Source organism: Ovis aries, chromosome 25 (assembly GCF_016772045.2).
Source record: "Ovis aries strain OAR_USU_Benz2616 breed Rambouillet chromosome 25, ARS-UI_Ramb_v3.0, whole genome shotgun sequence".
Taxonomy (NCBI): domain Eukaryota; kingdom Metazoa; phylum Chordata; class Mammalia; order Artiodactyla; family Bovidae; genus Ovis; species Ovis aries.
In genome coordinates, this window is record NC_056078.1 from 33,805,264 (window position 1) to 33,877,053 (window position 71,790).

Sequence of the window (71,790 nt, forward strand, 5' to 3'; positions counted from 1 at the left end):
CGACAAGGACAGCCTTGAGTCCACTCCCTCCCTCGTCCCACACGGCCAATCAGTCACTAGGTCCTGACAACCTGCCCTCCTAAATGTTTCTCAACTCATCCCTCTCCGCAAGTCCCCACGACCACTGCCCAAGGTCAAGCCCTCATCCTCTCTTTCTGGGCAGTTGCAGCATCCCCGCTGCCTCTTGCCTTGGTTCCCTCTGAGTCAGCTGCCATGCTCCTGCCAGGGCCATCGTTTAAATCACAAATCCAAACAAGCTGCCTCCAACTTAAAACACCTGTGGGATAAATTCAAACTGCTAAAGACCTGGTCCTCTCCCCAGTCCCTCCCTGGCCTCTACCTTCCCCCTTGAGCTGGGACATGTGTAAAGCAGTAATGACTGTACACAGCTTCATGGCTCCCTGGTTTTGTTCTCATTGTTGGAGCTGCTGACAGCCTCTTGCCCATTTGTAGTCTGCTTAGTTCTCTTTCTTCTTTCAAGGCTCATCTCAGGTGCCTCCTCTTCCAGGAAGGAAGCCTTTGCTGATTACCCCACTTCCATCTGAAGTTAGATGCTCTTCTCTGGGTGTAGGATTATTCTATCAGAAATACTTGTTTAACTGGCCCTCTTTTCTACAAGTTATGGGTCTTTCTTGATACCTGGGTATCCTCAACACCCAGGCTTATACTGTCTTTCTTAGATCGAGCATCCTTTCCACTGGGGAGACAGGGCACCGTGGGTGTGAGTGGCACCATCACAGCAATGTACAATTTGGACCAAATTTGAACCAGATCTTCCATCTGACATTCAGTTATCCCCATGGTGTGTCTCACTGACTCTCCTTTTCTTCCAGCTCTGTCCTTGGACGCAGCAGCTCCCCTCCAAGGTCTCCCTGACTCGGTCTAGCTCTCATGCCCAGAACCAGCCCAGGGTCTGGAAGGACACCCCACGGGAGTAGGAAGCGAGGTTCTATCCTTGGTTCTGCTACTGACTCCCAATGCAATCTTAGCTGGTGCCTCCGTACTTCAGGCCTCAATTTCCCTCTCATAGAGTGAAGGATAGAACCGAGGACCCATTTAAGCTCTGCATGCAGAATTCCTGGAGGCTGTGAATAAAGCTAGGACCTACAGATCACCGAGGGACTCATGAGAAGTCTGTGCCCCCATCCACAGGGACCTTAAAGACAGGCCACCTCTCTGCCCTCCTCGTTATGCATCCTATGCCTCACCTGAGACAACGCACCTCTAGTTGTTAGAAATAAAAATTACCTAGAGCCACCAGCTCCAGCTAGGACAACTCTCCTAATGCAAGGGAGGCGGGGACTATTTTTGGTTGCAGTCACTAAACTTGAGTGTAATCCAGGAAAATCAAACAGAGACATGGCTTGGCCCATCCAAGCTGATCTGACCCCAGAGATGTAGGTCAACCCTTGTTGTGGTGGCATTTGAGGGTTTCACACCAACATCACAGAGCGAGACGCAGAGCATGCTGTGCGCGTGTTCAGCCAGGTTCAGTGGGGGATGCACAGCGCACAGCCTACACGGAGCTATGGGGCACTCGGGAGGAAGAGGACAGCCACCTCGCCAGGGGCAGTGCCCCCAAGTGGGGGGACTTGGGACATTTGGGTAAAGCTCCATAGAGGAGGCAGGATTTGAAGATGGGGTAAGGAGGAGACAGTGTCAAGAAGAGCCAAGGCATGTCTTTGATTGTGCTTCTCTCCTGCTAAAAGCCTTCCTTGGCTCCTCGCCGTCAAGTGGATGAAGTCCAGACTCCCCAGGCTGGCATGCAAAGGCCTCCCCACACTGACCCTGGGGTGACCCCTCTGCTCTGGCTTCCCCGGGGCTGCCTGTCCTGTCCACCCTCCCTCACAGATCCTGGGTGTCAGCCTCCTAGACTGCTGCTCACTGGTCCACAAAAGTGCCTGGTTCTCTCTCTCACTGCAAAGCCGCAGTGGCTTTGCACATTCCGTTCCTGGTGACTGAGACACTGTTCCTGCACCTCCCCAGCCCCACCTCCCTCATCTTCCTGGAAAATCCTTCTTGTACCCTCAGGCCCACCTCTGCTGTTCCTTCCTCGTGGGCCTTCTCCAAGTTCCTAGCTGAAATCGAACAATTCGTCCCCCAGTTCTGCAGAGCCGCACTTTATGTTCAAAACAAACAAATGCACGATGCCATGCTCCGACAGAGACGGAAATAATCCCTGCCAGCTCTGAGATGTGCCGCCAGCCTGCCTTCACAATGGCCCTGTCTATTGGCTCTCACGGTCTGTGGGGTCAGAGGAGGCAGAGTAACGCTGGCCGCAGTCAACGAGCAGGCGCCGGGGACTCAGAAACCTCAGGGGACTTGTCCGCGTTTGTGTGGTCACTCACTGTGCACACCCCCTGCAAGGCTGGCTGTAGATTCTAGATTCTGGAAAAGAGACTCCCAGTTCCGACTCTGTTCAACTGTCTCCCACGCTTCCCTGTCTCCTTAGTTGATCTCCTGGCTCCTTGAGGGTGCGACCTTGCTCGGGTCTCACAGGGGCCCCTGGAGTACGGAGCTCGGTGTTCAGCACACAGCAGGTCCGGTCATTTCATGACAAAGGGATAGACTGTTAGTGGCGCAGGGCAGCTGAGAGAAGGGACCCCCGCCATGCTGTCCAGGGCTGTATGTCCAGGACAAGTGGGAGAAAGGGCAGTGGGTGGACCAGCGTAACCAGCAAAGTTAGCCAGGCCCTTGATGAGGGGTGTAGGCAATAGGGGTCTCTGGGGGATGTGGAGACAGGCTGCTTTGAAGCCCTCCTAGTCAGCGCCTATAGGAAAGAGCCATCACCGTAAGAGGGACTCCCCGAACCAAACCAGATCCCCACGTCACCCCCAGCTCAGCACCTGGCCCGTGTGTGGACTCACCTTAGGAGGGGCTGTTCCCTCCCAGGATGAGAGACCTTAAAGATGGTTATTGTGGGGGTCCAGGATCCTCATGTGGGCTGGGGTTCATGCTCCTCAGAAGAGGCCAGCAGTCATGGCAGACCCCATAGCAGGGACACAAGCGTGTCCCTCCCGGAGCCTTCTGGCAGCCCAGGGCTGGAAACACTTGGCTTCCTGGGAGGGAGAAAGACTGGGGAGCTGGACCCCTGTTCCCTGGTCCTGTGAAGTCCCCCATCCTGCCAGCCCCCCAGAGGGGAAGAAAAGTTGTCCCTGCTGCCTTGGCCCAGCCTTGTTCAGAGGAGCTTCCCCCACGCAGGCAGACAGACCCCAGACTGAGCCGGGGCATCAGCGCTTCTGAAGACACAGAGAAGTCTGGATTTACTGAGACAGCAGTCTGCAGGAGGAGCCAGCAGGACAGGGAGGAGGCACCTCCCAGGGCCTGCTGGGCCCACGGCCTGGGCGCCCAGCCATACAGGGAGCCCTTAGCAGGCTCACTCCTCACGTGCTGCAAGGAGGGGCCCTCCAGGGGCCCTGGATACAGCACACAGAGGCCAGGGCTCCAGCAGGGGGGCCCCGCGTCCCATTGCAGCCAAGACACCTGCCACAAGAATGTTCCATCAGGGACCCAGCACAGGCTCCCCACACCCAGGACAGCAGCCGGCTCCCTGACCAGGCTCCCAGGAGGCCCCGTTCATCTGACCCCAGGGCCCCTTCCCCACAGCCTCTCAGGCTGATGTCTTTCTGGATCGCCACCTCCAGATACTTTCACTGGCCATTGCCCCTGCTTGGAGCAGGGGGTTTCAGATTAAGTTTCAGATTAACGATTAATGTTTGGTGTCAGTATATCTCATGCATACTTGGGACACATTTCTACTAAAAATGTATTTACTGTTTATCTGAAATTTAGCTGGGCATCCTGTATGTTTAATTGCTGAATCTGTCCCCTTCATACAGCCCCAGGTTCAGGCCCTCAGCTCTTGCCTGTACTCTTTCTGATCTTCTTCCCCTGCCTCTACCTTCTCCTCCATCCTCCAGCTCAGCTATCACAATGCTTAATTTTTCCAAGGTCCTGGTCTTACTGTGTCACTAATTGCTTAAGCAATCTTGTGTGTCTGTTAAAGATTCTAAGCTCTGCAAAGGTAAGGACCAAGTTTTCTTTTTCCACCAGGGTATGCCCAGCAACTAGCACAGAGCCTGACACTTAGTTGTGCTTGCGTGCATGCGTGCATGCTAAGTCATTTCAGTCGTGTCCAACTCTGTGCAACCGTATGGACTGTAGCCCATCAGGCTCCTCCATCCATGGGATTCTCCAGGCAAGAATACCGGAGTGGGGTGCCATAACTTAGGGCCCAGTGAATATTAGTCAAAGCCATGCCTGAGTTAATGATACAGGATGGCGTCCAAACCCCAAAGCTTGATATTCCCTAGCTTTTGTTATATGCCCCCTACTCAGCTTGGCACCTGCACACAGCCCTGTAAGATTTTCTGACTTTCCGCAAACCCACTTCTCCTCTCCGTGACTTCTGGTTGGCTATTCCTTTGGGAACGCAGTACAAGCTGCCTTTCCTCTCTTACCTACCTTGTAAACTCCTCTGCATCTTTCACAGTCCTCCTTGAGTGTCTGCTCCTATCTGAAGCCTTTTCCAAGCTTTCCTGCCCCAATTCCCATGGCTTTTTCCATTGGTCCCAAATGTAAATTCCCCCTGTGTCCTAGCTCCCCAAATACACAGCATGGGTAAAGGCTTCCTGAGATTAGAGACAGGCTACCACTAACACAAGTGCATTCATAAACATTTATGGAAAGCGATTAAAATGCCCCTCCCTTCTGTCTGCCCATTCAGCATTTTCCAAGGCCATGATCAAGCTTCACTTCCCATAGAAAAACCTTTCCCAAGCTCTACTTACCTCAAATGTGTGCTGCAGGGTATACAGTCCTGATCTCCCCTTGCAGTCAGCCTGACCTCACTGGACACGTACTCTATCCAGACAGACAGCACCCCTTCAATCATTCAGCCCTCCACTGAGCAGCGTGTACACGAGGTGCTGGGAACTCTCCCTTGCTGCCTGGAATCTACTGTCTGACAGGAAAGACGGTCAAGCAAACAAGGGATGGCGACGCAGAGGCTGACGGTGAATGTAAGGGGTGCCCCCAGGAGGGAGCCCTTATCCCCACTTGGGTGCGGAGAGGTTGCCAGGGAAATGATCTCCAAATGGAGACCGGAAGGAAAATAGGAATTGTCAAACGTGGTCCAGATTTCGGGAACAGCATGGACCCAAGCCTGGAGGTCAGAAACCAGTTCAGAAAATGACTTAAAGACATATTTTGGCTGAAAGATAAAACAGACAGTGGGAGAGGGTTACGGCAGGAGAGGAAACCAGAGGCCAGGTAATGAAGGGCTTCCCACATCCAAGAAGACATTGGACTCTGACACAGAGGACAGTGAGGCTTCCCAAGTGGGGCTAGTCGTAAAGAGCCCACCCGCCAATATAGAAGTCGTAAGAGAGCCTGGGTCAGTCCCTGGGTCAGGAAGATCCCCTGGAGGCGGGCGTGGCACCCCACTCCAGTACTCTTGCCTAAAGAATCCCATGGAGAGAGGAGCCGGGTGGGCTACAGTCCAGGGGTCACAGTCAGACACAACTGAAGTGACTTAGCATGCTCACATGCATAGAGGACAACGATATTAGTTAATAATAAGAGCTAACCTATACTGACCAAGTGCTATATGTCAGAACGCTTACATATAGTCAGTGCTCTTGACCTTGCTTTGACATGATAGGTACTGCGATGACCACTCCCTGTTTCCAATAAGGGCAGCCAAGACTCAAAGCTACTCTACACTCCAAGGTCAACACCTGGTAAGAGACAGACTTGGGGTTTCAGCTCAGGCCACCTGACCCCAGAGCTGGCAACTCAGCTGCCCTGTTACTGACAGGTTGAGATCAGGGGCTGGGGGAAGGATCCCATTATCACACTCACAGACTTTCATCTGGACAGGACATCGCATCCCATCATTCTCTGCCTCCCCATCTGTACAATGAAGACTCTGGACAGCTCAAGCCGATGCCAAGGTATGTAGGACCTTCTCCAAGTCCTCCCTCTGCTTCAGCTGGCCAGCCCCCAGGGGACCCAGGAGAGGGCCAGGCCCCTTCAGGGCCTCAGGGACACTAGGCTTGATTCTGCATCATTAAAGCAGAGTCATAGAATACATCCTCCATTTCTTCTCGGGAGCTCTTAGCAAGCAAGTACCCATGTCTCACCAGCACCCCACTGGAGTTCAGGCAAGGGAGGAGGGAGGGCCCTCCAGAGAGCACCAGGGTGCTAGTGCCCAGAGTGGTCCAGCCACTGGGCACTGTGATGGCGCACACATGAATCCCCCACAGTCTTGGGACCAGCCAAGGTCACCCTACCTGGCCTCTCCCAGAAGTACGGGGAGGGGCTGGCCCAGGTCACAGCAGGTCAGAGACCAGTTGGGTCTAGATGCAGCCAGGCCGCTCCCCTGGCGGTCAGCAGTACCCTCCGTTCTCACACCGTTAGCGTTCCGACTGAGAGGCTAGCCGTGGTCCTCTGGTAATCGTCCGAGGCACTGCCGTTACCAGTCCGGTTATCCGGAGACAGAAGCAGAAGCCTGTGTGTCTAGGTATCTACAAAGCATTCTTCCCTTGATAAAAGCAGAAAATGGTAGTCATATAACTGTGAGGCTAGAGGGGGGAAAGATGTGAAGCCAAGTGGTTCTGTGTTCAAATCCTGCTCTGAATCCCCAGCTGGGACATGCAGCAGGGGGCGTAACCTCTCTGGGTCCGTTTCCACTATTGGGAGTGAGAATTCTTGCTTGTTTCAATAGTTGTGAGAATGACCCTGTGGTTACGGAAGACAGTGTCCCTGTTTCAGAGATGCCTGTTGAACTGCAGGAAGGTAAGGTGCCACATGTGGAGTCTGGGGTTTGCTTCATCCCCAGCTGCTCAGATGCTCCTTGCATGCAGATTCCCTGGGGTTCTCGTTAAAAGATTCTAATTCAGTAGGTCTGGGGTGGGGCCTGAAGTTCTGCATTTTTAACCAATTGCCAAGTGACCCCTGTGCTGCTGGTCCATGGAGTGACAGGGGTTTAACGTTCTTCAGCAACCACATGGGCAAAAAAAGGCAGGAGCAGGATGGAACCTGACAATGATGAAGCTGGGGAATAGGGTGGAAGGAGTTCGTGCCCTCTCTACTTTTTCAGGACATGGGGAGGAGAGGGAGGGAGGGAGGAAGGGAATGGAGAATGACTGCTAATGGGCACAGGTTTCTTTGGGGGATGATGGAATGTCCTAAAATTAGATTATGATGATGCTTGCACAACTCTGCAAATATACCGAAAACCAATGAGCTGTACACTTTAAATGAGTGAACTGTAAACAATGAAGCTGTTAAAAAATAAATAAAAGAACAGTAACTTCTTTATGGGTTCTTGTGAGGAAGAAATGGGTGTATGTAAATGCCTAGTTCCCTGAGACGGAACAAAATTTCCCTTCCCCTAGAAATCTGGACTTTTCTCAGTCTGGAAGTCTTTGAAGTGGGACCACATGTGGCTAGAGCTAAAACCAGTGAGTCCTTGGGGTCCACTGTGAAGGAGGTGATGAGTTCCAGACAGAAAAGGATGTTGGGAGACTTGAAACTGTCAAGGACTCAGATTTTGAGGCACGGAGGGACCAGAGGAACGACCCTCCTGTCCCAAGCCTGGCTATTCCGGGCCTGGGACAAAGAATGGTCAAAACCCCACCGCACCCCCAGGGCCTGAACCTTTCTTTATCCTGCCCTCCGCTGCATCCTACTGATGGAATTCAGCTGAATTTAGGGTTCTGTTAGGTCTCCTATCCCTTGGGTCCCTCCCATTCCCATGTCCAGTGCCAAGGTCACCTCCTCCAAGAAGTCTTCCTTGACTTTCCATATCTGGACTTGCCTCTCCCTTAGAGAAGGAAGCATTTTCTCTAGCCTGAGCTATTGGGTCACACAGGCTGACTCTGGAGGACTCGGTGTGCAGCTGGTTCTTACAGAGCCCCTGTAGGTGCCTGTTCTGGCACCAGGCCCAGATTCTGGGGCAGGTGAAGCTGCAGAGGCTCCTCATGACCTGGTGTCAGGAGTATCCTGGATGGAGCCCAGGGTGGAAGCCTGGACGTCTGGGCCATCTTCACACAGATGACCACAGGCATCAGGCTTCCCCTCCTTGGGCCTTAGTTTTTCCATCAGTAGAATGGGGATAAAAGCCATGCCTGCTGCCCTCCCCTTAAAGCTGTAGGGAAACAGGAAGAGCCCCATCTGGGGGCCCACCCAGTCTTCAGAAACACTGCTACCTGTGAGCTCAAGCAACTGAAGGGTAGAGAAAGGAGCCTTGGACTGGAAAGCAAGGCGCTGCAACTGTCTTTCCTGGCAAGGCCTCAGTTTCCCCTTCGTCTTAAGAGGATGAGACCTCCCTCTTGGGACCTCAGTGAGGGGAGAGACCTGCCAGGACCCACAGAGACTAGTGGAGTCAGAGCGTCCAGCCAAGAGAGGAGAATGAAGAGAGGCAGGGAGCAAGCTTTACACACACTGTCGCCATTATGCCCCATGGAGCCCCATGGAGCCCCATGGTGCAGGGCCGAGGCCAGAGGCAGGTGGCCATCACTCCCCGTTGGCTTGAGAGCATGACTCTGGCACCAGGCTCCCTGGGTTCAAGGCCCAGCCTCACCACTTACTAGCTGGGGGACACAAGCTTTTTGTTTTACAATGAGGATAATAAGAGCACTACTTTATAGGTTGTTATTAAGAGGCATTATTCCATTAACATAGGTAGTTTAGAACAGGGCTGAGTGACTATAAATACTATCTAGTGTTAGCTGTTCCTGAAGTTCACTCATCAGGCACTGGCTTCACTGGGCACTGGGAACACAGCTCAGAATAAGGCCACAGTGACCCACCACACAGAACCGACAGTACAGCAGGACAGACAGATCAGGCCCAAAATTCATGAACCAACAGATGCCGACAGACAGCAATAGTCGTGCCAGGGGGCAAACACGCAAGGGAAGAGAGAGTGGATGTATTTCTGTGGCAATCACAGAGGGCTTCTTTGAGGAGGTGTCATTTCTGCTGAGAACTGAAGGGCATAGAAGAACCAGGCATGAAAAGAGCAAAAGAGTGAGGGGATCTAGGTCATGGGGACAGTGTACAATGCGCAGCCCACGAAGAAGGGAGCTGCGGCCAAGGAGCCAGACTGCCCCACGGCTCGTGCAAGCCAGTCCCTGCTGCCACCTGTCCGTCCTACCTGCCCCCACCTTGCCCCTCTCATTTGCATCTTTGCCCTCCAGACAGCTCCAAGTGAGCGGGTCTGACCTTGGACCTTGTGATCACTCATTGGTCCTGGGAGCACAGGGCAGGCAGCGCATGAGCCCTGGGCTCTGTGGGACATGCCAGGCCAGAGAAGGGCTGTCAAGAGAGGAGACTGGGGCAGGGGGCACCCGGAGCAGCCCAGCCAGGCCAGCTGCCTCCCTGAAGGCAGAGCCTGGCGAATTCTAATCTGGCCTCCCTGTCCCCACATAAGGGTGGGGAGGGAGCTCTGAGAACCACCTAGTCCAGCCTTCATGGGGTCCCAGGCGCTCCACGATGGGGTCCCAGCAGGGGCCTGCAGCCTCCCCCCATGCACCTCCAGTGATGCATTCAAGTGGCTTCATCCTGAGCCTGGAGTCAGCTCCTCCTGCTCTGCTTTCAGGGCCAAAGAGGCCCCATCTCCCCCTCCTGCTTCCTTCTGCCCAGGACAGCCTGACCCCACCCCCTGGCAGAGCCCTCTCCCCTGAGACAGAACCACTGGGCTCAGCCAGGTCTCCCTGGCTCCTGGCTTAGCCTCTGTTCTGTTTAATCCTCCCTCACCAGGCTGGTCCCTAGGAGCGTGGAAGCACAGGGGGCCACTTGTCTTCTGCTGTGTCCTGTTCCCCCCGCCCCAGGGTCCCTGGGCCAACCTTCTTACTCTAGTGAAAGCCTCCTCTCAAGAAAGAAGCATACTTTGTGGTGATGGAAATGTTCCCTGTCTCGACTCCATCAGTATCAAAGCCCTGGTTGTGACAGTATGCAATGGTTTTATAAGATGTTGGCAACGGGGGGAACTCGGATAACAAGTACATGGGACATCTGTATTATTTCTTTCAATGCATGTACATTACTATTAATTCACAACAAAATATTTAATTAAAAGTAATTCATAAAAGAAAGAAGCGTAACCATAGGAAGTATTATTGTAAATATTATGCCTCTTCTCGGCTTTTTTCTTTGTCTTCGCTCTCCTCTTCCTCTTCCCTGAGGCATATGGGTTTTCAAAGATGCAGACAGATCCTTAAAGTAACAAAGGGCCCACAGCCGCAGAAGCCTGTTAAGAGCAGCCCCAAACCCTGAGCAGTTCTAGAGACAACTCTCACTTTGCCCAGCTCAGCCTTTCTCCTCACCTGCGCCCACTGCACAGATGGGGAGACTGAGGTCCTCAGGGGCGGAATGGCCTGACTGACATCAGGCACACACAGTGTGTTCATGGCAGGGCTGCGGTGTGTGTAAGCTGGTCTGACTCTAATGACCAAGATGCATAACTAGCAGAGCGCAGGCACTCAAATCATCGTACATTTTAGCCTCTTGCTTGCTTTCTGCTCCCTGCCCCTCCACAGCCTGCCTTCATCATTCCCTTCCCTCTGCCTTTCTCCCTTATTTCTTTCCTTCCCACCTGAGTCTTAGAAACCAAATGTTCCAGTCGTCTGTTGGGTTAGCCAGAAAGTTCATTTGGGTTTTAGTTCCTTCAGGGCTTCCTGAAGATGTTATAGAAAAACCCGAACGAGCTTGTTGGCCAACCCAATAGTTCTGTGAAACAAACCACCCCCAGGACTTAGTGGCTCAAATCAACAATGGCTGTTTATCTTGCTCACAAATCTGCAGGTGAGACAAGGCCGAGCAGGGAAGTTTAGTCTCTATTCCGTACTACACAAGCTAAGAGAGTTTACCCAGAGGCTGGAGGATCTGCTTCCCAGGCGGCTCCCACCCAGAGCTGGCAAGTTGCTGCTGCTGAGGACTCGAGACCCCAGGTCCTCCACACAGACATCCACTTGGGCCCCTCCAGGCTGCTTGGACTTCCTCACAGCATGGTGTCTGGGTTCCTGGAGCAAGTGCCCCAAGGGACAGGAAGCAGAGGCAGACAGCTGCTAAAAGCCTGGGAACTGGCCCAGAGTTACTTCTGCCACGTATTATTAGTCAAGAACTTCCAGAGCCAGACTCAAGGGTAGAAGCATAGATCCCATCCCTCAATGGGAGCAGTGTCAAGACACTTTGATCTTAAAACTACCAATGAACAACCTGAAAATAAAATTAGGAAAACAATGCATTCATAATACCACTAAAAAGAAAGAAGCAGTTAAAAATAAGTTTAACAAAAGAAATTTTAAAATTATACTCAGAAAACTATAAAATACTGTCAAGAGAAATCAAAAAAGACCTAAATAAAAGATCTAAGTAAACACTCATGAATCGGAACACTAAAAATTGTTACAATGGTGAGTTTCCCCAAATTACCATTAAAAGTCCCATCAAGTCTCTATCAAAATCTCAGCAGGGTTTTTTTGTAGAAATTGATCCTAAAATGTATATGAAAATGAATATAATCTAAAATAGCCAAAACAGTTTTAAAAACCAAGAACCAATTTGGAGAACTCAACTGGCTAGATTTCTAATTTTACTATAAAGTTACATTATATAGTACTTTTGTACTATAAAGCTACATTTTAATATAAAGCATTATATTAAAAAGGCCAAAGAATAGATCAATGCAACAGCACAGAATACCTGAAATAAACCCATGTGTGTATGATCAGTTGATTTGCAACAAAGTGCCAAGACAATTCAGTGAGGAAAGGAAAGTCTTTTCAACAGATAATGTTGAGATACTAGATATGTGTATTCAATTTGTGTACAAAAGAAAAAAAAACTTAGATTCTTACCTTACACCATAACCAAAATTAGCTCAAAATATTAATAGATGATAGATCTAAATATGAGGGCTAAAATTACACAACTCACCATAGGATATCTTTCAGTTGAGGTCAGTTGCTCAGTCGTGTCCGACTCTTTGCGACCCCATGGATTGCAGCACACCAGGCTTCCCTGTCCATCACCAGCTCCCAGAGCTTATTCAAACTCATGTCCATTAAGTCAGTGATGCCATCCAGCGATCTCATCCTCTGTTGTCCCCGTCTCCTCCTGCCTTCAATCTTTCCCAGCATCAGGGTCTTTTCAAATGACTCAGTTCTTTGCATCAAATGGCCAAAGTATTGGAGTTTCAGCTTTAACATCAGTCCTTCCAATGAATATTCAGGACTGATTTCCTTTAGGATGGACTGGTTGGATCTCCTTGCAGTCCAAGGGACTCTCAAGAGTCTTCTCCAACACCACAGCTCAAAAGCATCCGTTCTTCGGCACTCTTTATAGTCCAACTCTCACATCCATACGTGACTACTGGAAAAACCATAGCTTTGGCTATAAAGATCTTTGTTGGCAAACTAATATCTCTGCTTTTTAATAAGCTGTCTAGGTTGGTCATAGCTTTTCTTCCAAGGAGCAAGCATCTTTTAATTTCATGGCTGCAGTCACAATCTGCAGTGATTTTGGAGCCCAGAAAAATAAATTCTCTCACTATTTCCATTATTTCCCCATCTATTTGCCATGAAGTGATGGGACTGGATGCCATGGTCTTAGTTCTCTGAATGCTGAGTTTTAAGCCAACCTTTTCACTCTTCTCTTTCACTTTCATCAAGAGGGTCTTTAGTTCTTCTTCACATTCTGCTATAAGGGTGGTGTCATCTGCATATCTGAGGTTATTGATATTTCTCCCAGCAATCTTGATTCCAGCTTGTGCTTCATCCAGCCCAGTGTTTCTCATGATGTACTCTGCATCTTTAGGGCTTGAATTAAGCAAATATTTCTTAGATATCGCACTAAAATAGGATTCGTGATAGAGAAAATTGATAAGTTGGACTTCATTAAAATTTAAAACTTTTGCACTTCAAAAGGCTATTAAGAAAGAGAGAAGACAAGCAACAGACTGGGAGAAAATGCTGACACATTACATACCTAATAAAGGATGTGTATGGAAAATATATGAAGAACTTTTACAACTCAATAATAAAACAACCCAATTAAAAGAAAAAGATCTGAATAAACACTTCACCAAAGATATACAAATGACTAACAGGCCAATAAAAGAAACTCAGCATCACTCATCATTAAGGATATATTAATGCAAATTAGAGATACTCTTACGGACCTGGGTGAATGGCTCTAATGAAAAGATGGGGAATAAGTGCTGGAGAGGAAGAGAAGAAACTAAAACCTTTATAAGCTGCTGGTGAAGATATGAAAAGGTGCAGCCACTTTAGCAAACAGTAGTTTCTTTAAACGTTAAGCATGTACTTAGCATATGACTGGGTGTTGGAGAAGACTCTTGAGAGTCCCTTGGACTGCAAAGAGATCCAACCAGTCCATCCTAAAGGAGATCAGTCCTGAATATTCATTGGAAGGACTGATGTTAAAGCTGAAACTCCAATACTTTGGCCACCTCATGTGAAGAATTGAGTCATTTGAAAAGACCCTGATGCTGGGAAAGATTGAAGGCAGGAGGAGACGGGGACAACAGAGGATGAGATGGTTGGATGGCAACACCGACTCGATGTACAGGAGTTTGAGTAAACTCTGGGAGTTGGTGATGAACAGGGAGGCCTGGCATGCTGCAGTCCATGGGGTCTCAGAGAGTCACACACGACTGAGCAACTGAACTGAACTGAGGTATCTACCCAAGAGAAGTGAAAATACATATAGACATAAAGACTTATCTGCAACTGTTCAAAACAGCATTATTTGAAATTTCCCAAACTTAGAAGGAATCCTAATGTCTATAATCTAGTGAGTGAATTAATAAAACGTGGATAGTCATACACAAGAATACCACTTGGCAATAAAAAGGAAAGAAATACAGACACCCGAAGCAACAAAAATTTGTACCCAAAAAGCATTGTGTTGAGTTAAAAAAGCCAGATACAAAAATTCCTTGTTGCGTGATTCCATTTATATAAAATTTCTAGAAAAGGCAAAAGTCTAGAGGAAGAAAGTGGATCAGTAGCTTCCTGGGGCTGAGGATGTGAGTGACTGAAAGCAGGCAAGACAGAACTTTTTGGAGTGATGGAAATGTTCTAAACTGGATTGTTGTAACGACTGCACACTGTATAAATTTATTAAAACTCATCGGACTGTGCACTTCCAGTGGATGACTTTTATGGCATGTAAATTATACCTCAATAAAGCTGGTTTTTCTAAAAAGCCACAGCAAGGCACAAGCCTGGAAGAGACAGACCATGGGAGACTTGCAGGAGCAAGGCTGACTACGGAGTGGCAGAGGGCTCTGGACTCCATACCCCAGGACACAGGCCGACTGGAGCCCCAGGAAGCCCCTGGATCAGACGCTGACCCCGAGATCCCCAGACTCGCAGGCCACGGACAGCCCAGCGACCTCCTAGTAGCCTCGCAGGGCTCACCATTCCTGTCGACACTGCCATCATTGGCTGTACCAGGGTCATTCTGGCCTCACATGCTGTCCCCCACCCTCACTGCCAGTGCTGCGTGTCCAGGACCCCCAAAAGATGTGCGGCAGACCCCTGGACAAGTCATTTCACCTCCCTAAGGGGCTTAGTTTCCTTATCTGCCATTGTGGTACAGCCACCTGCCTCTCTTAGGGGTAGGGGGTGGAGAAGTAGGCTTTATTTAGGGGAGGGGTGAGATAGTACCTGAAGAACTGGCAGGTCACAGAGTAAGTGTGGTGAGAAATTAAACCCCTGAGTGTTGAGGCAATCTCCAAAATGGGAGAGAGATTTCTAAACCCAGGTCTTGCCCAGACTCTGTTCCCAAGTCCCCAGTGCACAGATGTCTCAGGGAGGGAGGCAAACTCGGAGGCCCCCATCCAACCTCTACTTCATTCAAAGTCCATTCTAGCACAGCTTAGAGGGTTGGTGGCCTGAATTGGGCTTTGACTCCTCTAGCCCTGGGGAGCTCACTTCTTTTCTAGGCAACCCTTGCCTCTCTGAACCACTCCAAACGTTCAAAAAGCACTTTCTATCCTCGAGGGAGACAAGGCATCTCTTGCGATTTCCTCCAGCAACGTGGGGTCTGAGCACTGAGGTGTATCTGACTCTTCGGCCTCCAGCAGTGGTCTGCAAATTAAGATTCAAGGTTTGAGGAGATGCTGTAATATGTGTATTTTGAAAAAGTTCCCAGATGTATGCAATGCACACACACAGACTCAGAAGCACTTTCTAGGGCAGTGGGTCTCATAGTGTGGTCCATGTGCCAGCAACATCAGCATTACTGGGAACTTTTAAGAAATGCAGATAATGGCCCCACCTCAAACCCACTGAGACCCACAAGCTCTAGTTTAACCAGCTCTCCAGGTTAAAATGCTTCCCCAGTGGCTCAGTGGTAAAGAATCCACCTGCCGATGCCAAGAAGTAGGAAACGTGGGTTTGATCCCTGGATCAGGAAGATCCCCCTGGAGGAGGAAATGGCAACCCACTCCAGTATTCTTGCCTGGAGAATCCCCGTGGACAGAGGAGCCTGGAGGGCTACAGTCCACCGGGTCGCAAAGAGGCGAACATGACTTAGCACCCGAGCACAAGCACCAGGTTAAAACAGGCAAAAGTCCGAGAACCACTGCTGTCCAAGAAAGCCTGACTCGAAAAACTGTTTTAACCTAAGCATGGGATGGAGGGTCCTGAACGTCACCCACTGAGCCTCCCAGGCCCCCTCAGCAGCTCTTAGTTTGAAAACTGCCAATCACGATGCTTTGGGGGGCCATTTTGGTTCCCCCACAAGGGAAAAAAAAAGATTTGTTCCAAAAAGCTGGACCTGAAGCTTTTCCTCTATGAGAGGTGATGGCAGGTGATGGCAGCCCCTCAGTCCCAGGGTGACAAGCACAGTGACAAAACATCAAAGCGGGCCACGCAGGCTGTGTGTTTGCCCCTACACCTGTCAGGACCTGCCTGGCAGACCACCGGTGCCCAGGGCCAGGCGGCCCAAGCGGTGGGGGACGGCAGGTGGCCATTGTTCCCATCCACCCTTTGGCAGCCCCAAGTAATAACACCAGGGTCTGACAGCCTCGGAGGAAGCTTTTATTCTCACAGCCACGGCCAAAGTCCATAATTGATATGGATTGCAGGGGCTGCCTCTCTCACCCTGGCTGGCAATTAGCACTCGAGTTGCTGGCTGTCAAGAACTCCTGATGCTTGCGGGCAGTGAAGGCTTGTCAGGTTGCTGGGCCCACGTGGCTCATTATGTCAGGGGCATGGGTTCCCTGCCCTCAAAGACCCCTTTGATCGTAGTGGGGTGGAGAGGGCAGGTGAGCTGGCTTGTCACTCCCACTCTTTTCAAGAAGGTTGGCCAAAGCCACCAGTGACAGCTCCCCCATCCCTTTCCCCTCTGGAGTCCCTAAGTCCTGCACAGGGTGACTGGTGAGGAGGGTTCTCGCAGAGCTCAGGTTGAGCCAGAGCAGGGAGCAGCCGTGAAGTTCAGATGGCCTGGGAGGTTGTGGCCCTAGGTATCTTCTAGTCCAGGGATGAGGATAGTCATTCCCATGTGACAAGTCCCCCGTCAGAAGACTGAAAAGGTGAACCCGATCAGAATCATTCAAACTGCCGATCACACCCATGAGTGGATCACACCCATGAGTGGATCATACCCATGAGTGGGTCATAAAAGTAATTTAAGGGATTGAGACATTTTAAAAACTTAGAATGGAATATGGGATGGAATAGAATAAATGAAATTAGAATAGAACAGAATTCCCAAAACTCATTAAGGGTAAGCATTGTTTCCTAACATTTTGTTCCAATTTGATGCTTTCCAACTGTGGTGCTGGAGATGACTCTTGAGAGTCCCTTGGACAGCAAGGAGATCAAATCACTCAATCCTAAAGGAAATCAACCCTGAATATTCATTGGAAGGACTGATGCTGAATTTGAAGCTCCAATACTTTGGCCACCTGATGTGAGAGTAGACTCGAAGGAAAAGTCCCTGATGCTGGAAAAGATTGAGGGCAGGAGAAGGGAGCAACAGAGAATGAGAGGGTTGGATGGCATCACTGACACAATGGACATGAATTTGAGCAAATTCCAGGAGATAGTGAAGGACAGGGAGCCCTGATAAGCTACAGTCCATGGGGTCGCAAAGAGTCGGACATGACTTAGCTAATGAACAACAACAATGTATGTATAACATAGATGTGTGTACTGGGGCACAATGTAAAAATTCTTTCTTATTTTGGGTAAATAAAGTTGAAAAGCTATCACATAGGATGAATCCCTTACATTCTAGAATAGGGACTGAATACTCCATCCGTTCCAGAGCACGAGGAACCTGTTCATAGGAGAGGAGCCTGGGGGAAGTTAGGAAAGGAGGCCCAGAGCTTGGCCTCAGGGAACCTCCAGTTTCCTTGGCGTGAAAGGCAAATGGACAAGAGATGAGGCTGCAGGAGCCCCAAAGAGCCAGGCAGGGTCTCACTCACCTCCTGTGGTCGCCATTGCCCACCCTTGCCCAGTGCCCTGAACACTCCTCTGGGCATTTTCCAAGCTGGACTGATGTGGAGGGAGGAGCAGCTCTTCTTGGCCCCTTCCAGGGTGCCAGGCTCCCTGCTGCTTCCTCCAGAGCCCTTGCAGCCCAGATGAATGACAGCCTCGGGGGCTCGAGAGCTTGCAGAGAGGGCACAGATGGAGTCCAGGGCTGTGAGGTACTAGACATGGGCCAGGTGCACAGACACAGCTCGACAGAGGGTCCAGCAGAGCCACGTCCTTCCACCCACTCGCAGCACACCAAGCCAGCCCTGCGTGGCAAGACGTGCTGTAACCTTTACCAGCCAGGATCACCGTCAAGTGAACGGTAATTGGCCAGTTCCTTGCGCTTTACAGCTCATTCGGCTCTTGCTCATACATTCCTCCCTAGGAGATCGGCATCCCCAGGTAACACAGAGGAGGGCAGCAGCCTGCCCAAGGTCACACAGCCAGCTAGCAGCCACGTGGGGAGGCCGCCCAGCCTGACCTGGGCCCGCAGGACTGAAACCCCCTCCCTCTCCCCCCCGCTGCCAAGCCTCCTGCTCCCTAGTCAGTGTGTGATGCGAGAACCCTGCCACCCCACCCCTTTCAGACAAGTGTAGCTATTTTGGAAAATCCCTATTGAGCTAAGTCAGGTTCGATGGGGTCCAATAAAGTCTTTATATTTTTTTCTCTTTGCTATTAAATCATATTTTATTTAAAAGGCTAAAGCCCCACCAATCACTACTAAAGCAGCCTGCCCCCATGCTGGCTAGACCTGTATCTACCAACCTCCGCCCGCTGAATATGCAGATGCCCCCCTACACACACACAGAGGGAGGAAATATCGGAGCTTATGACTATTATATTGTATCTGTCTTAAAAGCCAGCCCCTCTTTGCAGACACAGACACTCCCCAGCTCACATTTATCAGTTTTATTCCTTTAATGATTCAAACTTGTGCTGTGATGTGCTACTCGGAACGGAGGGTTTTATGGATTTAACAGTTTTATTAATTTAAGAGGTTTCCACTGAGCACCAGAATGGCTCAGTGTGACAAAGAAGGTATCATAAATGAATTGATTTGTCACGTATCAGAATGCGATCCAGCAGTGATTTCATTATTGGAGTTATTTTCCTCCAATTATCTGCAAACTTAAAATGCTAAAGAGCAGCCCCCTCACCCCCACCCCCAGCAGCAGCCAGCCTGGATCATTTGAGCAGGAAATAAATGCAAATCGATGGCCCAAATTTGCCACCGTGTGTGGAGGCCGCTCATGCCTCCCTCCTCCCCTCAGCACTGCCACCCTGAGAAAACAAAGCCTGGGGATACAGAGGGTCTGCACGAGGAGGCCTGGGGTCAGAGGTCATCTGCAACCCCACGTGCTGTGTCCAGGAGACCAGGTCTCTCATTAGTGGGCCCCAGGGCTGAAGGAGCCTAGGCATCCGCTCCTGAGTGCAGTGGGCAGACAGGCCAGAAGAAAGATTTCTGCTCACTGCTTCTGCTGGCTGTCCAGGCCTTTGGACTTGGGTGGGTGCACGCGCAATGAGCACTGAACAAGGAGCCTGGCCAGACAGGGTTCTAGACCTGGCTCTGCCCACAGCTCACGCCGTGGCCTAGGCAGCTCCAGACCCTACTAGACTCTCCACCGTGTCCCAAACCCACTGTCACAGCAGGACTGCCATATGCTCAGCCTGGAAGACACCTGCCCTGCCCCACCCCACCCCCACCTCGGGCCAGCTGCTTCCCATCTCCAGCATCCTCAAGTTCAGGCCAGGAGCCCACGGAGCCCTGAGCTCCCGGCTCTGCGCCCTTCCCCAGCAGCCTTACTCTGGTCCCCTGAGTTCTCTTTCCACACCCTGTCCCCAAGACTTCTGGTCCCAGGACTCAGTTTCGTCATCCCCTGAGGGCATGCGGGTGGATAAGTTCCAGGCCAGGACTAACCCCCCCCCCCCCCCCCCCCGACTCCACAAGGCCCCCTAGACCCTTACTCATTGTGCATAGATTTCGCTTGGTTTATTCTGTAAACAGCCACCACATGTCAGGTACTCATCAGGGTCCAGGGAGAGAAAGTGAGGAGTCAAATAACCCCTCACCCAGGCAGGGAGATAGGACATGGGACCAGAGCCAAAAGTGCTGAGTGTCTCTGCTGGGCCTCTCCTCTAAGAAATTCAGACAGGGAGCGGCAAGAGAGCTCGGATCCTCCAGGTTCAGCCTCCCGCAAGGGGTACGCCTTCAGTCTCCATCTCTCCCTGAACAACAGGGGCCACCTGGGCTTGTCATGGGGCCCAGACAGGTAGGGAACAGTTGGGCTCAGAGTGACAGAGTGAGGGGCAGCAAGGAAGACCCAGAACCCTCACAGGCACAGCAGCTCCTACCTTCTTCCCTGGCTACATAGACTTGATCCTGTGCCTACCCACTCAGTTGTAAGGGGAAGGAAAGGGCAAGAATCACTCAGAAGACATGCCTCCTAAGCCCCCAGAACATACCTGGGCCACTTTCATTTCCTCCTGACGAGATTTTTACAGGTGAAGAAAGGAAGACCCAGAAAGATGCAGTGACCTGCCAATCCAGGCCAGGTCTGAAGGAGCGACTCCACAGCTTTCCCAGGAGGCAGTCTCCCTGCCTCTCCACTGCCCGCTCTGCTCACAGACCCTTCCGCCTCTGCCCAGGGATGTCTCCAGAGGCTGCAGGAGAAGCAGAGATGGAGGAGTCGGGGTGTGGTTCCCCTGGGAAGTGCAGGGGCTCTAGATCAGATCCAGCTCAGCCCCTCACTTGCTGCGTGTGTAGCGCTAAGGGGGTGACCGCCCTCTCTTCATCTGTCTGTCCACTGGGCAGTGGCTGCTGCCGGGACTGTGGGGTTCTTGAGCAAGGAGGAAAAAGTGCTTTGGTCGACTGTACAATGTTGTGCCCATAAAAGCCAGGGCGACTGTAGGGCCCACAGACCAGCGAGGCTAGAGGAGCTCTTGTTCCATGTCACCAAAGGGCACCCTGGGAGAAACCGGAGCTAGCTGAGGGCCTGCTAGCCCCACACAAGCCCCACAGAGAGGGCCTGAACAACGCTACCACGTTTCCTGCGAAGCAGGTGAAGGTCTCTGGGCTAACCCCACCCCCAGCAGTGGGAATCAGGCCCCAGAGAGATCCAGAATCCTGGGATTCCCGAGGCGGAGTCCACCCACGGGCTCCGCAGTGCCCTTCCTCTGTGATAAGAGCCCCTCCAGAGAGGTCAGCTGCCCAGGTCTCAACAAGCACCTCACATGACGGGGTGCTCACCACTGCACAGCCAGTCCATCCCCTTTCTTCCAACTCAGTTAGAAAGGTCTCTACACACAAACATATGACTGGAAACCCACTCGCTCTCCACAAGACACACATGCACATTTACTCCCAGACACACACAGGCACACTCACAGGTGAGCTTTTTTTTAACTTTGAAGTATTTTTTTTTAATGCACATAAAGAACATCCCAGAAACAAAACAGGTACTGACTTATTAGAGATGAAGCACTATATAAGGAAGCCCCCTCCCCACTTAGTAAATAGGAATATAGTATAAACAGATATGAAAGAAGGTGAACATCTTAGGACTAAATGCAAACCCTAACACACACACACACACACACTTTAACAACACGCCCCTGTACAATGTGCACACCAGTCAGGCCCCAGTGTACACGCAGATCGCTCATGCACACCCTACCTCTGCCTGCCCACTCCTGTTCAGGGGTGCTTGAGACTCCATCAGGCTGTGGGAAGCACCTGATGGATGAGCTGACACTGTTGAAACACAGGGGAAATGGCCAGACTCAAGGTGAAGCGTGATTTCTCTCTTCTAGCTCAAGTACTTCATTACCTCTGTGACCTCCGATGGCTAATAAAGGTGTCTAATTTGTGTGGCACTAAAATAGCCTCCTAATGTGCACCAGGACTATCTCCTAAAATTAATGCTATGACAAGTAATGAGGGTCTCCATTAGCTAATATCTGCACGTGGAAATTCTCATCTTCCCAAAGTGGGCTGGTGTCTCTGAAAGCCCTGCTTCGGGAGCCTGCCTTTCCAGGCTCCAGACACAGAACAGACTGGAAGGTACTAGGCCTCGTCGCCAGGCTGCCACAGGCAAACAGCTGTCGGGTAGTTGCTCAGGATAACAACTTTGACCAAGGACCACCGGTGACTCTGCCCTAGGCATGGAAGGACAAGCAGGAGGGCCCAGGTGTCCCTGAGCTAACCTGGCAGAGGAAATACAAGTGCCTCCACAGTGGAGCCGATATTGGGTACCATGGTATTCCCAGCAGGTCATAACTCACTCTGCCCAGGGGAAATACATGAAGGCTTCTCAGAGGAGGTGGAAACTCAACATCATGCTTGTTCCATCTGGTATTTGTATGAATAAGATTGGTAAATTGAATGGGGATGTGATGGAGGCCTCCTTTGTTGCATTCTTTGATGGCAGTATTAATTTCTGGTATTCCTCTTAAGGGGCTTCCCTGATAGCTCAGTTGGTAGAGAATCTGCTTGCAATGCAGGAGATCCTGGTTCTATTCCTGGGTCAGGAAGATCCCCTGGAGAAGGGATAGGCTACTCACTCCAGTATTCTTGGGCTTCCCTGGTGGCTCAGCTGGTAAAGAATCCACCTGCAATGTGGGTGGATCAAACCTGGGTTCAATCCCTGGGTTGGGAAGATCCCCTGGAGAAGGGAAAGGCTACCCACTGCAGTATTCTGGCCTGGAGAATTCAATGGACTGTATCATCCATGGGATCGCAGAGTCAGACATGATTGAGAGATTTTCACTTTATTACTCTCAAGATTTGTTATTGGATCTAAGATTTGGGGCACAATATCACTGACTGTGTGGATTACAACAAACTGGAAAATTCTGAAAGATATGGGAATACCAGACCACCTTACCTGCCTCCTGAGAAACCAGTGTGCAGGTCAAGAAGCAACAGTTAGAACCAAACATGGAACAAGAGATTGGTTCAAAATTGGGAAAGGAGCATGTCAAGGCTGTATATGGTCACCCTGTTTATTTAACTTCTATGCAGAGTACATCATGTGAAATGCCAGGCTGAATGAATCACAAGCTGGAATCAAGATTGCCTGGAGAAATATCAGTTACCTCAGATATACAAATGACACCACCCTTATGGCAGAAAGAAAAGGGTAACTAAAAATCCTCTTGATGAAGGTGGAAAAGAAGAGTGAAAAAGCTGGCTTAAAACTCAGCATTCAAAAAACTAAGATCATGACATCCAGTTCCAGCACTTCATGGCATATCGATGGGCTAGCAATGGAAACAGTGACAGACTTTATTTTCCTGGGCTCCAAAATAGCTGCAGACAGTGACCGCAGCCATGAAATTAAAAGATGCTTTCTCCTTGGGAGGATATCTATGACAAACATAGACAGTGTATTAAAACCCAGAGCTATTATTTTGCTGACAAAAGCCCGTATAGTCAAAGCTGTTTTTTCCAGTAGTCATGTATGGATGTGAGAGTTGGATCATAAAGAATGCTGAGCACCCAAGAACTGATGCTTTTGAACTGTGGTGTTGGAGAAGACTCTTGAGAGTCCCTTGGACTGCAAGGAGATCAAACAAGTCAATCCTAAAGAAAATCAATCCTGAATATTCAGTGGAAGGACTGATGATAAAGCTGAAGCTCCGATATTTTGGCCATCAGATGTGAGGAGCTGACTCATCAGAAAAGACCCTGATGCTGGGGAAAATAGAAGGCAGGAGGAGAAGGAGATGACAGAGGATGAGATGGTTGGATGGCATCATCACCTCCATGGACATGAGTCTGAGCAAGCTCTGGGAAATGGTGAAGGACAGGGAAGCCTGGCATGCTGCAGTCCACGGGGGCACAAAGAGTCAGACACAGCTGAGAAACCGAAGAACAACAAAATCACTATTGCAGAAATGCAAATCAAAATTACAATGAGATGTCCCCTCATACCAGTCAGAATGGCGATCCTCAGACAGTCTACAAGTAATAAGTGCTAGAGATGGTGTGGAGAAAAAGAAACCCTCCTACACTGTTGGTGGGAATGCATATTGGTGCAACCACTATGGAGAACAGTATGGAGTTTCCTTTAAAAACTAAAAATAGAGCTACCATATGATCCAGCAATCCACTCCTGGGCATATATCTGGAGAAAACTCTAATTTGAAAAGGTACACGCACCCCAGTGTTCATAGCAGTACAGTTTGCAATAGAAAAAACATGGAAGCAACCTAAATGCCCATCAACTGATACATGAATAAAGCAGATACAGTAAACACATTCAATGGAATATTACTCAGCCATGAATAAAATAAATGAAATGAAATAAAGCCATTTGCAGCAACATGGATGGGACTAGAGATTATATCACATTAAGGGAAGTAAGCCAGACAAAGACAAACATCACATGATGTCACTTATATGTGGAATCTGAAAAAAAAAGTGATACACTTGAACTCACTTACAAAACAGAAATAGACTCACAGACATAGAAAACAAACTAAAGGTTTCCAAAGGGGATAATGGGAGCAGGGCGGTTTGGGCAGTGGGCTGGGGAGATAAATTCGGGGTTTGGGATTAAGATGCACACTCTATGCTGCAGAGCACGGGGAACTACACTCATTATCTTACCAAGTGTGCGTGTGCCTAGTCAGGTCCAACTCTTTTGTGACCCCATGGACTGTTGCCCACCAGGCTCCTCTGTCCTTGGGATTCTCCAGGCAAGAATACTGAAGTGCGTTGCCATTTCCTCCTCTCAGGGATCTTCTCAACCCAGGGATTGAACACACGTTTCCTGTATCTCCTGCATTGACAGGAAGATTCTTTACCACTGCTCAACGTGGGAAGCCCAAATATCTTATAATGACCTATAATGGAAAAGTATCTGAAAAAGAATACGAGTGTGTGTGTGTGTTTCCACATTACAGGGGATGAGATTGCTGGATAGCATCAGCGACTCCACAGACATGAACTTGGGCAAACTGTGGGATAAACTGAGAAATTGACAGGGAGGCCTGGCATGCTGCAGTCCTTTGGGTCACAAAGAGTCGGACAAGACTTAGTGGCTAAACAACAACAATGTGTGCCAGAATCACTTTGCTGTATGCTTGAAACTGACACAAAACTGTAAATTAACTATACTTCAATTAAAAAAAAAAAAGATTTGAGGCACAGCCAAGCCTTCCAAGCCAGAACACTTTCCTCACCACCATGAATAGATACACAGTACCTGTCAAATGCTCCCACCACCTCCTACCAGACTTAGAACAGCAATGCCTAAAAGATGCTGAACTAGCGAGAACCATTTTGATGCCTTCCTTCCCCCTTCTCCCTGACCTCCACCGTGAACACTCTTCCTTCCTACTTGCCTCTTCCTCCTTCCTTCCTTCAAGTCTCAGCTCATATGTCACTTCCTCCAGGAAGCCTTCCTTGGTTGAGGTGCTTGGTAGAGAGGCTATACGCCTCCCTATACCAGTACCTTTCCCATCAGATTTTCTAATCTGACTACTTACCTGCCTGCCTACCAGACCGTGAGCTGTGAGCCAAGACTTCCTCTCATCTCCCACACCCACAATGGTTGTACATAGCTCACCAGATGCCTGTGTAACCTTATCTCCATTATCCTATGTGATTCTCCAACTGTCTTGGGGGCAGAAAAATTATTATTAAGATGCCCATTTCACAGAAGGGAAGACAGAGGTCCTCAAAAGGGGGAGCAGCTGCCCGGTATCACATGTCAGCAGCCGCTGATACCTGGAGAGCTGGGACAGGGATGTCTTCCTCAATGCCAAGTCTGGTTCTTTCCTGGGGCTCCCGGTACCCCTCGAGTCAAGGGCTGGGTTTGACATGAATGGTTTTGCAGAGGGATTAATTCATCTCAAGTTATTGTATTATCTGGACAAATGAAAAGCTTAGGTACCCAGGCTTTCCCTGTCTAGCCCTGCTCTGGAGATGGTGACCCCTCCTGTCTAGCTGTGAATCCAGCCAGGGATCTCACTGGACACTCTGCAAAAAGAGTCTTGGTCCCTTCACCAGTACAGGATGCTGTCTTGCTCCCCAAGGCCAGCCCTCCACCAGTCGGTTTGTCTCCTGTCTGTATATGACAGTTTCAGTCAATACCTGACCATTCCAAACACGCCTATCACGTGCACACACACACAAGGTTCCCCTGCATGAGGGCTTCCGCTCTGGGGAACTCCAGGGATGCTTATCTGGACTCAGCAAATCCAGTCCTGAATCCCCCTTCCTGTGTGGACACCAACCCGGTGGCCAGCGGTATTTCCCAGAATGTCCACACTGCATGACCGGCAGCATGGCCCCACAGTTCCGCTTCCTCTCAGGAATCCAAAGGCACAGGGGCACTGAGAGGGTGGGGGCACCTCCAGAAAAGTCCTTGGCCACTGGTGTCCTGGAGCCCCCCTCCTGTGTGGTCGATGGCATGAACTCTCAATCAGCCTGTAGTCCCCAGCCTAGCTCTCACTTCCTCTAGGAAGCCTTCTCTGATTACTACCTTGCCTCCCAGTCAGAGAAGACTTTTAGTTCAATGACAGGACTCAGAGTTTGTGTCCACGGTGGCCACGCACAAAAGGCTCCATTAGACAAGCTCAAGGATTCGGACTTCTCTTGAGGGCCTTGGAAGCCACTGAGGAATTGTAAGCAAGGAGTGAGATTAGCTCAGTTGTGCCTTAGGAAGACCCCTCAGTCTGAAAAGGCAGAGAAGCAGTCAGAGGGAAGAAGCTCCCTGGTAGAGAGACGCAGCCAGAGATGATGGCAGCCACCCGGCAGGCCAGATGGCAGCAGGGGAGGGACAGTGGCGTGGGAAGGAAGCAGGCAGAAGCGAGGGCGGAGGAGGCAGGACCCCCCAGCGGGTGACAAGATGAGGGTAGCTGGGTGCCAGGGAGAGTCCAGTTGGCCCCGCAGGAGCTTACCTGGGGGACTTGGAAGGGAGGAGGGCATCGTTAAGCTGGCACACCCAGGGCAAGGTGAGAACTCCCTGAGGTGGTACTAAAAACTGCATGGAAATCAGGCCGTCCTGCTCAAGCAATATTTTCTTGCGTTTTGTTAAAGAGTTCCACTGTCTGTAAAGCTGAGCCAGGAATTCCCAAGTCAGCTTTCAGAGCCCCTGTTTCCCCAGGTCCCTCTGATGACGCCCCCCAATTTCACCTGACTCAGTCCCGGCTTCCTTCACCCTTCAGGATGGAGGCCGACCTCCCTTCTCCTCCTGCCTTTCCCCAGACCACTGTGGGTTCTGAGCTGCCGAGGTGACCAGGTTCCTTCTCATTCAGGGGTCCTCTCAGCTGTGTGGTCAGCCCCCTGCGAGGAACACCACATCCATCTCCCTGACCCAGAGAGGAGAGGGCCGGCTCGGGGTGGGGACAGAGAGGGACACCCCAGGTCTCCAGACGGCTGGTCCTGGGCTTTCCTTGCTGCTGCACCCTTGTGGGTAACATGGTGGCTAAGAAGGACATTCAAGCCAGGCTTTGTGACTTACGGGTGGTGCTGTGAGTGATTTGCTTAACTCTGTGCCTCAGTTTTCTCATCCCTGAGTGGGGGATGTGAACAGTAGTTGCTACCCCGCTGTTGGGTGTTAGGATCAAATGAGTGGCTCCAGGAAACTGCCCAGCCTGGCGCCTGGCCTGCAGTGAGTGTTCAGGGAATTGCAACAAGGAGGGCTGTTAAAATGTTTGTGGTGCTCAGGGTCCCTCCCTAGCCTGAGTGAGAGGAAAAGGCAGGGGCAGCCCAGCCCACGTTCAAGGGGAGGAGGATGAGGCTCAACTTGTGAGGGAAGGAGAGTCAAAAAGTAATGGGCATGATTTTAAAGCCTCGCCTTTGGCACCCAGATGTCATGAAATTCGATCTAGCTGTCATTAGCTGCAGTGGCAGCTAGTTGAGGGTGCAAGTTGGCCTCATTTGAAGTTCTTTCTAAACCCATTTATTTCTTTATTTTGGCCGTCCTGGGTCTCTGTTGCTGCACTTTGGCTTTCTCTAGGTGCAGAGAGTGGGGGCTACTCTTCCTCAAAATGTGTGGGCTTCTCTTGCTGTAGAGCACGGGCTCTGGGGCATGTGAGCTCAGCTGTGGCACAGACACTCAGCTCTTTCTTTTTCTTTAATTAAAGAACGTTTTAATCGGAGCATAATTGCCTATGTTGTGCTAATTTCTGCTGTACAATGAAGTCCATCAGCCATATGTATACATATATACCCTCCCTCCCACCCCAGCCTCCCATCCCACCTCGCTAGGTCCCATCGGAAAGCACGGAGGTGAGCCTGAAGTCGTTGCTCTTAAGCACTGGCTCATGGTGCACCCAGTCAATGTGGCTGAAATCACACCGCTCTCTCTCCAAGGGTAGCAGCAGGAGCCTCTGTTATCCCAACACCCCGTGCCCAGACCTCAAGGGAAACAAATCTGCCTCCTCCAGGCCTGCTGTGGGCCACCCCTGCTGTCTGCTGGCTTGTCCCCCAACCTGAGTCTGAGAGGCGGCCTTGCCCGCCCAGCTGCCCAGGGTCTGTGAAGAATGGCACACTCCCTGTTCAAGGGCGCTCGCTGGTCCTTATCGTGGGAGAGTGCTGTCTGCAGCGCTCAGCTCCTGCTCGCCCGGTCAGCACTCTGCAGAGTGCAGTGAAGGGGGGGAGGCTCCCCACCTGCCCAGCAAGAGGCAGACCCTGTGCTTGACAAGCTCTCTACATGGCCTAGCAGCGGCAGGATGGAACCATAAGGAAAGGAAGGAGGTGAACCAGGCACTAAGTGTTCACACCGGGCTTCCACAGAGGGATCTAAGAGGAAGAGAGTTGGTGGCCTTGGTCATAAAAGCGATTGATTGTCCTGGGACCCATTGTGCCTGCCGAGGTCAGCAGAGTGGCCTTGGCTGGCCCTGCTTCCTGGAGGAAGGGTGCCCTCAGAGATTCAGTTCACCGAGGTTCAATTAGCTAATAAGCTGTGCTAGGGTGGAAGGAGGCTGGCGGAGGTTTTCCAACTATAACAGAGAAGAGAAAGCCTTGGGGACCAAAAGGGACAAGAACCTGACCCTTGTCCATGGGAGGAAGATGGAACTAGAGAAAACTACACCTTGGCTTTCGTCTCAGATAAAGCTGAGTTTAAACAAAGTTCTTGGGCAAGTCTCTTCCCCTCGCCAAGGCTGCCTTCCCTTCTGTCAAACACAAATGACAATCCCTCTAACAGAGAGCCAGCCATGTGCCAGGCACTTTGCTACCAGTCTTATGGGCATGAACTCATTTAATCAGAGCCGTAATCCTAGGAGGTAGCTACTACTACTATTATCAGCATTTTACAGATGAGGAAATTCAGACCCATAAGATGAGATGACTTTTTGCAGGTCCTACTCTGAGTTACACACCAGGATTCAAACACGGGCCACCTGCATGTACCTAAACCCTTGACCGCTCCCCTTTTCTTCCTCTTGTCACGAAACACACTAACAACTGTGAACTAGCAACACAGATCTATGGGCTGAAACAGTGACAGGAACTTTCCACTGATGGACTCCTTTAATCCTCACAATAACCCTAAATGAAATGGGTCCCAGTATAACCTCCATTTACAGGTGAGGAAGCTGAGAAACAGAGGCTCATGGGTGACAGAGATGGGAGGGGAGCCCAGGCAGTCTGGCTCCAGGGTCTTTACCTTGACCCTGTACAAAGGCACGAAAGGGCCTCACCAAGTGCCTAGCATATGGCACCGAGCAGGCTCAGCGAAGGGGCCTTTCTGCCCTGGGGCAGCCCTTCCTATGCATGCAAGCATGCATGTAAGTCACTTCAGTCATTTCCAATTCTTTGCAACCCTATGGACTGTAGCTTGCCAGGCTTCTCCATCCATGGGATTCTCTAGACAGAAGTACTGGAGTGGGTTGCCATGCCCTCCTCCAGGGATCTTCCCTGACCCAGGGATCGAACCCATATCTCTTATGTCTCCTGCATTGGCAGGCAGGTTCTTTACCACTAGGCCATCTGGGAAGCCCAAAGAGGAAGCCAAATGTAGTGAACACAGGGGGAGGCTCCCCCCATGCAAAATGCAAGCCAGCCTTTGGAAGGGTCCAGAGATGTTCTCAGCAGCTCCAGGTCTCCTGGGGCTCCCAGCCTGAGCGCAGAGTTAGACAGACTCAGAAATGCCTCTGGTGTGACTTCCCTGGCGGGCCAGTGGTTAAAAGTCTGCACTTCCGCTACAGGAGGTGCAGGTCCCGTCCCTGCTCAGGAAACTAAGATCCTGTATGCTGTGCAGCATAGCAAAAAAAAAAGAAAGAAAGAAAGAAAGAAAGAAATGGCTCTGGTTCAAAGAAGACAGTGGTAAAGCCGGGGTCAAGGGCCCCAACATGCAGGGGCTTCTTAGCAGAGGTGGTGAAGCTGTGTCTTAGGGAGAGCAGCAATTCTGGTGAGCCGCTGGACTTGAGCGAGAGCTGGGGGTAGAGGCTATCAGACAAGGCCAAGGCAGCAGACAGACAACAGGAAGGACCGTCAGGATCTCCCACTCCAAAAAGTCCCGCAGTGCCCAGCCAGGGTTGTGGGTCACCGGGGGCAGCCAGCAGGTGGACAGTTCGGGAGAGTAACAGGAAGAGTGGGCAGCTCCACGCCAGTCTGTTGCTCAGGCTTGGGCAAGCCCCCTCCTCCACCAGGCCAGAAATCCTAAACCTGACTCCTGAGGAGCACCACCCTCCTCCAGCCCCCCTGGCACCCCACTCCCCAAACCATCACCCCAGATCATTGAACTGGAGGTCTGTAATGCTGACACTCCCTTGGAGAACATTTATCTGGAAAGTCATAAAATCACACTGCGCATGGTAATTAACAATTAGCGATGTTTATCCCTCAGCTGGCTCTGGCCTGTGGGAGTCTGCTGTGGGGACAGAGGCCAGCTTCCCTCCCTGGAGTGGAGGTGGGTGGCTGCTGATGCCCGGTTCTCGCCATCAGAGCTGTGCCAATAGTGGAGGTAAAGGCCAACTTGTGCAGCCCCTCACTGGGGGCCGTGTTGTCTCACTGAGCCAACTTCTCAACAAAGCTGCCCAGGGCTGGCTCCTAACACCTAACCATCCCTATTCCATGCCTTTATCTGTGCCGTGCCACTCACCAAGAACACCATCAAGGCTCTGCCACCTCCAGGAAGCCCTCCCTGACCACCCTGGTACAGAGCTGCTCCACTGAGGGCCATCAGGACTCTCACCCCCTCTGGTCTTCACCCAGATGTGTGTATCCTGTGGCTGCACCTTGATCACTCAGACAGACCAGATGTTCCCAGAGGGTATGGATCCAACCCAAGCTCCGCTCCTCCACTCTCCCATACCTAGCCCTGGACCATGCACCCAATAGGTCCTCAAAAATGAGCCATAACACCAAAGTATTAGAGCTGCAAGAGAACACGCCCCTCGCCCCCTACACAATGTTCTGTGTGTATGGACACTGGCACACGGCTCTGGGGAACAGGCCCAGACGAGGCCAAGGCCCAGTGCACAGCAACTTGGGAAATGGAGACCTGGGCCAGGATTTTGCACAGCATTTTGAGTGACAGAACCAGCACTCAAACCAAGGTTTTCAGGTGCCTGGACTTGGCTCCCCAGGAAGTGTGGTGGCCCACCTGGAGTCGCCTAGAGAAGGCTGGACACGATCCTGGGCCCCAGGGTGTGGGCTGGATCTACCCCAGCTTCCTATATCATCCCAGGCTTGTCCCCAGTCCCCTGGACCTCAAGGTGAGAGTATAAGCCTGGCGGCACACAGGCAAGCCTGAGCAGGGTAGCCCGGCCGAAGCGATCATCTAACCTAAAGCCAGAGGGATGTGGGTGGGAGAGGGCTCTGCGGCTGAGTGGGCTTCTCTTTCCTCCTTGGACACAGGCACCAACACATGAGCTGCCCCTTCTCATCAGCCTGCCCGGCTCCCGGCAGGCAGCAGCTACCCAGGGCATTCTCAGGGAGGCTGTAAACGCCAGGCCCCTGGAGCTGGCCCTCACCCACCCAGGCCCATTGCTTCTGTGGTCTGAGCCAAATCCCAGGGCAGCAAGCCAGCACCCACCCACCCACCTCACCAAGCCTCCCTTGATGGCCTGTGAGTCACTGGGGCCCGAGTGTCAGGTCATCTAGTTCAGCCCGGCCCAAAGCCTTGCCCCAAGGTGCTCTGCAGGGATGAAAAGGGCCCAGGACTCAGAAAAGCAGCATCACTGGTCTTGGAGATCAAGAGCCCATCACATGTTAAAGGCATAGACAAGGCTTTCAGGAGAAAATGAGACAAGGCTCTTAAACACCCTATGTATATGCAAGTGTGTGTGCAAATGTGTTTTATGAACACAAAGACACAGTGAAATCGTTCAGTCGTGTCTGACTCTTTGCAACCCCATGGACAGTAGCCTGCACCAGGCTCCTCCGTCCATGGGGTTTTCTAGGCAAGAGTATTGGAGTGGGTTACCATTTCCTTCTCCAGGGAATCTTCCTGACCCAGGGATAGAACCCAGGTCTCCCCCATCGATAGACAGACGCTTTACTGTCTGAGCCACCAAGGAAGTCCAACCCAGAGACGTGTAAAGACACAGGTCAGGTCATTAGCATCACGTGCCCTGGGAAGTGGGGCTTCCCAGGTGGTGCTAGTGGTAAAGAACCTGCCTGCCAATGCTGGAGACATAAGAGGTGCAGGTTCGATCTCTGGGTCAGGAAGATCCCTTGGAGGAGGGCATGGCAGCCCACTCCAGTATTCTTGCCTGGGGAATCCCATGGACAGAAGAGCCTGGCAGGCTACAGTCCATGGGGTCACACAGAGCTGGACCCGATGAAGAGACTTAGCACGCACGGACGCCCTAGGAAGTGAGAGTTGAGGGTGGTGGCTGTTGGCAACTGCTTTATATCGCTCTACACTCTCCACTGATCAGAGTGAGTATGCATTTCTCTTCAAATTAAATCAATTATTTAAATAAAGTAGCATCAGGAAAAGAAAACTCTTTAACCCAGCATTTCCCGAACTTTTTGATGATGAATTGTTTTGTGTAACGCCTAGAAGCATCCACCAGAACGGGGGATGTGCACAAAATATACTCTGGGGAAAGATAAACTTGTCTAGTTTTGAATAGATAAAACCATGGTCCTTTTTGACTCTGGAAACCGGGAAGAGGAAGGGATTTGCAGAATCCAGACACCACATCAATATCAGAGATAGACCAGAGCCAACAGCTCCCTAAACGCCAGCCCAGATGCTACTGCTCTGCCCCGTTCCCTCTCTGAGCTGGGATGAGCTGCAGGCAGGGGCCATGAAGAGGGTGCAGTGTGTCACAGGGGAAATGCCTGGTGCAGAGTGACAGGGAACGGAGAAATAGGGCAGGGACGGTGCTGGGGCAGGCGGCATAAGCCCTCCCGGGAAGAAATGGAAACCAGGTGTCACCACACGGCCACAGCATTCTGCAGTCAAGCATCAGATCCCAGCTCTGGCCCCTTCCAGCTGCACAACCCTGGCAAGTTGCTGAATTTCTCTGGGCATGAAAGAGGGGCCAGATGGGATTGTCCCTAAGGTCCCCTCCAGTCTGAAATTCCAGGATTCTGGGCTTCACAGTGATCACTGCAGGTATGACCCTACGAATTATCATCTCCACTATATAGCTGATAGAACTGAGGCTCAGAATGAGTAACTGACTTCTTCAAGGTCAGCAGAGAAAACCGGAGTCCAAGTTAGCCATTGTGCCACCAGGCGCCCTGCAGAGAGCGCTCTGCTTTGTGGCCTTGAGAACTGCTACTTGTGCCCGAGCCAGACCAGGAGTCAGACCATCTGGGTTTTTAGGACTGGCTCCATCTCTCACTAGCTGCACAGTTTGGACAGGTCGAGTAGCCACTATGAACCTCGGTTTATTCCTCTGCAATTGAGACTAAGCCCTCCTTGGTTACATGGCACAGTCCATCATGTCAAATTCACCGTGGAGCCCAGCACACTTAGGTCTCTGGAAAATGGGAGCTATTGTTACTCTAACTCTATAAATTATTCCAGAGTTGAGGGGGAAAGGAGAGGTAGGCATTGAATTCCAGGTGCACTGGCCTGCGGATCGGCAAATCTGTATGCCCCAGGCAGATCCCAGGACTGTCTTCTCGAGACCGAGTCAGCTCCCAGGACAGCAGCCAGCTTGCTGCCTATCTGAGGCTCCCAGCTCCATCCTTCGTTTCCCCTTATGTAACAGGAGGAGCTGGACCAGATGACCTCTGGGAACACACAGATCTATCATCTGGATGGAAGAAGATCTCTGGCTCCACAGGATGCTCTTTTCCCACCATGGTTTGGAGACTTTTGCTCTCCAGCAGCCTGTAGTCCTCTTCTGCGGTTGGGCATGTGGGTGATGCATAGGAGAAGCAGGGGCAGGAATCACGAGAACCTGAACCGGGCAATTCCCATATTCCAGGGACCGTCCTAGGAGCCGCCCACAGACTAACGCATTCAATCCTCAGAACAAGCCTATGAGAACAGAACAGGCTAACACATTTCACAGACAAGAACACTGACATCCAAAGAAACGAAGTAATGTGCCCGAGGTCACAGGGTTGGTGAAGGAGGATTTGAATCCAGACCTTCCTGATCTTCACGGCGCCCTGCTCTGAGCTTCTGAGTGGCACCAACTCTGGGTCTCCATGCAAGACGGAGACACGGGGAAGGAGAGACAGGGTAGGAGGACAGGGGCATGTCCCAGGGCAGCATTTTCAGGGAGGGGAATAGCAGTCTGATCTAAGAAATGGTTGTTGGCCTGCACTTGGGGTCTGTTGAGTTTTGGGGTCATTGTGCCTACACAGGAATGCACAACCCTCTCTCCCTGTGGGGCTGTGGAGGGTGGCACGGCCATGTTACCAGGAGGGAGGCACCCACTGGCCTGAAGAACAGTGGGGCCTGAACCTCTTTTTCTAGTGGCCACTTGGGCCAAGGAGATGTTCCGTCTGCCGCTGCCGGCTCACTTCAGTCCAGCAGCCCTCCACTAAATCACCCGCTCTGAGTCAGTTTGCCCCCCAATATCACATGCAGAATGTTTGTCGGCTCTTGACACTAATATTATTTAAGGCCTAAAGTCTAATGTAAGGCTTCCTTTTAGCGAGATTGTCTCATTTAATAAAACTCCCTGTCTCTGTTCCCCCAAGGTAATCATGCTGATGATAACACATTCCCTGTGCTGTGATTTGATCTGGGAATAGAATTAGCACACAGCCTTGCTTCGTTGTCAGATTCATATTCTTATTTTTTCCCCCCTGGAAATAAATAAGCAGGTAGCCATCCAGGTGAAAGGCAGTCCTCTGCCCTCTGGAATCTTTAGTCATTGGCCTCCTAACTGGGTCACCCATCCTCAGAGCTCTCTCATTCACTCATCCATTCTTTCTTTAACTGACTCAATCAACAAACACGGCCCCACGGTCAGTGCCCTAGGCTGTACCCAGGCTCTGAGCTGGGGAGTTGGGGTGGATTAAGACAGAAAAGCCCTGTCCTCAAAGAATGGACACCTTCCTGAATGGCCCTTCATCTTCCAATGAGTGCCCCTCACCCTGAGGGCACACCGGTAGGTTCAAGGGATCACATGGAGGCACCCCCGAGAAAGAAGACCAGGGCTCAAGGGGTGTCCCTGTCCTCACACCACCGTGGCCAGAAGCAAGTGGCCTGATCCATTCAAGTCTGTTCGTTCCCGGGTGGGAAGGACACAATGAATAATGGACTTGGAGTCAGACACAGCTTGGTTCAAATCCCAGCCCTGCTTCCTACTAATTGTGGAGCCTAGAGCAAGTCACTTCACCCTGCAGTGTGGTGCCATCCTGCGAATCATGACCTGCTTCACAGAGATGCTGTGGGCAGGGGCACAGGCGGCCACAAGACAGGAGATCACCCAGGGAACCACTGAACCCGTCCTGAGACAAGGGGTCCCAAAAATGTCGTGTCCCCTTACAAAGGGGACATTTGAGATGACATGATGTAGCTCAAGTGTCCGGCTCATGGGAAATACTCGGCAAACTTGTCGCCACCAGCACCGGCGTCATCATCGTCACCATTATCAGCAGCAGCAGCAGCATCGTCACCGCTCTCATCAGCATCGTCAACGTCACAGATATCACTCACTCATCTGGTGAGAAATGAGAGCTCTTCAAGAACTCTAGGGACCTAGTCTGGCGGGTGTGCAGGGTCGGCACTGGGCGGGGAACGCACGCTCTGTGACGGCCGGCAAGCCCCTTCACCTCCCTGGCTTAGGTGTCCGGCTGTGACGCTATATCCTTCCTGGCCCTGATGCCCCAGTGCCTGTGAGCAGGCGGGAGGGCACATCTCTCACCCTGCAGGGCGCTCTGCTGCTAGTTAACCTAGGGAGGGCTAGGGGTCCAGCAGGCCCCAGGGAGTCCCCCAGCCTGGGGGCATGGCAAACGTGGCCACACAGGGCACAAGTTGAGCCCAGCAGGCATGACGGGGTGCTAGCGGACCTGCGAGAACAGAACTCCAGGGCTTGGCTGGCCCTGCTTCTCGGATGAGCCCCCCTTGACTGCACATCGCGAGTGGCGCCTGGGAAAGGGCACAGGACCCAGAAACCCGAGAGGAGGGTTCAAAGCCAACCCGCTCCAGACATTCACTGTGGGAGGCGCCCCGAGCCTCAGCTTCCTCCCGTGACATACGGGGTACCAGTGACGGTTCTGACCGAAACGATCACTCAGGAGGGTGACCGAGGAGATCTTTACGAAGGGCCTTTTTAATAGGCATGAGCAGGGTTAAGGGAAAGCAAAAGGACTGGCGAAGCACCCCAGTGGGAGCTGCTGCCACCCCTAGAATGACTCCAGAATCGCCTGGGGAGGTGAAGGAGCTGCCATGGAGGAGAAGGCAGACCAACAGGGCCTGTGGCGTTTGCTACAGGAAGAACCGTGGTGTTGGGGAAGGCTCTCGAGGGTCCCTTGGACTGCAAGGAGGTCCAACCAGTCCATTCTGAAGGAGATCAGCCCTGGGATTTCTTTGGAAGGAATGATGCTAAAGCTGAAACTCCAGTACTTTGGCCACCTCATGCGAAGAGTTGACTCATTGGAAAAGACTCTGATGCTGGGAGGGATTGGGGGCAGGAGGAGAAGGGGACGACAGAGGATGAGGTGGCTGGATGGCATCATGGACTCAATGGATATGAATCTGAGTGAATTTCGGGAGCTGGTGATGGACAGGGAGGCCTGATGTGCTGCGATTCACGGGGTCGCAAAGAGTCGGACACGACTGAGCGACTGAACTGAACTGAAATGAACAGGCGCACAAGTCAGTACTGACCCACAGTCCCTCAGGGAGGAAGCCACGGAATGTTTGTTGATGGAACCGGAGAATAAGTGAGTGAGCGAATCTGACCTCCTGCTGATTTATCCTGCAGCAGATCCCAGTTTCCAAATGGCTGCTTCAGTATCTCGCCTCCCACACGCTCTTCTTAGTGGGGACTTAACACACTGTGAATCTGGCCACAGGTGTGATTACAGCAGAAGAAACGCTGTGATATCTGTTAGGTCATAAAAAGCGATGACGCTTCCACCTGTCTCTCTTTGGGATGCTCATGCCTTGAAGTGAGCCACCCTGCCCTGAGCAAGCCCAAGCAGGCGCGTGGAGAGGCCACGTACAGGGGTTCCAGCGGACTATTGCAATGGAGGTATCAGGCCACGGTCAGCATCAGTTGTCACACAGATAGTGAGTAAACCTTTGGATTTCAGAAGATCCCATTCCCGGCCTTCAAGCCTTCCAGCCTGAGGTCCCGGGCACTGTGGGAATAGAGTCAAGCAGTCCCTCCTGCACATTATCCCAGTTCCCAGCTCATAGAATCAACACGTGCATGCGTGTGTGTGCGTGCTAAGTCACTTCCGTCGCGTTCAGCTCTTTATGACCCTGTGGACTGCAGCCCACCAGCCTCCTCTGTCAACGGGATTCTCCAGACAAGAATACTGGAGTGAACTGGCATACCCTCCTCCAGGGGATCTTCTGACTCAGGGATCAAACTCCCATCTCTTATGTCTCCTGCGTTGGCAGACGGGTTCTTTAGCACTAGCACCACCTGGTAAGCACAGAATCAATAAGCATAATCAAATGGTGGGTGTTTAGTGCATAATGTTTGGGGTAGATAGTTATGTAAATTCTTGCCTTCAGTCCATAGGGGTCGTGCTCCCAGAGCACAGAATAGGCTGGAGAAGGGTAAAAGAATGTGAGGGGAAATGGGGAAAAACCGGCAACACGGATGGCACATGCAGGGCAGGGGGTTTAGGACCGATCCAACCAGACAGAATCTGAAAACTCATTCTTGTCAGTTCCGCTAAGCTGCACTACTGCCCCAGCTGCCTAAACAGCCTTTTGCCTCTCCCACCTGTCTTCCCTGTCCCACCCCAACTTGGCCCTCCCATACTACCAGAGAACCAGCTCACCCCTCCTACCTGGGCACTCTGTTCTTGGCCAGCAGAAGCTCTGCACTGTCTGGCCTGGCAGGGGAAAGAAGGGGTGGCGGGTCTGGAGGGACCAGCCTCCTCGCTGCGCCCTGTACACACCAGGTACCCACACCCCCTTGCCCTCCCTTCACCTGGAACTCCCTCCCTACCACACCAATGCTACCAGTACCACAACGCCTCCAGTGAAGTAACCCTCTGGAACGCACTGCATGTCTGTGCCCCTCCAACCTTCATATGTTGCTGTTGTTATCTCTGTTTAAGTCGTGTCCAGTTCTTTGTGACCCCCATGGACCGTAGCCCAAAAGGCTCCTCTGTCCGTGGGATTCTCCAGGCAAGAATACTGGAGTGGGTAGCCATTTCCTCCTCCAGGGGGTTTCCCGACCCAGGGATCAAACCTCCATCTCCTACTTGGCAGGCAGACACTTTACCACTGAGCCACTTGGGAAGATACCCAAAACTTCATATGCTAAAGGCCTAACCCCCCAAGTGATGGCATTTGGAGGTAAGGCCTTTGAAAGATAATTAGGTCATGAGGATGGAGACCTCTTGATCGAATTAGTGCCCTTATAAGAAGAGGCAGTAGATAAATGATCTTTCTCTCTGCCATATGAGGCCAGAACAAGAAGGCACCATCTGCCAACCGGCCAGTGGGCTCTGACAAGACAGAATCAGCCACCACCCTGATGTTGGCCTTCCAACCTCAAGAACCATGAGAAATAAGTGTTTGTTGTTTACGTCACCAGTCTGTGGTCTTTGTTATAGCAGCCAGCCCAACTAAGACTTCCAACCCCACGACTGCCCTTCCCCTCCCCTGAACCCTGTCCCAAGATGCACATGGTTGTAAATGTCCTGAAAATGCCCACAGGAGATTTGAAGGTGGTATCTGAGTAAGAAAGCTGGCATATACTAGATTCGCCTCCCCAGGAATGGAGGAAGTTCTGTTCTAAATCCCACGCATGCCTTCCATCCGCAGTCCCTGGCAGGGCTCACAGCTGCTTGCTAGGAAATCATCATGAAGGCCACAAATCTCCCTGACTCCCCTGCACATGTGTAGCATCGTATGTCCACTCCCCTCAGCCCAAGCTCCCGTTACCATAACTAACAGCTTCCCGAACCACGCTGCTATGGGAGCAGAGCCCATGTCTTCTCATGACTCCTGATAAAGCAATAACCACACTCGGTGTTTCAGTCCCTGCTAATAAAAGCATTGCATTTCCTCACTTGATCCTTGTAATCATGCTATGAGGAAGGTGGCTAAGGGACAAGCCCAGAGAAGAGACGTGACTTGCCCAAGGTCACCGAGGAGGTAGGAACCAGAGCCAGGACTCAGAACTGGGTCCCACTCTGCCTGCATCCCCCACCCTAGAGCGGTTTATCACCTCTGCAGCTCCACCATAGAGCAGGGGGAGGCTGAGCACGAAGCAGGCACTCGACAAATATTTGTAGACTGAACAAAACCTTGACAAATTCGCATTGCATGAATCAAGCTCTGATACGGAATAGAAACCAAACCACCTCACTGATTTCCAATTCAAACACCATCATCTGCTCGGTGCATTCTGATGCACTGATGTCTTTTGTTTTCTGGAGGGGTTTTGTTTCCTCCAGCAACGAGTGGGCGGTGAGGAGGTACACAGAGTCCCCTGGGGAGCTGTTTCTCACAGCATCTCAGATGTGAGGTGGGGAAACAGTCTAAAAACAAATAGGTTTTAGTTGTCACAACACCCAGGCCAGAGAGGTGGGCAAAGGCTCGGGGTCCCCTTAACAGACGACAGCACTCAGACGCCCCCAGAGTCAAGGGACACATTTGCGGTCCCTTAGAGAACGAGGGCCCATCCCGTTCTTGATGCCCAAACGGAGACTGACAATTCCTCCACTCCCCTACTTCCAAAATGGCCCACTCTGAACACCACAGCCTCGTAAAACGCATAGCAAACACGACTCTAGTGAAGACACACGGCGGTCTTACTTGATCAGGGGCCGGGCTCCGAACTCTAGCAGAGACCAGAATGAAGCCTCCTGATGCAGAGGCCTCAGCACCCCTCACGCCTCCTCCTACCTCCCCTTCTTCCTCTTGTCTATGTCCAGCAGGCAGATCGTCATATCACGTGGGCTGAACCTCCATAACCACGTAACTCTGCAGAGGAAACGGGGGCCCTATGCCCTCTTGGCAATTGATGACTCTGGTTGGGCATGGGGTTCTCAGAGGACTGTGTGCCTCAGAGCGTTCTTCTTGCCAGGGAGTGACTGGAGACCCTCAGCCAATCTCCATTGGAGAGTCAGGTCTTCGACAATGGGAGAAAGTAAAGAGGAACCAGCCTCAGGCTGGAAGGCAAAGCCGTCTGGTCCTTTAATTTCCTGTGTGACCTTGGGTTCAATCACATCTTTTGGAACCACAGTTGTCAAACAGTTGTCTCCATTTGTCAAACATGTTCATACTACCTTCCCTCATTACCTCTGGGGGTAGATGTCCATCTCCAGAGATAAAATGATAACACTTAACTTTATGCCTGCTGCTGCTGCTGCTGCTAAGTCGCTTCAGTCGTGTCCGACTCTGTGCAACCCCATAGATGGCAGCTCGCCCACCAGGCTCCCCCGTCCCTGGGATTCTCCAGGCAAGAACACTGGAGTGGGTTGCCATTGCCTTCTCCAATGCATCAAAGTGAAAAGTGAAAGTGAAGTCGCTCAGTCGTGTCCGACTCTTAGCGACCCCATGGACTGCAGCCTACCAGGCTCCTCCGCCCATGGATCTTCTTACTCCGCCACCCCTGATGCTGACTCAAGCTGGCCATGGTGTGTTCTCACAGCCTGGAGGTCCGTTGCCCTGGCCTGACTGATGGTGAGTGTGATTGCCCATGGCAACTGGAATCAGGCTGCATCCAAGGGACAAGGTCGAGTCTTAGCTGAGAAGGCAACCAAGTCAGTTTATCGGAGGCAGTATTAACCATCATCACAGAAGGGACATGAAGCGGGGGTGAGGAACCACAAAGTTGAGGCTGGTCAGGAAGCAGCAGCAGGGCAGTGAGGCCAGCCGCTCAGGGAGAAGCCCTGTTCTTGCCAGGGAAAATCACCTAGTAAGAGGCCTGGCAGGCCACACTCACAGAACATGGGCCAGGCTGCCTCTGGGGCCGGAGCCTGGAGGGAGACAGGCCGGTATGGCCGAGAGCAGACAGCGCCAGCATCCTTCAGCCTGTAATCAAATCCTGGGTCAACCTGGGAAGAATGTGCTCAGAAGTACTATGTGTATGCACTTGCTTATATCTTACCTTGTCCCGAGAAAAATGATTTAAAGCATACACAAACCCATATGGAATTTATAAGGATAACTAAAATCTTATAATGAGACAGAAATTAGGAACTGATAGGAAAGTACACAGGCAAAGTCTCTGAAGTACAGAGGAAAGGACATTAGATGAGACGCGAATCTGAGTAGTTCAGAAATGAAGATGACTAAGTTCCTAACATTATTTCAAAGGATCCAGATTTTTGATCTGAGCTTCCTGGTAGCAAGTGCAAAAGGAGAAACCTGATCAATTACACAACATCCATGAAATAAAATATAAGTACATAAATAAAGCCTGATATTTAGGAAAATCGTTAACTGCCTCTGAGTAAAGCAAGAATTTTTCCTGGCAGTCTTCATTATAAAATTCTCAGAATAGACACAAAACAAACTTTATGGAGACGTTTTCTGGGGAGTGACATCATACAAAGAGAAGGAATCCCGCAGGAACCAAAATAATGTTCTATGGAAGTCATCCTCTCCTGGCCAGGCTTAAGGCACAGGTAGATGAGGCTGGGATAGTTTAAGCAGAGAAAATTACTGCTATTTACTGCTAATAGGATTGTTGCTCTTTGTTGATTTATCTAAAATTCATTCATGCAAGCTATATTTACTGAGCCCCTAAGTAGTGCCAGCCTTGTGTGGGGCATTGGAGAAAAAGAAAAGAGCAGGACCGACAGGGACCCTGGCCTCCGGTAACTCAAGGTCTTGGAAGAGAATCTGTAAGTAAACAGGTAGCTACAGATCACAGTTCAACAGGGGTCCTGATGGGAAGCCCAAGTCACCACAGGAGGACAGAGAAAAGACCTAATGTTTCACATCAGGGAAGACTGCCTGGAGGAGGTGAGGCCTGAGGTGGGCCTGGGAAATGCCTGGAAGGTGAAGTTGCAGTGGTTGTACCACAAGAAGTCAGGATGCTGAAGAACCCATAACTGCCCAGAGAGTCCACTGGGAATGGCCTCAGCAGTGGCCCCAAGGCCAAGCCTGGCTGGGTTGGGTCCTTCACCTGGCTACTGCAAGGACCTGTCTCAGACAGAACTGCAAGTATGGCCGAGCTGGGAGCAGTATGCCTCAGTGTCCTCTGGGTCCCTCCAACTCCTGGGATGGGGTGGGGGTGCTCCTTCCCTGATTCTCAGAGCTTGGCTCTGTCACCCAGGAACTGGGGTGTGAGGCCCTCTTCATCTGTTCACAGCCAGGCCAGACACAGCGTGCAGAGGAGCGCCAGGCAATCCCGTGACCAAGCCACCCTGAGATGCGAAAAACAGCTCGACTGTCTTAGAGTGGAAAGCACCCTTGGACATCAGCTAGCCCAACTCCCTCATCTCATGGAGGGGGAAATTGAGACCCAGAAAGCGGAGATCATCCAAAGTCACATAGGCTGAGACACCAGAATTCCAGAGGCAGTAGAGAGTGGAAGTAAGAAGGAGATCAGACACAATGGAAGATTCCAGAAGAAGCTCAGCAAGAGTTGGAGAAATAGCGCAAATCTGAGGCCATGAACATGAGCCCAATCTGAGATCTGCCGTTTCCTCATCTCTTCAGTGGTGATGATACTGACCTGCCCACAGCCTACCAGGGGAACTGGAAGGCACCTTGTAAACTGTAAAGCCCTGTGTGCACGGAGATGCACAGGGGGCCGGGGAGAGGGCAACTTCATGGACGGAAGGGGCCACATCCATCAGAGTGCTTGCTATGTGCCCAGCACTGCTCTGACGTACACATTGATCACCCCCGTCTAATAGACTAAAGAAACTGAGTTAAGTAGCTTGCCCAAGATCTCAGAGCTAAGAAGCAGTGAAGCAGGGATCAGGACTCTTAATCACACATGCGAGGGCCTGAGGCAGATCTGGATTTGGGAGCTTATTTCTGAGAAAGAAGTGGGCAGAGGACGCTGAGCAGATGTAACCCCTAGGAGATACAGAGTCCCCCTCACCCCTCATCCCAGTCCCATACCCTTTCCTTGGAGCAATGTTTTGCATGGAGAGTGTGAGCCCAGCCAGCTTCCCAGGGGCCATGAGGGAAAGATGGTCTGAGTGGGACCTCTGGGATGACCATATGGTACATCCCAGCTGCATAGCTGTGCTGGTTATCTATGGCTGCATAACAAATCAGCCAAAAACAGTGGCATGAAACAACTTATCCTGAGATTCTATGGGCCAGGGGTTCAGACAGCACATAGCAGGGGTGATTTGTCTCTGCTCCATGATATCTGAGGCCTCAGCTGGAAAAACTCAAACAGCTGGAGAGGCTAGGATGGCTGGGCTCAGCGAGGACAGGGAGTCCAGACACAGACCATCCATGTAGCTTGGGCTTCCTCACAAGATGGCAGCCTCAGGCTAGTGATTCTTCTTACTTCCTATGCGATGGCTCAGGGCTCCAGGAAAAAGTGTTCCAGTGAGCAAAAGGAAAGTCATATGGTATGACTTAGCATCACCGCTGCCACTCTCTGTGGGGTGCAGCAGTCACAGATCTGCCCAGGCTACAGAGGGTTATTTCTCCCTAGAGGTTATTTCTCCATAGAAATGGGCTGAAGAATTTGTGGTCATGCTTTTAAACCACCACGATGGCTATGAGTGGCCCAGCAGCCGGATAGGAGAACACAGCAGGAATCTAAGCCTCCGCGGCAGATTCACAGAAGCTAAAGAAAGTCACATGCAGTCAGGGCAGACCCAGGACCCAGTCAGGCCCACCTAGGCCTCCTCTCCTGTGCTGCTGGCCTCTTGCACCCCACGTTTGACTCAAAGCCTCTCTCAGGATGATGACAAGGTTAGACCAGGTACTCACAAGGGCAGGGCTTCATCACATCTCTGCCTTGGTAGGATGACCTTGAGTGAGTCATATGACCTCTCAGGCCCTCGGGCTCCTCACTGCATTATGATAAAATCTTCCTCTCTTCCAGGTTTCTGGGGAGGAACAGAAGAGAGAACATATGTGAAACCCAGACACCCAGTAGGCGCCCAGGGAATGCTGGTTCTCTTCCAGGGAGAATGGGGTGGGGCATGGCTGCCGCATGCAAGGAGAGGATCTGAGGGCCTGACTCACTGGGTTCTTGCCCAGGGACTTCACCAGGACAGCATGTCTGCACTTGAAGCTGCAGCAGGCACCTCTCGGGCCTGTGGCTCCCGGCTCTAATTACAGCTTTCTTGACACATTTCCTGTTTGGGAGCTGGCAGGATCCTCTTGGAGGAGCCACAGATAATGAGCAGCTGGCAGCAGAGCCTCCAACCACGGGGACACTGACCCCGGAGCAGGCCTGAGCAGGCCCATCAAGAAGGGCAGAAGGCCTCAAAGATCCCTGTTCTCAGTCCTGCCCTGTATACGTATATGACCACACCCATGGCCCTGGGATTTCCTGATCTCTGCTTGCACACTTCCAGCGACAGGGAGCTCACTGCCTCACAGCCTGCTAACCTGCAGACAGTACAGATGGTTAGAAGCACACCTCAAATCAGACTACCCTTCAGCTTCTATCTGTTGATCCTCAGGTCCCCCAAGTTTCCGGCAATGCGGAACAGAAGAAAGGGCACAGCTTCTGGGGGCAAGAGGAACTGGGTTCACGTTCTGACTCTATCACACCTCAGGTTCTGCAGCCTTAGTCTTGTCCACCTCTTTGAGCCTCAGTTTCCTTCTCTGTAAAATGAGAATAATGCTTCCCAGTGGGAAGGGAGATTGGAAGGGGAAAAGGCCGAGCACACAATAGATACCAAGTGAAAGTCATTTCCTCCCCTTTCCTTCCTGTACGCTTTATCCTAGGGTGGCTTCGTTAGGCTCAGATTCAAACAAATGACTGCCCTGCAGAAGAACTTGACCACCTGGAACCTCAAGCCAGTGGAAGCCCACCTCCTCAGCTCCTCATGATAAGCTGGAGGAGGCAGGGTGGAAGTGTCTGCCAAATAAAGAAGGACAGATGGACGGATGGACCTACAGACAGACAGCCAGACAGTTTCAATAGGTTCCTAAGTCTAACCAAGAAACACCCATCCTCTTTTAATCCTGTACTTGCTAAATGTCATATGTTTGTTGAGAAACAGTGTAAAGCAGTCATTTTTAAACGTTCATTAGCAACTGAGGAGGTTTTGTAAAATGCAGATTTCTGGGTGCCACCTCTATTTGATTTGGAGGCTATAGGTCTGGGATGGGGTCCGGAGTCTGCGTTTCTAGCCAGCCCCCGGCTGACACTGTTGCTGCTGCTCCTCAGGCCACAGCCTGAGAGAGAAGTGCCGTAACAGAGCAGAGCCACTGACCTCAGCACCCTTTGACTGACAAGCCCGTGGCCAGGGTGGGGTCCCTGGCCTGGGACTCTCATGCAGGAGGGAGGAGGAAGGTTCCCCTCTCAGCCCTTGGATGCGAAGGACAACGTGCCACTACTCCCGCCTCCCACCTCTTCAAATCTTCAGCTCCCATCTCCACCCCATGCTTGGAGCAGCACCCGGGCTCTCTTCAAAGCTGTGATGGCTTCGTTTCAGACAGGGCTTATACCCCGAATGAGAATACCTCCCTGCAAGCAGTTCAGGCTGCACAAAAATCCATGAACTAGGTGAGGTGTGCAGGGGCCACACAGAATAGCCGCCCATGACAGGCCTTCCAGCAGGAGGGAAGAACTCTGGAAAGAAGGGACCTGAGTGTCCTGGCTTCCCAGACGTACACAGGCACAAGTGTCTGCCGCAGAGAAGGGCCCACCCCTTCCCCCAGACACGCTTCCTGGCCAGAGCTGATGGCAACAAAGCCTTCATCCCGGGCTCTGCTCAGGCGTAACTTGCTGCGCCACTGTAGACAAGACCCTTCCCCTCTCTGGGTCTTAGTTTCCCTGCCAGAGGCGGTTGGCTAGCCTCACCTAGGGAGAGAACTGGCATTAACTGAGCCACTGATGTGTTCGTTTATTAAACTCTTTCATTCAACAGATATGTACCAAGCAATTCCTATGAACCAGGATCTGGTCTACAGCATGAACAGAAGTGAAAGGAAGCTCACGCCTCATGGAACTGGCCCAGTTCTTTGTATCGGCTGCTTCATCCCATTGATCTCATTTCACTTTCACCTTCTCAGGTCACCTCCACCCAACCACGGGAGCCGGACGATCTCATCCCTACTTCACAGATGAAAAAACTGTGGCCCGGAGGAAGTGGCAGAGCTGGGGTTCAGAGCTGGGGTTCCCCAGACCATCACATGGCCCCAAGACCTCTGCCCTAACCAAGCCCCACTTTCTCCTGCTCTCTTCTGGGTCGGAATCTTTCCTTCCAGGCCGCCCTTCCCTCTGCCTGGCAGGGTCCACCACCTCACAAGGAAGTGGAAAGATTAGTAGCTATGAGGGTGACTGTTCCCAGATTTGGGAATTCCAGGCTGAGCCAGGGCTCCCTACCTCTGCCCTGTTTCCACAAATTCCAGGCCAGGCCACTCAGACCCCCTTCAGCAGTAGGTGCCCGGGACCCCTGGGTGCTCTGGGAGCCCTGGCAGGTCCTTCTAAGTCCCCCATCGCCCATCCACCGTGCTCAGCATCTACTCATGAGTGTCCACGTGACCCACGACGCAGAGCAAGCCCGCAGTGCCAGCACTAACACAACAGGGCGCCCCAAATTGAGATACGTTGTGCTCTGCGCACTTAACCAAGTGTGCAACCCAGAAACTGGAAAGGGGCTAATTTAATGTCAACATACAAGGAAGCTTAGCACCACGTGGAAAGTAAACTTTACCCTGGGTTACACCGGGTGGGAGCAAGCATCTTCCCAGAGCTCGGGGCCCTTGAGGTCTCAGCCAGCCTTGGCCCTATGCCTCTCCATCTCACTTTGAAGATGTGCCCAGTCATTCCCCAGGGCCCAGAAAACTCCCCTCCCCAAAAACTCCTCTCCCCTCTGCCTCTGCAAAGACACCCGTCTGCCGTGGCTCCACTCGCCTTCTGTTTCCTCCAGGAAGCTGCTCTCGGCCCCATTCACTCTCCCAGTTCCCAGCGCTCCAGCTGCCAACTCCCAGGGTGACTGAGCTCTCAGACCTGATGTCCAGCCTTCCGCTGATGGCTGAGTTCCTGCAGCATATGTCAGGTTGAAGAGTCCACGCAAGGGTCATATCAGGAACAACCTAAGACACCAGTGCTTTCGGAGTTTCTGCAAGGTGAGAAGGTGTTATTTGCCTTTTTTACTTTCTTTCTTTTGCAAACATACAGCAGAATTTTCCAGCGGCTTCAACAGATGACATGAAAACCCAACCATCTTCTCCTAAGTGAACGGTTAAAGAGACCCACAAGAGCAGTGGCAACAGTCTCCAGTGTTTTCAGTTTAAAAAGTAGTTATTTGTCCTGAAAAATACGCTAATGATTAATAGGTTATGATTTATTCTTATTGTTCTTCAAGAATAAATATTTTTGGTTTCTCAGTGTTCTTTTAGAACACAGTAAATATCAATAGATGTAACCCCATAAACAAGAATTCTTTAGTGTCCTCAGTAATATCTAAGAGGGGTGATGCCAGCACCAAAGCCCCAGGGGGTTCGCTGTTGCACGATACCCCCTGGCCCCAGCTGCTCCACACCATGGTCCAGCCCTGCCTGCAGCCCAGAGAACTGGCTCACCCCAGGTCCCCACGAGTTTCCTTCATTCAGCCCTCCCTTACTGGAGGTCAGCTGAGTACCTCTGTTCTTTGCCACCCTCAGAACCCAACCAAAATAGCCGGAGTTCTAGCCTAGACATGAAACCCCGGGCAAGTACACAGCATCCATCCCCTCGTTGTCAACATGGTGATGGTGAGTCCAGCTCACGGCGCAGGGGAGGGCTCGTGAGGACTGACATCAGAACACATGTGGGGGCCTGGCAGGTGCTGGGCCCTCAACAGGTGCAGCTAATATTAGCATGCTTGCTCCTGCCTCGATGGCTACTGTTATTATTAGTGGTGGTATTAATATCCCAGCAGGAAATGAGCTTCAAGGTCACAGAGCTCCCCATGTTACTGAGGGACAAACAGGAAGGCCAGGAGCGGTCAGCAGCAGAGCTGGAGTCAGAAACCCAACGTGTCCCAGTGAGACGAAAACCTCCTGGGGGCCAGGGACACACCAGCCACGTACGCGCTCATGACTCCATCCCTTGCTTCTCTCCACAGTTAATTTTTGGACACATCTCATGGGCCAGGCGCTAGGCCAGGTGCTGTCTGCTCACAATGGGGCTTGGCCCCAGATTGGTTCTATCAATGCTTGCAGATCAGTTCATGGCCTCTCCCATCTGGCTGGCCACTGGGAATCTAGGCCAGGGGTGGAGTTTGGGAAGGGTTTCCTAAGCCATCCCCCCGACCACCAGTAACAAAAACACAGCTGTTACTTTGAGCAGATCCCACTCTGGGACACTCTGGGTAAAAACAAAAAAAAAAAAAAAAAATGGCCTGATTCCTCATCCCCTTAGCTGGAGAGAACACGAGGCCCAGAGAGGGTTAGTGCCTGGCTTGGGACACACAGCCAGGTCTGGGAGAGCCAGAGAACATAGGCTTCTCAGTATAGGTTCTGGATTCCGGACTGTGGCCAGGGATGACCGTGGAGGACTTGAGCAGATGGACACTGGTCAGGACGTGCCTGAGAGTGGGGCGCAGAAAGCAGGGTCTCCTTGGGCAGAGGACAGGTCTGGGAGCGGAGTCTACCGGCTCAACCGTCCCAGAAATCAAGCCCCTGGAGCAGCCGCTTCTCCCACCCTCAACAGAGCGACTTCACACTCAACTGGCGGAGCATCCGTGCTGGACGCAGCTGACTGTCCTGAGAAGGAGGGAGATGGAGTGTGGGCCTGGCAGAGCCACCTGTCCTAGCCAGGGGTAGGGTGTGAAGGAAAGGAGGGCGTCTAGGGGAGCTCTCGCTGGGGAGGAGGTGGGCAAGTTGCAGGGAAGGGGTGCACTGTGGCCAAGGAAGCAGCTTGAGCTGAAGCTGGGAGCCGACAGGCCCCACGAAAGGAGAGCGGAGCCTAGGCCAGGGAGGCGGCTGCCCATGCTTAGGACCCTTCCCTTCTTTCCCTTCTTTCTCCCCTCCCCACACTTCTCATCCCAGCTGGAGTCAACACGTGTCTTTCCAGCCCGACATGAGGCTACCTGACTGCAGGCCTGGGTCCTCTTGCTCACTTTCAGATCTAGGGCCTGGCCCAGAACAACAGCTCAGCAGGGCTGCTGAGTGGGTACCTGCAGAGGCTGACCGTGAGAGCCCGGGGCAGCTAAAACAAAGCCCTGACTTCAGGGGGTTCTGTTTCAAAGTGACTTCAGCATTGTTTTCTGATTTTTTCTGGGTGTTAGGGCCCAATGGAAAAAGGGGTGGCAGAGAGGAGGGCCTGGAGTTGGGGACCGACCACCTGGCCGCCAGGCAGGCGATCAGGGCAGCATCTCTGCTCACAGCCCCAGACCCCCCGGGGCCGACAGACACACAGGGAATAAGGATGAGGCACTGGTGTTACCTGGGGACAGCAACTCTTGTGCTAACCCCAAACACAGGATGGAGGGAAGAAAGGGGGGCTTCCTTCAAAGAGTCCCTGGGGTGGGGTTTGGAGACAGGAGGCAGGCACAATCCCTGTTGGTTGGCACCCAGGAGGCCTGAGTTTGGGTCCAGAGCCACCTCCAGCTCCCTGGATGTCCTTAGCCAAGCTGCTGACCCAGCGTCTCTGAAGTCCCTAAGGGGGCTCTGCCTTCAGGTAAGGCCCACAACTAGGTCTCCACACACACACACACACTCACTCACACCCACACACGCACTCACACATGCACATTCAAGCACACACACAGTCGCACATACGCAGTCACACAGGCACGCACACAGACACTCATGCACACTCACACACACACTCACACATAGGCAGCAGGCCCGCAGCGGGGCCCCTAACAAAGGCGGAGGGGTGGGGGGACGTTGGCAGCCAAGAGCTGGGGGGGAGGGGCTCAGGCTGGGGAGGGATGTGGCTCAGAGCCTAACAGGCCACCAGCAGCCGCAGCATCTGCTTTTTCTCACCTCTAAAGGGAATCGATTTGTCTCTGACTGATTTCCCTGACGTCTAGTTTTCTTCTCCGCCCGGCTGTCAGCCCAGCCACTGTGCGGGGATGCGGGGACGCGCCCTGGCCGCCTGCCTGCCTGCTGCTCCCCCCACCCGCCACCTCCCCTATCACACCGCCCCGCACACTCACCGCACACACCACACAAGCACAAAGAAGCCCACACCCGCCGGCCCTGCAGCCACCCTCCTAGACAGACAGACACACCATAACACAACACACACATATACTCCACCCACACCCGCAGTGCAGCCAGCCTCCCAGACAGACACACCCACAGCCAGCCAGACAGACAGACACACACCACACCACAATACACAACACATACTCCCACCCACACCCGCACTGCAGCCAGCCTCCCAGACAGACACACCCACACCCAGACAAACAGACTCACACCACAACACACACACACTTCCATAGCGCTCACACATCTCCACACTCACATTTTCAGCACTACAGAGGCATTAGCACGCATACCACCACCTGCCCACAAGGTCAGGCTTACCCATCCACACACACACGTGCACACACACACAAACACACACATACACATTGCATGGCCCTCTCAGACACCAAAATGGGTGTGTACACACAGCACAGTCACTCACACTTGCCCATGCCCCCAGACCACACAGCCATGCCCACACACCCAACATCCTCACAGCCCCCCAGGCTACATTCCTACCACACAGACCCACACCCCTACATGCCCCCGTGCCCTACAGTCACACCTCTGCCTCCCACCTTGGCGCTGTCATCTGGGCACCCCGCAGAGCTGCCGTGAGCCGCGGCTCCTCAGATCGTCCTGGCCCCCGAGGACAATGTTATCTCCCATCTGCTGTGACCCTGGGACTTGGCTGGGGGAAAGTCTTGCGTGGATACATTTTCCCAAGGGCCTGGGTGCCGCTGGAGGGGATGCCACTAGGGGGCTGGCTGAGGACGTGGCCGGGGACAGGCTTGCTGCAGGGCAGCCTGGGGGAGGCGCCGGACCCAAGCAGGGTCCCAGTGATTTAGGGTGGAGGGTGTTGAACCCTTATCAAGATCAAGTTGTGTTTTCCTGGTCACAAGCACCTCCAAAGGACCCTGACGAACCAACAACAACAGCAGCAAACAGCAATAATAATACACCCTGACCCTCTCTGTGTTCACATTCTCACGTCCATGATAGCACTTGATTAGATCCTGGAAACATCCACTGGAATTGGGACTGTTGCCATCTCACAGATGAGGAAACTGAGGTCTGGACTGAGAAAGAGACTCTGCCAGGCTCTGCATGGTTAGTGAGTTTAGAACTCTGACTCAAATCCAGGTCCCCCGATTACACGGCCAATAATCCAGACCAAAGCAACCGGCTCCAGACAGTAATCCATCTGTCCTCAGAGACCCCATAAAGCCAGCCCATGCTGGCACCGCTCTGCCCCTCGGGGAACATGGAGGAAGCCCTCAGCATGGGCGCTGGCAAGTCGTGTGCATGGAGAACCTGTGTGTATGGGCACATGTGTGCCAGAGGTATGGGCATGTGATCATCAAGGCATGGGACAAGTGTGAGGAGGTGGCGGGCAGGTGGGACCAGGCTCCACAGACAGATGTTGGGGGCGGATGTGTCCATGTAGGCACGTGCATCTGTGGGTGTTGGAAGCATTGTGTGTAGGGGACAAGCTGTGGAAGCGATCTAGCCGTGGCCGTGGGTTTGTGTGCTTCAGACGTGTATGCAGGAAGGCCTTTCAATGGTGTGGGGCTTCGTGTATGTTTGAGAGGGTGACAAGTGTGCCAGAGACATTGCGTGTGAGAGTGTCAGGGTGCACGCCCACCGCGGTGTGTGCCCACCAGCCGAAGGGGCCGCCACTCCGGCACCTTGTCTGCTTCCTGGCCCCCTGCCCTTCCCTGTCTGGCTAGGCGGCTCTGCTCTTGGCACAGACCGCAGATAATTGATGAATAGGACTGGTTCTTGGCTCTTCAAGGTCTGGCCAGAGATAAGAGCGTGAGTACCAGCACGGAGTGGGTGCTGAGGGTTCAAGGACCACAGATGCCTCCATCCATTGGAGCCTTTTCTCTCTTCCCTCTGCGGCCAGGGACCCACACAGCCAGGGCAGGAGCATGTGACAGGCAAAGGGGCTCAGTGGGTGCCTGGAGGGTGGGGTCTGGGACAGGGCACACCCGTATCAGGACTGGCAGCAAGCCAGGCTGAGCAATGCTGCTGAGTGAATTAGCTCTCAGCTCAGCATCCACTCATAACTTCCAACACCTGACCCAGCACCTACTAAGTGCCTGACTGGGGCTGGCTCCTAGAGCCAGGGAGGCCAAGGAGACACAGGCCCTGCCTCAGGGACGTCACAGTCCACATGGCCACCCCAGACCAGCAAGACAGGAAGGGGACAGAAATATCAACCCCAAAGGCCTGGTCACATCAGGAGAAGCCCCAGAGCTGAGACCTGCACTTATTGAGCTGGGGTCCCCAGGAAATGTCCATCAGGAAGGCATGTTGGAGAAATGGAGGGACACGGCTCGCCCAGGGGCAACACTGATGGGAAGGCCACCACCCACCACTTCTTGTTACATGCCAGACCCTGTCCCACTGAGCCATTTATTAATAGAATGACAGTCACTCCACCTTGTCCAAAGCCCTGGGGATAAGTACTGTTATTACTCAAGCTAAGGACCTTACCAATAGTATTTGAGAGAAATGAGGGAGGTGGACAGATGAGGTTTTAGAAAGACCCAGCCCCTGCCCTCCAGAGAGAGATGATGCCTCGATTGTCAGCCCAGAACACCCAACTTCCAGCAGGCTCCCCGCAAGCTGTCCCAGAACCCTCCCAGGACTGATCCTCAGGAAGGTTAGGGCTCTGGGGATGAAGGCAAGGAGGCCTGGTTGGGACAGGGGAGGCAAAGGGGCTGGATGGGTCAAGGAGGGCAAACTCACAGCCCCCTGCAGTTAGGACATGAAGTTCATGGACCATTAGGGGCCATGGTTCTCTCTTCAAGGGGCAGTCATGGCCATTTGGCTCCTGGGGGTGGATGTTGCCTCCGCCCTGCCAGGTAGCCCTTCTGGGACGTCCCCACCAGATGTCCCCACTGGCCTGGCCCCAGTATAGCCTTCCTGTGACCTCCTCAATGTGGCTGACTTCAGACCGGTAATTTGGAGAACCATCAAAGGCCAGGACCAAGGGAGAAACTGAAGCCAGTGAGAGCAGGGAGCAGACTGGCTTCTGGTCACATCGCAGGACTGGAATTGCAGTTCAAGCTCCCTGATGCTCAGCCTGACCATATATTGAGTGACTGAGTCCATGAGACGTGGGATGAAAGTCAAGTTTTCAACCTCTTCCTCTTTCTTCCACTACTTCTCCTGCCCCATTTTCCTCTCTGTCCTGCCTCCAAGCCCTGCCTCCTCTTTCTTTTTTTTTTCTTTTCCTCTCCCTCTTTCTTCTACTTCATACCTTGCCTTACCCAAGAGAAACAACACAATATCCTTTGGCTCCGGATTAGAAAATTTCTCTGGGTAAGGGGGATCTCAGAGGTCTTACCCCCCATCTGTGACAGGTGAAGAATCACACCCCCATGATGAGGGACAGGGAGGCCTGGCATGCTGTAGTCCATGAGGTCACAAAAAGTCGAACACGACTTTGCAACTTACCAACAAAATGTCCACATCCTAGTTCCCATAGCCTAGGAATATGTTGGTTACAGGATAAAGGAATAAGATTGCAGATGGAGATGAGGTTGCTGATCAGCTGACCTTGAGATGGCGAGATGTTCTGGGACCATCCAGGTGGGTCCAATGTAGTCACAAAGGTACATAGAGTGGAAGAGGGAGGCAGATGAGAGAAGTGGAAAGATGAGACGGAAGCTTGAGAGGGACACAGCCTAAGGTCACTGGATCTGAAGATGGAGAAAAGGGTCACGAGTCAAGGGACAGCCTGTAAAAGCTGGAAAAGACAGAAACTCGGAGTCTCCCCGGAAGTCTCAAGAAGACATGTAGCCCTTCTGATACCTTGATTTCAGCCCAGTGAGTTCCATTGTGGAGTTCTGACCTCAAAAGAACCATAAGATAATAAACGTGTATCCTCCGAAGCCATGACTTCCGTGGTCATTTGTTACAGCAGCGATAGGAATCTAATACATGAGTCTATGCCCCCCGAAGCCCTCCAGTTGCATCCTTCCAGTGACAGGGAGCTCCCACCAGCCTCAGCCAGCTCTCATCATTACCAAATCCCTCCTCATGGGATCCAAGTTGTCCCCCGGGACTGCTTTCCACTGTGCCAACTCTGTCCTTCTGGGCCCCCTCAAAACAAGCCTTTCCAGTGTTTAAAAGTAGTATTCATGGGAGTAATTCCCCCCTCCCCAATTCATTCCTTCTCTGTGCCTACGATCCCCAGAATGCTTTTCTGATTACCTCACCAGAAATTCCTCTCAAAGAAATCTTATTCCCCATTCCTACCTTCCTTCTGAGCTCAGGGGGTCACTCAGGCCCAGACCAAAATTCTCAGGAGCAGAGACTCAGCCTTCCTGCCAAGGGAGGAATTAGGGTAGGATGCAGCCTGTGGTGTCTGCTGGCTGGGTGATCTTAGACAAACCCATGCTCTCTCGGGACCTCTGATGTCCTGTCTGTACAGTGGGGTGAAACCCCATGAGCTCTGTGCTTGACCACAGGGCAGAGTGGGTCTTACCTGCCTTGATTTCCTTGTCAACATAACTCTCAATCACCTGCCTTCTCTCCATGTTGCTTATCATTAAAAGGAGAGGGGAGGAGAGGGGAAGAGAGGGGATGGGAAAAAGAAGAGAGGAAAGGAAGCAGAGGGGAGCTGTATGTCCCTACAGAAACTGTACTCCAATGTTTTATTATGTGCTCTGGCTCGGGCAGCACCTTAGTTAATGGTGTGTCAGATGATGGTACAAATTTATAGCTGAAGGTTTACATCACAGACAGCTGGAATGAATGACAATAAATTAATTTAAAGTGCTACCAAAGTGTTCCCCAAAGTATATGTGCTTATGAGCTCTGGGCTAATAATTTATAAATGCATGCCTTTTATAATCCTGGTCTTAAGTCTTGAAAGCAGCTAGTTAAAAAGCAGTCACATGACATAAATTATTTTTATTAATATCATGAGTGCATGATTAGGGTGGCGGGAATGGTGGTCACTAGCCCAGGTTCTTGCAGTCCACCTTCTCTTCTTTACCCCCTGACTTCTAGTCCTGAGGGGCTCAAATCTCACAGCCCCAGCCTCCATTCCTGCCCAAGAGACCCTCAGGTTGCCAGGGTCTAAGCTGGTGCCCCCCATTGCCTGATCCCCTCTGCTGGGTGAGAATTTCACTCCATATCCATTATGGGGTCCCTCCTCTAAGGGGTTATCATGCTCATTAGAGAGAGCAGAGAAAACATTTTTTATGTGCAATCAACACATTCACACACACTCGAAGACGGAGAGAGATCTGCTGAGCCTCAGTTGCTCCACCTGTAAAATGGGCATCACCATATTGCCCTCTAGAAGAATTGATTAAGGCCACATATTAGAACTCAATAATGTGTGTTGAGACACTAAGATAAGAGTCTCTCTGCTATCCTACAAAGGAAGGAGAAGTTCAAAGTGGTTTACATAATCTGGAACTTTGTGGTTGGTTGACGGGCTCAGACTTTTAAGTATGAGATGACCCTGCCTTCTTGGAACCCCATTCTAACCCTTCTTCTTTCTAAAGCCAATCGCACTGCATGTGCCCTGGGCTCCAGCTTTGCCATTTTCTTGATGGATCCATCAGTTATTCCCTCAAAGTTTCCCCCTTTCCTGAGTTACATTAAAGATAGCCCAAATGTTTCACAGTTCCTCCCATCAAGAAGAGTCTACCGCCCCCACCCTCTTGAATCGAGGCTGGCCTGCCACTTGCTTAGACCTATAGAATGTGGTGGAAGTGACATGGGGTAACTTCCACAACTGTGTCTTAAGATATCTGCAGCTTCATTGGAGCACTTGGAATACTCCTCTTGGAAGGCAGCTGTTATGCTGTATGAAGCCCAACCAAGACGGAAAGACCACACGAAGAAGAACATGATGTTCCAGTCAGCAGTCTCAGCCCAAATCCTCAACAAGGACCAGCACCAGCCACCAGCCATGTGATCGGCCACCTTGATGTCCTGGTCAAACCTGCAGGTGACTGCAGCCCCAGGTGAGCCAGCAGAGCCCAGTCATTCCAAGAATTGTGAGAGAAAATTAGCTGTTGTTGTTTTAAGGCATCGCGACTTGGGCGGTTTGTTACACAGCCGTAGATAACTGGAACACCCTTCTCTACGACATGCTCTGCATCAGCGCTTAAACAAATCCAGGCTGCTCTCATCTAAAATTCTCCCTGGGTCCCACGTCCCTCACCAGCTCCAGCCTTGCCTCACCAGCCCCTACCCTTTTGCAACCAAACTGCAAGCAAAGACAGAGAGGCCATGCTCCAAGCCACCTCCCTGTCCACCCCTGCCACCCACTCCTCACCACTTCCAGCGCTCTGGCTTTTGCTCCTTCCACTCCTTTAAGTGGGTCATCTCTTAGGTCACCAGGGGCTGGCCACGCTTGAGTCCTGCCCTTTATCTGATGGCCTTGAGCAGCACCAACTCACCTTTCAACGCTCACCCTCCGGCTCCTCCAACCCTTCTTGGTCTGCACTCCTATTTCCCACATTTCCTTCGGCCACCTGTGGACACCTCTTTCCCTTCTCTTTAAATCCTGGTGTTTCTCAGGTCTCTGTCTTGAGCCCTTGGCCCTCCACACTCTTCACGCACTTACAGGCACACTCATCTGCTCCCTCGTCCATGCCAATGCCTTCCAATTCTGCATGTCCAGCCAGTTCCCTCTCCAGGCCACTGCCTCCTGGACTTTCCACTTGGACTTCTTTAACCTCAACAGTGCCCGCATGCATGCATCATCTCTATACATCCTTCCCCTTCCTTACATGCTCCCCTTCCAGGGACACAGTTGCCCAAGCCCCAGATCTAGTCTTAATACATTCTGCTTCCTCCCCACATAAAATTAGTGGCTACAGTCTGGAAAATCTACCCCTAGATTGATCTAAAAATCTCTGCTTCCCATTACCCTTGCAGGTCACCACCACCACTTACCAGGAATACTTATAACACCCCGACTGGTTTTCCTCTCTGCACTTATGCACAAAGTCTTTCTCCACTCTGAAGTAGAGACTCTAATTAACACCACTTTGAAACTTAAAGTCTTTCAATGGATCCCCTTTGTCTTTAGAAGGAAAACCAAACTCGCTGATGCAACATATGAGCCCTAGGACCACCTCTCCAGCCCCAAATTTGACTACTCTCCACATTCACACTGGCCTCGGTCCTTTTGCCAGGCACACCCTTTCCTCCTCCACAATCCAGAAAGCACCACCTCCTTCAGACCTTGGCTTCCCCAGGAAGGCTTGTCCACCCCAACCTCCTTGCCCTGCTGTCTGCCTCACAATACCCTTGCTCTGCCCCCCGCCCCCATCTCCCCCTTGCTCTGTCTTCCTTTCTCCCAGCACTTATCTCCCTTGGTATTAACTGCTTGGTGAGTTATTTGTCCTCTCAGCTCAACAGTCAGCTCTGGAGTGGGCAGGGATTGTTCACTACAGCCTAGCACAACAGTTAGCACAGAGTAGATACTCAATAAGCATCTGTGAATTAACGAATGATAAATGAGTCTTGGGAAAGCATCACCACCTTGCCCCCTCCAATCCCCTATCAAAGCCTGGCTTTAACAGATTGGCAAAGTCCTTGTCTTTGGCCTCCATTCACCTCCTTGGCTACCCAACATCTATCTATTGGGCAACCGTTGGGTACCCAGCCCTGGGATGGACAAATGAGTATCAGATGTGTGGTACCAAAACATCACCAAAATAAAAAGGACCAAACTACCAATATAGACAGCACGTGGATGCACCTCAAAAGCAATATACCAACTAAAGGAAGCCAGACAACAGATGACATGCTGGATGACCCCTTCCATATAACATTCTAGAAAAGGCAAAACTTCAGGGACAGAAAATAGATTGGGACTCCCAAGTCATGTGTCATAGAGAACGAGTGAGGAAGACATAGAGCTGTCTTTTTATAACCAACCTCGGAAGTCACTGGGCACCATTTCAGCCACATTCTGTTCATTAGAAGTGAGTCACTTAAGCCAGAAGTGGAGGGAGATTAGAGTCCACCTTCCCATGGAAGGTGCTGAAGGATGCGCAGACGTGATTTGAAGTTATCACAGGTACCACTTGACCACATGGCAATGCCTTGTCCACCAGGCACAGCGGCCACACACCCTAACCTTTACAGTCTTTGCAGGGAATGGGGTACCACAGACACCTATGGCCCAAAGCCAGCTTTAAGAACATTATTGGAAATTCCTCTGGTGGTCCAGTTGTTAGGACTCCGTGCTTTCACTGCCAAGGACATGGATTCAATTCCTGGCTGGGGAACTAAGATCCTACTAACCACAGGTGTAGCCAATAATAATAAACAAAATAGATTTATTTTTAAAAGATTATTATTATAATAATGTTAAGAGAGTATTTTGGCAGAGAAGAAAACCATCTCTAATCGCTACTTATTCTCTTTGTGGCCATCAGTCATTTATCCTTTCTGTGCTTTGGCTTCCTTCCTGATCTGTAAAATAGGCACAGCTATAGCCCCTACCACATAGTGTTATCCTGAGGACTAAATAAGGTGACTGTGTAAAGTGCTTAGAAGAACACGGGGCAGTTCCAAGTACCATTGTAGTCTTTCATGAGCTGGCAAAGGGGTAAATGAAATGATCCATGGAAAAAGCTTACAGCAGTGCCTGGCTGGCACACGAAGATAAGTTGCGTTATTGTTTGTTAAGTTTATAATTATTACTTGCTGTAGCCTCCTGGAGACTTCCTCCAGGATAATGTGCAAACTCCCAGATGTTATTCCAGGTCCTTCACAAATGCATTCCTGCCTATCCCTCTGCTTGCCGATAACCCTCCCCACAAACATACCACAAATACCATCCCTGAACATGCCGCTCACTCACAACTTTCCCCCATGCAGCCACTTCTCCTAGAATGCCTCTCCACATCTCTTCCTGCTGAGTTTCTGTTCATCATGAACGTTGGATGGGAGTCAATGCTCTCCACTCCTAACCACAGCAGAGTAACTGATAATCAGACTAGCACCAGCAACATGAAAAGGAAAAGAAAACTTAAAACTGAAGAAATACAGAAAGCCCTATTTTCACATAGAGGTACAGGTCAGCGATTCCCAAGGGAAGGGTAACAGATGAGGTAAGCTCTATGATCCTCTCAAATTGGACACACATTCCAGGCCACTAAACACAGAGAAAGAATTCAAGTAAAGCACAGCAGTCTCACTGAGCTGATGAGACAAAGGTTGGAGAACAGGGAGGCTGAGGCTGTAGGAAGTCGTGAGCAGAGTACCAGAAAGAAGGCAGATAGGAAGAGAAAACTCCAGAAATCTGCACAGAGGTCTTCCTGAGCCTTAGAATTAATTATAAACTGTGTGTGTTTGGGGTGAGATGTGATGAGGCCAGGCAAGGACCAACTATCAGGGAAATATTACTACCAGGGACCGATGGATTGAACAACTCACAGAGCTCACACAGAGCTGAAAGACTTTGAGTTCCAACCAGCCAGAGCAGAGCAGAAAGCCCTCACTGATCAGCTTAATAAAGCTTAAAAATAAGCCTTAGAAGGAGCAACTTGATCCATAAGCAAACTAGCTGCCTGCCAAAGCAATATCTTTAATGCTCTGTAAAAGAAGACAATAAATTCCAAACAGCAATAGAATATCAAAATGTCCAGCATCCAAACAAAAAATCACAGACACACAAGAAAGCATAAAAATGCAGTTCACAACCAGGAGGAGAAGAAGTCAATGGAAACAGATCTATATGCCAGAAATTAGATGACTTGAAATAATTATTATAAAAATATTTAAGGATTTAAGAGAAAATAGCAGACAGATGAGTGAAAATCATAAAATGAACTGCAGCACATCAGGCTTATCTGTCCATCACTATCTCCCTGAGTTTGCTCAAACTCATATCCGTTGAGTCAGTGATGCCATCCAACCATCTCCTGTCGTCCCCTTCTCCTCTTGCCCTCAATTCTTCCAGCATCAGGGTCTTTTCTAATGAGTCAGCTCTTCACATCAGTTGGCCAAAGTACTATAGCTTCAGCATCACCATCAGTTCTTTCAATGAATATTCAGGGTTGATTTCCTCCTTTAGGATTGACTGGTTTGATTTCCTTACAGTCCAAGGGACCCTCAAAAGTCTTCCGCAACACCACAGTTCAAAAACATCAATTCTTCGGCACTCAGCCTTCTTCACGGTCCAACTCTCACATCCACACATGACTACTGGAAAAACCATAGCTTTAACTATAAAGACATTTGTTGCAAAATAATGTCTCTGCTTTTTAATATACTGTCTAGGTTTGTCATAGTTTTTCTTCCAAGGAGCAAGTGTCTTTTAATTTCATGGCTGCAATCCCTGTCTGCAATGATTTTGGAACCCAAGAAAATAAAGTCTGTCACTGTTTCCATCGTTTCCCCACCTATTTGCCATGAAGTGACGGAGCCAGATGCCTGGATCTTAGTTTTCTGAATGTTGAGTTTTAAGCCACCTTTTTTACTCTCCTGTTTCACCTGTATGATGAGCCCCAATAAAAATCCTAGGCACTGGGTCTCCAACGAGCTTCCTCGCACACCGCCTTTCACCTGTGTCATCACAGCTCATTGCTGGGGGAATTAAGAGCATCCTGTGTGGCCACTGTAGATGCTTGGAAGTTTGTGCCTTGTGTCCTTTGAACTTCACACCATGTGCCTTTTCTCTTTGCAATATTGCTGTGTATCATTCGTTGTAATGAGTCTCAGCAGTGATTATGACCATTTGCTGAGTCCTGTGAGCCCTCCGAGAAAATCACTGAACCTGAGGGTGGACTTGAGGACTGCTAACACACCATTGACTCACCTGAGGAAGTTTGAAAATAGAGGGCTAAACTAAAACCAAAGTGAGTAGAAAAAGGAAATAATAAAGAGCAAAAAAAAATCAGTGAACTAGGAAACAGACATATTAAAGAAACCCAATGAAACCAATACTGTATGCTTTTGAAAAGATTATTAAAAATCATAAACTTCTTGCTCAACTGATCAAGAAAAAATAAATAAAGCATAAATTATTAATATTAGTAATCAAAGTGAGTTTATCACTATAGCTCTTACAGATGTTAAAAAGACAGTAAAAAACATTTTAAACAGTTTCAAGAAAATAACTTTGGTCACTTAAGTGAAATAATAAAATTCCTTGAAAAGCAAAATTACCAAAATTGACACAAGAAGAAACAGAAAACATAAATAGTTCCATATCTGTGATAGATACGTTTTATTTCATAAAACCTTCCCACAAAGGAAATTCCAGACCAATATAGCTTCACAGAGAATCTTATCAAACATTTGAGTAAGAAATAATACCAATCAAGCATAAAGTCTTTCAAAATACAGAGGAAGATGGAATCCTTCCCAACATTTTCATTACCCTGATTACCCTGATACCAACACGAGACATCCAATCAGTTCATTCTGAAGGAGATCAGCCCTGGGATTTCTTTGGAAGGAATGATGCTAAAGCTGAAACCCCAGTCCTTTGCCACCTCATGCGAAGAGTTGACTCATTGGAAAAGACTCTGATGCTGGGAGAGATTGGAGGCAGGAGGAGAAGGGGATGACAGAGGATGAGATGGCTGGATGGCATCACCGACTCGATGGACGTGAGTCTGAGTGAACTCCGGGAGATGGTGATGGACAGGGAGGCCTGGCGTGCTGCTATTCATGGGGTCGCAAAGAGTCGGACACGACTGAGCGACTGAACTAAACTGAACATGAGACAAGTTCATTACCAAAAGACCAACAAATGAAAAATTAGAGCAGACTTTCTTATAAACAAGAATTAGCAGGCTGATTCTAAAACTAATATGAAAATGGAAAGAACCTATAATGTCAAAAAACAAATTTGAAAAAGGACAAATTTGGAGGACTTACACTGCCGATTTTATGACTTACTATACAGTTACAGTAATCGATAGAGTATGATATTGGTGTAGGAAAAAACATGTGGATCAACAGAACAGAATAAAGTCTCAAAATAGTCTCACATACTCGTGACCAACTGATTTTTTTTTTTTTTTAACAAAAGCGACAAGGTTACTCAGTGGACCAAAGATTATTTGCAAGAAAATGTGTTAAGACAAATAGATATCAGAGTTCCAGTGTCCAGCCTGGCATGTAACGAACTTGGAAGTCCTGATTCCCATCTGCAAAACAAGAAAAAGGCAAAACAGACTGGAAGTCAGCAATCCTTCTTACATCAGTCAGAGAACTGAGGTCATAGGGCAAACCACTGCCTCAAAAACCTGGAGAGACAAACAGGCAGATAAGGCAGATACCGAGCATCACAACTTACTGGAGCAGAAACCTCTGTGGGAACCATGCCATATTCCTTTTATCTAGTACATCAAGTCAGGCTCTCAGTGAAAAACAGAAAATTACAAGATTCAATAAAAGGGGAAAATAGTTTTGAAGAGAGAGCAAGCATTAGAACCTGCTTCAGATATGGCAGAAAGATTGGAATTACCAGACCAGGAATTTTAAATAGCTATGATTAATATGTTAAGTCCTCTAATGAAAAAAGTAGGCCACATGGAAAAACAGATGGATAATACAAGCAAATGGACATTCTAAAAACAGAATCACAAAGAAATGCTAGAAATCAAAAACATTGACCTTGGATCTGCTGATAAAAAATGTGACCCCACCCACCGAATGTCAGGCTGAGCCAGTGGATGTCACTCCTCAGGCCCAGCGCCCATGGGGAGGAGGAACCCATGGCAGGCCTGGGCAGGGCCAAAGTTGTGCCTGCTGCCACCTCTGGGATTGAGACATGGCTTCAGTGGGTCCAGGGCAGACTTCGCAGCAAGCAAGGGCAATGGGAAGCAGGTGAGGAGGTCAGAACTTCTCCATGATGGACAGAGGGTCTGGAGCCCTGGAGTGGGTGGCCCTAGGCTGAAGAAGAAGAGATACTGGATGGGCAACTTGGACTCAGAGGCGGGCAGCTTAGTGTCTAAGTACAGACTGGGTAGTCCTCACTCCCTGCCTAGCTATGTCACTTGCCCAAGTTGGCCTTATTGTTCCATCTGTCCCTGTGGGGTGGTCTTGCCAGTCAAGGAGGAGAGAAGGCAAAAGCTGCAGAGGCTTTCACATCAACAGACCAAGGTTCTGGGGTCTGATCCACCAGCCCTAAGCAAGATGTCTCTGAACAATCATAAAGTCTCTTGAGCTTCACTTTCCTCATCTCTCCAGTGGGTCTGACAGAACTGTTACTAGGACACGATGCTATACCAAATGTACAGCTGCAAAAAAAAAAAAATAGCACGTTCTGGATTTTTCTTTCAAGAAACTAAATTCTGACAACCTCAACTCCATCATCAATGGGCTATTACCCTTGGCCTCAGGAAGTGGGCAGCTCCACGGTGCCCAGGAAGCAGAAGGAGCTGTGGCCACTCTGTCCTGGACACTGAGGAGGCTCTCGTGCCCCAAGACTGTGTGCCTCTGATGTCCTGTGGCGTCTTGCTCTGCTGGACCAGGTTCAGGACTGACCTGCCAGGCCGACTGAGGCTTGGTCACACACTCAGGTCTGTCTCTTTTACCAACCTTCCCTCCCAGTCTATCCCACCCTCCTCAGCCTTGAAGACCTTCCAGGTCATCTTACAGCATCTTGTCTGAAATGATAAGAGAGCCCTCTGGTCCTGGAGCAGTTTCTGCTTTAGCCCCCAAACCCCCAGGTAAAAGGATACAAAGTCCTGGCCATCATCCTATAAAATATCTGCAAAAATCCTCCTGCACAGCACCCCCTCAGACAATGGATGGACAGTAAGTGGTCCATGAAGCCCACTCTGTGTTGGACGTCTAAGGCTGCTGTAAAGGCAAATTAGACATATAAAACGTGGCTTCCCAGTGTTGGCCCACAGAAAGGGCTTCCAATTCCCTGGACCCATACCCTTTCACCTTTTCCAGTCCTGTGGCCACTGCTGAGTTTTCCAAATTTGCTGACATATTGAGTGCGGCACTTTCAGGGTTTGAAATAGCTCAACTGGAATTCCATCACCTCCACTAGCTTTGTTCATAGTGATGCTTTCTAAGACCCACTTGACTTCACATTCCAAGATGTCTGGCTCTAGGTGAGTGATCTCACCATCATGATTATCTGGGTCAGGAAGATCTTTTTTGTACAGTTCTTCTGTGTATCCTTACCACCTCTTCTTAATATCTTCTGCTTCTGTTAGGTCCATACCATTTCTGTCCTTAATTGAGCCCATCTTTGCATGAAATGTTCCCTTGGTATCTCTAATTTTCTTGAAGAGATCTCTAGTCTTTCCCACTCTGTTGTTTTCCTCTATTTCTTTGCATTATTCATAGTCAAGGCTATGGTTTTCCAGTGGTCATGTATGGATGTGAGAGTTGGGCTGTGAAGAAAGCTGAATACCGAAGAATTGATGCTTTTGAACTGTGGTGTTGGAAAAGAGTCTTGAGAGTCCCTTGGACTGAAAGGTGATCCAACCAGTCCATTCTAAAGGAAATCAGTCCTGAGTGTTCATTGGAAGGACTGATGCTGAAGCTGAAACTCCAATACTTTGGCCACCTCATGCAAAGAGTTGACTCATTGGAAAAGACCCTGATGCTGGGAGGGACTTGGGGCAGGAGGAGAAGGGGACGACAGAAGATGAGATGCCTGGATGGCATCACCGACTCGATGGACATGAGTTTGAGTAAACTCCGGGAGTTGGTGATGAACAGGGAGGCCTGGTGTGCTGCGCTTCATGGGGTTGCAGAGTTGGACTGAGCGACTGAACTGAACTGAACTGAACTGATATCCTTTGATCCCTGCAATCCCACAAAGCAGGCACTGCTGGTGATGTAGGAGAGGCCCAGAGAGGATAAGAGCCTTGGGGAAGGTCACACAGCAAAGCAGAGTGAACACTCCTTCCCTGCCCTCCATCACTGGGAGAGTAGGTGAGGCAGGTACATTCCTCCGGGTATCTGGTTGCTGATCTTGTAGGCAGTGCAGATCTTAATGAGAGTTAAAATTAGAACTAGCTAGAGAAGTATTTTATTACTGGGAAGAACATGTGGGCAGCAGAAGAGCCCCACATCACAAGAACAGGCACAGGGACAGCAAGGACAGCATCCCTCCTCTTGTGCAAGAGACTGTGTGCCAGCCAGACGCTGAGGGCAGAGGAAGCAGTAGAGCAGCCCTGCTTTGGAGGCCAGCAGAGAGAGACTCTCCTTCTTGATCAAAAGTCCAAGCACATCTGGGCGCTCCCTTCAGGTCTTAATTTACCTGTCTTGGAAATGGGTACAAAGGCCACAACGAGCCTGTAAGGCTTAAACACTCTGAAGTGAAGTGAAGTGAAGTCGCTCAGTCGTGTCCGACTCTTTGCAACCCCATGGACTGTAGCCCACTAGGCTCCTCGGTCCATGGGATTTTCCAGGTATGAATACTGGAGTGGGTTGCCATTTCCTTCTCCAAGGGATCTTCCCAACCCAGGGACTGAACCTGGGTCTCCCACATTGTAGGCAGACGCTTTAGCATCTAAGCTGCCATGGAAGCCCTTAAACACTCTGCTGCTGCTGCTGCTAAGTCGCTTCAGTCATGTCCGACTCTGTGCAACCCCATAGATGGCAGCCCACCAAGCTCCCCCGTCCCTGAGATTCTCCAGGCAAGAGCACTGGAGTGGGTTGCCATTTCCTTCTCCAATGCGTGAAAGTGAAAAGTGAAAGTGAAGTCACTCAGTTGTGTCCAACTCCCAGCGACCCCATGGACTGCAGCCTACCAGGCTCCTCCGTCCATGGGATTTTCCAGGCAAGAGTACTGGAGTGGGGTGCCATTGCCTTCTCCTTAAACACTCTACTTTCCTGCCATTAAAGCACCTCTGCCAAAACAAGACTGCTATGGTCCGAATGCTTCCTCTGGAAATTTATAGGCTGAAGTCCCAACCTCCAAAGTGATGGTATTAGGAGGTGAGACTGTGGGGAGGTGATCGGGTCCTGAGTGTGGAGCCCCCATGAATGGGATTAGTGTCCTTATTAGATGACACCGCAGAGAGGTCCCTCATCCCTTCCACCATGTAAGGACACAGCCAGAAGACAGCTGTCTATGGACCAGCAAACAGGCTCTCACCAGACACTGAAGCTGCCAAATCCTTGAAGGCTTCCCAGCCTCTGGAACTGTGAAAAGTAAAGTAAATGTCTGGTTTATAAGCTCCCTGTTGCGTGGTATTCTGTTACAGCAGCCTGAATGGACCCAGGGAAACGTGCTCCCCCACTCCAGCTGACAAATTCCAGGAAAGGAGAAACAGTACAGTTTCCTCAAGGGTCCCAGCCTGCTCAGCGCCTCCAAGCGGTGGTTTATCCTCAGGGACACCTGACACAGGTGGCCCGAGACTGTCCGTCTTTGAGAATGCCCGTGTCACTCGTAGAGAGATGCATGCCCGGGGAACGGTTCACAGCACAAAAAAGGCGCTCCATTCACGAGAAGAGAAGCCCCTGCTCCCCCCTTCCCTGCATCATGAGCGTCCCTCCCTGTCCCGGCTGCAGGGGTGTGGTGGGGAAACTGCACAGCTGCTGCCCTGCTCCGGGGGGATTTCTTCACCCATAAGGTGAGGAGTCGGAGGGAGTTCTCTCCAGGGCTCAGCCAGTGTGGGGAGACTTGGAGCAAGAGAGTTAGGAAGCCAGTGGACAGAGGTCAGCGAGAAATGGAAACCATGGTTCTCAGAAGGGCCTGGTCTGAAGAACTAAAGAGCCTCTCATTGAAAGTGAAAGAGGAGAGAGAAAAGGCTGGCTTAAAACCCAACATTCAAAAAACTAAGATCATGGCCTCCAGGCCCATCACTCATGGCAAGTAGATGGGGAAAACGTGGAATCAGTGTCAGATTTCATTTTCTTGGGCTCCAAAATCAATGTAGACAGTGATCCTGCAATGAAATTAAAAGACACTTGCTCCTTGGAAGAACAGCTATAACAAACCTAGACAGCGTGTTACAAAGCAGAGACATTACTTTACTGACAAAGGTCCATATAGTCAAAACTATTTTTCCAGTAGTCATGTATAGATGTGAGAGTTGGACCATAAAGAAGGCTGAGCACTGAAGAACTGATGCTTTGGAACTGTGTGCTAGAGTAGACGTTTGAGACTCCCTTGGACAGCAAAGAGATCAAACCAGTCAATCCCAAAGGAAATCAATCCTGAACACTCATTGGAAAGACTGATGCTGAAGCTGAAACTCCAATACTTTGGAGTGACTCAGCAAAGAGCTGACTCATTGGAAGAGACCCTGATGCTGGGAAAAATTGAGGGCAAGTGGAGAAGGGGATGACAGAAGATGAGATGGTTGTATGGCATCACTGACTCAATGGACTTGAGTTTGAGCAAACTCAGGGACATAGTGATGGACAGAGAAGCCTGGAGTGCTGCACTTCATGGGGTGGCAAAGAGTGGGGCAACAACCCAAGAGACACTGGGATGGTTAGGAAGACGACATACCATCTCACACTTGGTCACCAGGGTGGGCTAGGGTTCAGGACCTCAAAACCTCAGGACTTGACAGCTGAAGCTGGGAGGATCCCAAGGGTGGGCACTCTGTCCGGGGCAGGAGCCTGGTGTACCATCATGGCCTGGCCTTCCTGATTCTTGCTCCTGGTTGTGGAAGCAGGAATGTGGGTGGGGGTGGAGGGTGGGGAGAACATCACCTTTCTTTTTTGAAAAGGAAATCAAAGTCCTTCAACAGCTCCCCAGCCTCCACTTCTCCCCTGCAGGCTTCACGGACACTGAAGCCTACAGGATCCTCCAGGAGCGTGGTCTTGACTATGGTGGTCACTTGCTCACCCACCTTCAGAAGCTCCCCACCACCTCTGCCAGTCCTCCTGACCTGAGGCCCTGCTAGACAGACAGAGGCCCCAGTCCCATGTTCAACAGCCTTCAGGGTCTACCAAGCTCTCTCAGGGATTTCTCCGAATTTCTCAATTGATGGCTAAGCCATCTGATGCTCAGCAAGATCAAGCAACTTGAAACTCAAATCCAGCTCTGGCGATGCAGTTAGAGTTCATGCTCTACCTACAGAGGGGCCACAATGCCAGAAAGGAAGCTTCAGGAAGCTGTGTCCCTCAGCTGGGGGAGAGCCTGGCCCTGTGTGGTTGGGGAAAGGCAAGGAAGGAAGCAAGAGGTCGAATGGTGAACTCTGAAGGCAGACCAGTGTGGTGGGCAGAGCCTAGACCATGAACCCGGGGATCTGGGGCTCAGCCACCTCCTGTGGGAAGTAGAGAATGAAGCTCCCTCCAAGGCACAGGTTCTTGAGGGAGGGTGAACACCAGGTAGGTGCTGCCGAGCCGTCCTGGAGCTGGGTGCGCAGCAGGTGTCTATCCCACACTCGCTGCCTCTGCACTGGATTCAGAGGCTCTGGGCAGGGGGTGCAGCCTTTGGCCCCAAACCCACCCACAGCCACAGCCCACAGGGAGGCTTTGCAGGCCCAGTAAACAACCCCTCACCGCCCTCGCCAAAAGGAAACATTTTTTAAAAAGCAACAGAAACCAACATCTCTGTAGGCTGCGTGTTGGTGACGGGAAAAGGAGCTTCAGAGAGGAAAGAGCTACCGGGGGCGGAGGCCAGACCGAGGCAGCAGAGAGGAGGGAAACAGAGATCTGATAAGGAGCTCTGCTCTTCAGGGCCCGGGGAGCAGGGGAGGAAGGCTCAGCCCCTCCTCAGCCCCTGCAACCGGGGAGCTGGGGGGTGGGCATCTGAGATCCCCCAAGGTAGCACTCAGCCCCACCTGCACTTGGTCCACAGGATTACAAAGCTCAAGCATCCTCCCCTGCCTTGGGGCAGGCCCTTACCCTGGAGGCAGGAACCAGCCAGATGCTCAAAGGTTGGTGGTCCCTTTGTAGGCATGCATCCCTGGCCTGGGGCCAGTCTCTTGGAGATCCAAGGGGTTCAGTGTTTTCCCAAAAGAAGGTGCTGACTGTCTATAGGACAGCATTAGGACACGGAGTCAGCCTGGGAATCAGGAGGTTTAGGGCTGTGGGCTTGCCACGGGGCCCTGAGCAAGTAGCCCTAGGTGGCGTGATGGAGATGGCCCAGTTTAGCACTGAAAGTCTACATCCCAGGGGACCCTTTGGTCCTGGGGAAAATGTTGGTCCCCTTTGCCCCTCTGGGCTGGGACTTCCTCTGCTGAGACTAGAGGACTCTCCCAGCTCCCTGCATGGCCTTCCCGAAGCCTGAGGATTGGGCCTGTCCTCTTGGACAAACTCACAGACTGCTTGAGAAGACAGGATATGATGCTGTCCCAGGGAACCCAGGTGGCCCCAGGATAGACAGGCGGAGGGAGAAGGTATCAGGAACCGGAGGGCAAGCACATCCGGCAGGCTTGGCATGACCTGGGCTTCATGGAGGGAACAGCTTCACCCAGGCTGAGAGGCCAGACAGTGGAGTAAGCGGTGTGCCACGCCCTGTATTGGGCGCTGGTCAGATGGTCGGGCCCCAGCTGGCCCTCAAGAGCCCTGCAATTGAATTTCTAAATGTAGTGCCTGCACTCTCTGAATCCCCCTACTGCATCCACTGCCAAATGATTTGCATGAAAAAACAAACACTTAAAAAAAAAAATAACAGACCACAAAGATTTGTCTTTTTTTTTTTTTAAGTGAAGATGGGCTTTCCACAGAAATTAAAAGCACCCAGCGGGGCTCTAAATGCATACGCCCACACCCCCACGCTTTCCTGACTCCCTGTGCTGCCCACCCCAGCAGAGGCAGGTCCCCCAGGAGACGCTGAAGACCGTGCAGAGACAGCGCCCACTCACACCCCAGGGCACAGGGCGGCTCCACCTGGCCTCGTCCACCTGTCAGACCCAGTCCTTCAGAGCGTCTCACCAACAGTTTCAGGGATGGCATTAGTCCATCCTAGTTTCCTCTATGCCCAAGAGCCCTCATACTTTCTAGCTAGGCTGCCCTGAACAAGTCCCTTGTGGCGCTCTCTCTGAGCTTCAGTTACCTGCTGAAAGAGGGCAACAAGGCAGTGTGCGGGAGGATGGGTGTTTGGCGCACGTGCCAAGCTCAGGCGTGAGTGGGCTTCCAAGAAGCCAGTCAATGCATTTCTGACCCTCCTCTGGAAACCACAAACTCTACCCCCAAGAAGGGCAGCGAGAGGCAGGTGGGGGCGGAGGTACGCACTGTTACCTACTGGGCTGAAAGCTAGGCCCAGTCCTATCCAGAATTCTGCACTGGGAGGAGGGGAAGGGCCGCGCAGAGCATGAGGGCAAGAAAGCTAAAAGTAAATGCTGTCATCGTCCCTCCAGCCGCCTCGGCTGATCTGGGGCCTTGGTGGGGTCCACGGCTGAATTCACCCTTCCTCTCTCCTCAAGCACTTGCTAAGCTCTTCTGACCTCTCACCAGGTCAAGTCACATGATTCCGCACCCCGTCCCGCCCACTATGTGAGTTACATGGCCCCTGGTTCACTCTGTATTCTCAGTGACCCTAGCCCAAAGGTTTCTGTGCTCCCATTTCCTTAATCCATCAGCTGAGGCTCAGAGAGGCAGGGATTTGCCCAGTATAAAGCACAGCATCCTCAGAACCAGGGCCAACAGGGGATCCAGGCATCTGACACTGCAGGTGAAGGCCCCAAAGCAAAAGGCCTTGGCAGGAAAGGGGCCTTTGGGAGCCACCAAGAGTCCTGAGCGGAGGAGTGGTGTGATTGTGGGCGGTGGGAAGCTGGCCTGAGGGCCTTGAGCCTGCAGCCAGTGAGACCAGCAAGGAGGCTATGATAAAGGTGCAGGCAACTGGGGGAGCCAAGAGGAGTGTGGGGGCAAGGGATGTGGGGAGGGCAGACCCCTGTGGCTCTCAGTCTCTGGGGACTCAGAGACTGGGAGGGTGAGGCCCCAACTCAGAGTTGGGAGGGGGAGGCACCAACGAGAGGGGGTGGGGAGGGGAGGGCCACTAGAGCGTGCTCATAGCACTCCAGGCACAGCGCTGGCTCCCACGCCTCCAGCTCGCCACGCAGCAAGCTCAGCGGGGTCATCACCCCACTTTCCCAGTTGGGAGCAGCCGGGGCTGGGCTCCCTGAGTGCCCCTCGGCCAGTGTGGGCTGGGTCCGCTCCCCACTGCACATCAGGCTCCTATACCTACCTCTTTCTCCAGGCAGCTTCCCCATGCCAGATTGATGAACAACGTAATAAAGGGGGCAATCACATTATTCCTGAATGCATTTTAATAAAAATCAAATAAAAGCAATTATGTGAATTTTCAAGAGGATCACCTCTCCTCCTTTCCCTGAGGTAGGAAACAGAATGAATTCAGGAAATCATTAAAATCAGAAACCCGAGCTGCGCGCCACTGCCACACTGGCGGCTGTCACACAAAAGCAGCAGGGAAACCCAGTCCCCAGGGGCAGCGCGGATGCCTTTCTTTAGCTCTTTGAGTGGAAATTCCACCTATGGGTGAAGAAGGGTAATTAAGGGCCAGGAGAGATGCTTTGAATCCAGGCTGCCTTTGCAGCTTCAAAAGGGCAGTCTGAGGACTCCCTAAG

General features: G+C 51.2%; 1 long non-coding RNA gene across 1 annotated transcript; it reads right to left on the reverse strand.

Annotated features, from left to right (window-relative positions):
- Positions 1-9,804: 9,804 nt before the first annotated feature.
- On the reverse strand, positions 9,805-47,904 carry LOC132658620 (uncharacterized). Its single transcript, XR_009598480.1, has 3 exons — positions 47,151-47,904; positions 43,949-44,067; positions 9,805-12,827 (listed from the first exon to the last, which is right to left on the reverse strand). It is a non-coding gene; the product is annotated as an uncharacterized LOC132658620 (long non-coding RNA).
- Between the last annotated feature and the right edge of the window lie 23,886 nt (positions 47,905-71,790).